Source organism: Nyctereutes procyonoides, unplaced genomic scaffold (assembly GCF_905146905.1).
Source record: "Nyctereutes procyonoides isolate TBG_1078 unplaced genomic scaffold, NYPRO_anot_genome, whole genome shotgun sequence".
NCBI classification, from domain to species: domain Eukaryota; kingdom Metazoa; phylum Chordata; class Mammalia; order Carnivora; family Canidae; genus Nyctereutes; species Nyctereutes procyonoides.
Window position 1 is genome coordinate 12,513,520 of NW_026575132.1, and position 72,089 is coordinate 12,585,608.

Below are 72,089 nucleotides of genomic sequence, written 5' to 3' on the forward strand. Positions count from 1 at the left end.
TATATAATTTCTTTATATAAAATATGTAAATATATAATAAATAATACATTTATATTATTTATATAAAATTTATTTATATAAATATATTTATATATTATACACACATATATAATATATATATGGCCTATCATATAACAGAAATTAAACTAAACAAATTTAGTCTGAAATTTTCCTCAAGACCATATATAAAAGATATCATACACACTGTGGTGTTAATGGATTTTTCTGGATGTAGTCTTAAATACTAGATTTGTCTGGACCTTTCCTCAGACCATAGCCTTGCTCCCCACAATTCTACAATTCTATGTATTACTCAGTGTTACCAAGAGAAGTGTAGTCACTATGTGTCACCATATAACATTCTTGCTCCCTCACTTTGGGACTTTTGTACCATCTCAGCTAGAGCTTTTTTTGTTTTGTTTTGTTTTGTTTCTCTTCGCATTTCTTTTATTCCCCCTCCAACATTTCTAGGAGAAAACATCAAATCTTCAATTTATCACCTGTACACCAGAGGGTTAGTATAAGTGTGTGTATGTGTGTGTGTGTGTGTGTGTATGTATTAAGATGTGAAAATGTAGTGACTTAGAAGGGAAGATTCTCCTTTTTCTAAAGCTTAAAGGAAAAAGTCAAACTTAAAAAATGGGGTGTTTTTAGCTTACTGTTACATTTGGCACATAGGAAGTGCTTTATAAATTTTTTGCTATAATTTTTCTTATAATTTTTGATATTATTATTGGTATAATAGGATCCAGTACTTGAAGGTAGGTTGTTTTTATACCAAAGCACGTGTGGGGAATATACTCTCTCGGCCTTACATTCTCCATAGGAAGTGGAGATTGTATATATTAGCTGGAGTTCATCCAAGCTACTTTTGGGACAAACAGGATCATGTGTTTGGAACAGGGGTCAACAGCTGTTACTCCTCTGTGGCATTCCAGAGATGAGGACAGATGTATTCAGACTGACCTTCCTTATTCAGTGAGTGTGGGAACCAGTGGGAAGGGGTAGGGGGAAGGGAGATGCCACAGTGGGGAGGGTGGGAAGGTTCCCTTGGGGCCCAGTAACATGAGAGATCACTGAAAATAGTGTTGAAGTGAACAGTTCAATTTCCTGGAGGTTCTGTGCTTAAAAACATATGAGGGGGATGAAGGCCCTTAACTTTTTTCTAAAATGAGGAAAACCAGGCATCACAGTTTTCCCAAGGCCAGGACCAAGACTGTACTTCCTGGAGAGGTCAGAGGTTTCCTCCTTACCATTCCACTGATTGCACAGTAGGGAATAGGAGAGGGTCAAATCAGGTTTAATGCAAGATGTGGAGTGAAATACATTCCTTACCTTGCCCTCTCAACCCCAGTCATATTTAATTAACATTCCTGTTACTAGAAAATATCCAAATGTCCCAGTGGCTTCAAAAAATAAAAGATTCAGCTTGACTCAGGTCCCTTGGTACCTTTGTATCATGCCAACACTAAGGCAGGCAGCCGGTCTTCTAGGAGACTGAAAGAACATGGCTCCATGAGGTCATTAGATTTTCTGAATGACATGACTTGAGAACAGCATAGTAGACTTCTCTCATAACAATACCTCTGGTCCTAAAACCTATACATTTACATGTTCATAATGGTTTAGCCAGAATCTGACTGGTAGTAGTTTTTCTCAATCTTTCATGATGGTGAATGACATTTTCTGTACTTGCCATGCCCCTTCTGCTCCCCCCAACCCCAGATTACCAAGTGAATGAACGTGTTGTCATGAAACTGTCCTAAAGCTCAGATTAGCGATGCCTAGGTGCACAATGTGTCTTTGCTGATGGTACACAGATTCCTGGTCTCATCAGGATGGATTCCTTTACTGATGATGTCAAACTACACCCATTTTATCTCTTCCTCTTGGCTGGGTCAGCAGGATGGTAATGAGAACCGCATTACTCCTCATTGCAGAAAGAAAGACTTTGTAAGTCACATAGAATTCTTGCTGAATCTTTTTTTTTTTTTTTGAGGTATAATTAACATATGATGTTATATTAGTTTCAGGTGTACAACATACTGATTCAACAAATCTATGCATTACTCAGTGCTACCAAGATAAGTCTAGTCATCATCTGTCACCATGCAACATTATTATTATTTTTTTTTACCATGCAACATTATAGTAGTATTGACTATATTTTTTTATGCTGTACTTTTCATTTCTGTGACTTATTCATTTTATAACTGGAAGTTTGTACCTCTTAATCTCTTTCATCTATTCATTCATCTCCCACCCACCTCCCCTCTGGTAACCGTGCACCGGTTTGTTCTTTGCGTTTGTGTGTTTTTTTGTTTGTTTTTTTGCTTCTTTATGAAGTTGGTACTAAAGGTCAGATGAGCCTATAAAAAGATACAGTTCTCCTTAAAAACCTTGTTCCTAACCACTGAACTATCAATTACATATTCAAGCTGTTGGTTGACCAGGCTTGTGTCTGCTTCTATAATGACACATGGATCTAGACTAAATGGATCTCAAATCCCTGGTTTGCTACTTACTGTGCGATTATGGGTAAATTACTTAACCTCTCTGAGTTTTTATTCCTTATCTATAAAATGGAGATATTAAGAAGTACCCACCTTCTAGGCTTGTTGTGGAGACTAAATGAGATAATGTATGTGTAATGCTTAGCTATAGCAGCCTCCATCAGAAAGCCTCCAGGAAATGTTAGCTCCAACTTTTACCACTTGGAATGGTAGGCCTGCCTTTCTAACTGGTTACAAGGTTTTTAGGTAATTGTTTTAAGCTACTTTTTTTTAAACCATATTTTTCATGTTATCCTTGATAAAACCTCCTAGATTGTTCCTGCAAAAAGATCTTTTTGTAATTGCTGTTTACTCATGGGGAAGAGTCAACAAATATGGCAGTTGTTTCTTGTTTTTCATTTCTTTTAGACATATGTTTTTTTCAGGCTTTGGTCTTGCTGGCTTGTGCTAATATGCGTGACTTTCTTAATGTCATCTTTGTCTATTTTTTGAATAAGTTTTTCAAACCAACAGCTGGGGTGATACCACATAGCTCAAAAAGAAAATCTCAGGCCTCATTATTTTCCCACAATCACCATGTGAGCATTTGAACCCCTGTATGTCAGAGCTTTGGGGAGAATTAGAAACTAAAATGAAAGGCAAGTTTCTGGAATTTAGATCAAAGATGATATTATCCTGGTAGGCTTGGTCTATGTGAGTTAGAGATAGCCACAAGGGTTCTCGTGGTTGACTGACTTGGCAACTAAAATTCTTTACACTCTTTAGTGACACTCTGCAGTTTTTACTGGCATATGTTATCATTAAAGCATTGTGCACCAAGGAGGAACACTATGCTAATTTCTAAAACAGAGTTCTGGTGGCACTCATGATATGAAGAAAACCCAATCCACATAAATATATTGAACATATGTTCAGTGATCCATTTTGGTTGACCCAACAAACATTTATTCAGCCCATTGTAAATGAGTATGAAATGGGGATTCATTAAATATTATTTCTACCCTAAAGGTGGAAAGATTCACACATTTTGTGAGGTATGAACAACTTGTTGAGTGAAGTATTTTCATCTCCATTTTATGGCCGAAGATTTCAGGCTAACATTTTCTAGGATTGTATAGCCACAAAGTGGCCCAACTGGAACTTGATCCCTAAGTTCTGCAACTTAGATCAACTGGAACTTGATTCCTAAGGACTGCAAATCTTGTGCTTTTAGCCATTGGAATTCCAGATGTGTGATTTTCTCCCCATACCTACCATTTCCCCAACACTACCTGGATGTCCTACAATTCAATTCAGTTCTGACACTGTTTAAGTTAGTGTTAGATCCTACAATTTAAGGACTCAGTTCTAGGAGACTGCCTTCACTTCAGATGCCAATTCCAAGTCTCAAATTGTCATTTGTACTTCCATCTGACTTGCCTATAAACTGGGTTTCTATCATTCCTTGCTCAGGTTCAATAATTTTCTGGAACAGCTCACAGAACTCATGAAAACACTTACCAGTTTATCATAAAATAAAGGATACGATAGTGGGTGCAAATGTACAGCCAGATGAAGAGATATATAGGGTGAGGTCTGGAGTCTCAGTGTTGGAGCTTCTGTCCCTGTGGAGTTGGGGTGCACCCCCCTCCTAGCTTGTGATATGTTTATCAATCCAGAAGCTCCTTGAACCCTGTAGTTCAGGGATATTTACAAAGTCTTCGTCATGTAGGCATAATCACTACCAACTCAATGTCTAACTGTTCTCCCCACCCCAGACGACAGGGGCAGGCTTCTTCCAAGCTTCTAATTATGGCTTGATATTTCTGGTGACAAGCTCCCATCCTAAAGCTATCCAGAAACCCACTAAAATTGCCTTCTTAGAATATAAGATGCTTCTCTCACTCAGGAAATCCAAGGGGTTTGGGAGCTATATGTCAGACACTAGGGTCAAAGACTCAAATAGTAAAGCAGAAGGTACTCCTAGCACCTCTATTGATTAGGAAGTTACAAATGTTTTAGGGGCCAAGGACAAAGAACAAAATATGTATTATATCATAATCTTCTGGGCTCTGAGTCCCCTTCTCCCTCACCCCAGGCTTTTACCTCCAGCCTTAGTTCCTGTTATGTTTAAAATAGCCTATGGTCACTTGGTCACACACAAGTGTGTGTATATATATATATATATATATATATATATATATATATATATATGTTTTTTTTTTCTGACAAGCCATGTAGTTGGGCCTTCATCATACTTGTTGATTGATTAAGGTCATTTGTTTAATCACGATGCATATGTGCTTGCATTTCAAGACCGTGTGGATTTAAGCAATCTGGAATTTCTTCAGAAATGTACAGGTGCAGTTTTATGAAATGCAGTTTGATTTATATCTCCTCTGTGCCATCTTGGGCCTCTAGCTTTTTTTCCTCTCCATACTCCAGTCACACAGGTTCTAATAAGACTTCTTGTTAAATAGGTCTTGCAACAGAAAGGTAATGCACATTCCCTATTCTTTTGTTCTGAAGCAATTTACAATCCTGGGGAGGATTGAAAGTAGGGAGTCAGTAAAGTGCTGTGATTAGGGAATAGCAGTTTAAGTTTGAAAGATCTAGGTTTTTTTTGGTTTGTTTTTTTTTTTTTTTTTTGAGAGAGAGAGAGAGAGAGAGAGTGGGGGGTGGGTAGAAGGATGGGGGAAAGAGTACCTTAAGCAGGCTCCACACTCAGGGCAGAGCCCCATGCAAGGCTCCATCTCGTGACCAGAGCTGAAATCAAGAGTCGACACTTAACTGACTGAGCCCCCCAGGTATCCCAAAAGATTTAGGTTCTAATCCCAGCTGCACACTTCCTGACAATCCCAACTCTCTTTCAGGGTTAGCCTTCTCATTCATGTAATGGGGATAATAATAGCATCTTCCAAGGTTGTATTAAATGAGATCAGACATATAAGTGCTTGGTATATTAGTGCTTGCTATTATTATGGCAAATATAGTAGGGTCTCAATACTGTATTTCTCTACTGAAATGAGGTCCCTTATTTTATCTCTATCATTTTTTTCTTAGTATATGTGAATGTTATTGAATTTCAAGAGGAAATGTAAAAGGATTCTAATGAAATTATTTACTTCTTTAGTGTGTTATGTGTTAAAAAAAAAAAAGAAGTCAAAGTTGGTATTTCTTTTTATTCTAAAGAATGAAAACCAAATAAGGTTGGTCAAGTAGTGAAATCAAGTACACTTAATTATTGTTTTGTGAATTTGTGTAAGTCATCTAACCTCTCTGGGCCTCAGCTTCTTCCTCTGCAAAATAAAGGAGATCAGATAATTGCATGGTTTCTTTCCACATAATTTGATTCTATTAAGCACTACCATAGTTATAATATTAGCTAGGTGCTATACAATTGTCCTTAATATACTTGAAGATTGTTATTAACTCATGCCTTAGCCTTTGTTATCAATCATAGGAAAGTCTAGGGAGTTTTTGTTTCTACTGTATGTATTCTTAATCTCTGTAATGAGTTTGAGAACCTCAGATTCTAGATCTGGATAGTCTGGTGGCTTCAGAATAAGGATTACCTTTTAGAGAAGGGCATCTTGCCTTCTATAAATTGTCCCTGGTAAGACATCAGGCCTTGGGTAAGATATAGAGAGTCAGAGCCGGGAATACTGGGTCAAATCTAGAAGTGAATCTTCCCCAGGACTGGGAACATGACTTTACCATTTACCTTTAAGTCAGAAGTGTAGGTGAAACTTTTCCAAGGAGAGTGCTCCAAAGGGCAGAGACATAGATTAGTACAAAAGGATCATCAAGATCTGTTTGTGAGAAAATTGAAATGGGGACAAACAGAGTCTGTCAGCAGACAAAATACTTTTGATCTGTCATTTATCAGCTGAGGAGGAAGAGATGTGAAGACTTCTTACGCTTATAGCTAGATCATCAGAGATGTTCACGGTAGCATTTAAAAATAGTCAAGAAATTGGTAACAACAATAAGGGATTGTTAAACAGTTTATGACATAATTAGAGGATGGAGTGAATATTACACATCAATTAAAAATGATGTATACAAAGAATACTTAAATGTCATGGGAAAATGTTTAAGCTATAACAGAGAACAGTATATATCTGTTGAAAAATATAAATACAACATGATATTAAATATGTAAAAATCTTGATAGAAAAAAACATATGGAAGGCAATGGGCCAGAATATTAACAGTGTTTATATCAGGGTGGTAAGATTTTGGGCAAGTTTTTTTTTTTTTAAGATTTTATTTGTTTATTCATGAGAGACAGAGAGAGAGAGAGAGAGAGAGAGAGAGAGAGAGAGAGAGAGAGGCAGAGACACAGGCAGAAGGAGAAGCAGGCTCCATGCAGGGAGCCTGATGTGGGACTCGATCACGGGTCTCCAGGATCAGGCCCTGGGCTGAAGGCAGTGCTAAAGGCTGCCCAAGTTTTTTTTTTTTTTAATTATTATTTTTATCATTTAAAAAGGTAAAATATATCTTTTAACAGATTTTCTATGTGAAATCCATCTTATTGTAACAGAATAAAAAAAACCACGCAAGTTATCTTAAAAACATACCTAATACCCAAGTTAAGCTAGTAATAAAAGCTTAGATTATCAGGAAAGTAGAAAAAAAATTACTAGAAAGGTTTTTTTTTATTTTTTTAATTTATTTTATGATAGTCACAGAGAGAGAGAGAGAGAGAGAGAGAGAGAGAGGCAGAGAGAGAAGCAGGCACCATGCACCAGGAGCCCGACGTGGGATTCGATCCCGGGTCTCCAGGATCGTGCCCTGGGCCAAAGGCAGGCGCCAAACCGCTGCACCACCCAGGGATCCCCACTAGAAAGGTTTTGAGAAAGCTGTTGAATATAAGATCTTGACCCAGATGCCGGATGAGGAGAGCAAGTTTGGCCCCGTTGGCCCCACCAGTGGGATGACTCTACGTGCAGGAGGCCTGGCCTGCAGAAGAGAGTTGCAGAGGTGTGGTTGCTGGCTTTGGGGAGCCTGCTATGGAATCTACATTCATGCCTCTTACTTAACCTTGAATGGTTTCTTGTGATGTTTCTAGACTCTCCCTTTGCTTAGGGAACCCTCTCCAGATGCTCACTGGGTTGGCACTTGCCAAGTTCCTGGAAGTGAGTTGAGGGAGGCTCAGTAGAAGCCAAGCAGTGTGTGCTAAATGCTCCACAGGGATACCTATGTCTAACACAAAAGTTGAATTCCTAATATTAATAACTCCTCTCAATACTGATGTGGATGTTTCCCAAATCCTCAATGTAATTCTTGTTGTCTTTTTGACACAGTTTCTCCCCATGCTTTGAAAGTCTTTCTTCTGTGATTAGCTTTCTTCCTCCTTTAGAATACTTGTTTGTCTGCCCTTAAATTCCTGCTGAATTTTAAGCACTTATTGTCATAGCTCTGCTATGTGTGTATGGAGAATAATTCTCATGAGCCCATTATAGAGTAACTGACATTCTTTTTCAGTGACAAGAAAAGCTTGTCTTTAAAAGAAGAGGAAAAGTCTAAAGTCATCAAAACAATGTAATATCCTGTGTGAAATGTTGCAGTCATGATGCCTTGTGGTTTGAGTCCCTTGATCATGTGCCCTGAGGGAAATAAGTTGGGGGTGGCCGTGGTTGACGGAGACACTTAGGCTTTGGCAGGTGCATCCTCAGCTCCCCTCACACTTTGGGCTCCTCAGGGAAGAGGGGGCTGGAGCCCTGGACCACCGTTAGCACAATGATCCTCAGGCTGTTTCTGGCCCTCAACTTCTTCCCCTCGATTCAAGTAACAGGTAAACAATTTTGATTTCCTTTCTCCTCTAAGTTTTTCTTTCAAAGTCTTTGGTTGGCTTGGCTCATCTTAAATTTCGGACGACTTATGAAATTTGGACATTTGAAATGTAGTTTTCCTCTAACATGGCAGCCTGCTATTTAGAAACTCACTGGTCTCAGTCTACAGTATAATATTTTAGCAAACAGTCTTTGGAATTAAATACGTTTTATTTAGCTATTAATTGACACTGCCCCAGGACGATATCAAAATCATACTTTTTAAAAAAATTTAAAACAACTGCTACAAGCAGCTTGCTTCTGAAAGCTGTGGATTTAGACTGCCAAGATTCATATCACGGATCCATTTCTTACTAGTTAAGCTTAGACTAGTATGTAAACTTTTTAAGTTCCAGTTTTCTTTTCTATAAATTGGGGATGATAATAACCTCATCTCAAGGTCATTGTGGAGATAAAATGAAATAATCTGCATGAAATGCTTAGCACAATCAGAGCTTGGCTTGCAAGATGAATGTTAGTTGTAGTTATGATATCTACTCGAATTGAACTGAATGTGTCAAAATAAATTTCGGAGTCATCACAGAAGGCTGCACAATATAAATGTCAATAAATTAGTTTCTTTCACAATTGGCTGAAATCTGTTATCTTGGATTAAAAATCCCTTAAGTTTCCAATGATGATGAGGAGGATGATACTCCTAACACTATTATAATGGAACTTGATTTCAAATGAAAAGACCAAGGGATAGGAATGTTAATTTGTCCAAGGATATACAGATATTAGTTATTGGAGTCAGGGTCTGAACCACCTTAATCTGACTCTTCAGCCTATGCTCTTGACCATTACACTCTTCTATCTAACATGATGTGGCTTATAATTTTATAGCTCTAGATATATCCAAGGTTAAACAATCTTTGGAAAAATCACAATTCCAAACAGAAAGAGCTTGTCGCTTTGGTGGGCTGGAGACAGGTGTTTGTTCCACTTGTTCTCAGAGTTAGAAAAGTGTCTCACTTGGCTCAAGCTTTGTACTGGGTAATGAGCATATCATAATATTATAAGATAATATAAGATTGTGTGCATATAAGATTATATTACCTAATAATGTGGACATAAATAAGAATAATTATTTTCCTCTTGAAGATACATTGAAAAGCCAGAATCTTCAATTTTCTTTCTCATTTATTTTGGTGGGTGTGGAGACTGCATTATTTGCTGTTCTTGACATCATGTGCATGTGCTCCAAAGGGTATAATTTCCCAACCTGCACAAGTGAAATAGTTACATATGCACCCATCTATTTTGTTGCCTTCTGTGCCAGGGAGCCATTTACAAACTGTGTGTATTTAAAAATGTGCCCATACAATGAAAGACATAAACTGGTTATGAGTTAGGTTATGTCCCAGTATCTGGTGCCAAGTATTTAGAGCTACCAAATATATTTTAAAATAATCTTTAAAATTTATTTTAAGAAAGTCTTTAAACTGTTTTTAAGGGATCTTTACAATTTATACATTTTTTCATTTAAATTAAATTAGCCAACATACAGTACATAGTTTCAGATGTAGTGTTCAAGAATTCATCAGTTGCATTAACACCCATTGCTCATCACATCACATATCCTCCTTAATACCCATCACCCAATTACCCCATACCTTCTCCTCCACTGTGCCTCCAGCAACTGTCAGTTTGTTTCCTATAGTTAAGAGTTTCTCATGTTTTTTCTCCCTCTCTAATTTCTTCCCATTCAGTTTTCCCTCCTTTCCCCCGTGATCCTCTGCTGTTTCTTATATTCCACATATGAGTGAAACCATATGATAATTGTCTTTCTCTGATTGACTTGTTTCACTCAGCATAATACCATCCAGTTCCATCCACGTTGATGTAAATGGTAAGTATTCATCCTTTCTGATGGCTGAATAATATTACATATATACTATATATATGTAAAATATATTATGTATATTACATACATATATATATGTACACCATCTTCTTTATCCATTCCTCTGTTGTGCATGTTACTGTTATGAATGTTGGGGTGCAGGTGCCCCTTCGGATCACTACATCTGTATCTCTGGGGTAAATACTTAGTAGTGTAATTGCTGGGTCATAGGGTAGCTCTATTTTAACTTCTTGAGGAACCTCCATACTGTCTTCCAGATAGGCTGCACCAGCTTGTATTCCCACCAACAATTTAATAGGGCTCCCCTTTCTCCACGTCCTCGCCAACTTTGTTGTTTCCTATCTTGTTAATTTTAGCCATTCTGACTGGTATAAGGAGGTATCTTATGGCGGTTTTAATTTTAAACTTATTTTTAAACATATTTAAAATTTTTTAATTGTTTACACAGTAAAGGATAGACTGAATAGATAGAAAGGAAAGAGAAGCCTCATTCTCACAGCAACCATTTAAGTATTTGTACACAAAATACTTTCCTGATGTGTTCTGTGGACATCCATCTGTCATCCATCAACTCATTGAATATCTTTTGAAAATTTTTTTGTAAGACACAAAGCTTTATATTTTTCCTTTAGAACATTTATTGAAAGGGGGGTAGCTAAAAACCCTGTTAAGCATACACACACGTGGAACCTTTATTTTCTATTTTGAGGTGCATATATATTACAAATGCCAACTTATTCCCATAATAATTTTCAAGATTTGATGCTGAGTGGCCATCTAATGAAGTAGGCAAGGGGTAGAGAAGGCACTTCTCTCCGTAAGAAAGCTGATGAGATAAAATGACTACAGCATACAAAAATGCATGATCCGTTTTCATCAATGGTGCAAAACCTGCTGTATGCTATTTGTGTCTCTGTATTCGACCTCCAAAAAGAAATTATGGAGAAGGAAATTCTCTGGTCATAGTGTAATTGTCTTCCCTAGCATTAGAGTATTAGAGAGATTTCTGGTATGTCTGTGTTGAGGGGGGTGTGTGTGCGTGTGTGTGTTTAGGAAGAGCAGTCCTTTTTCCCACTAATTTAAAAATTCTAATTCACTAGCTCACAGCATGGCTCAAAATGGTAATTCTATGGAGGTTCAACCTAACCTGATATTTTATGATTTTCATGATGCTGTAGAAAGATCTTTATGGCTAATATAAAGAAGTATAATTTAAGAAGCACGAGGAAACCTTAACTTAGACAATTCCTTTACTAAAGTTACATGTTTTCTATGAGATTTGGGTCATTGTGCAATTGAGATCCACAAATTGAGAGGATTTTGTTGGATTTTCAAATATGAGTCCAGCTCAGAACTGTAGTTCTTTGAAAGGGAACCAATTTGTGATTGATGATAGGAGTGTGGATATAATAGATGGCAATGTTTCTAGATTTTTCAGCCAATATTGGTTATTTTTCAGCAAGGTTAATCATCCCATATGAAGATAAAAATCAGGACAATGCCACTTATTTTTCCAAAAGAGGATTTTGTTTCATTTCTCTCAAACCTCAGCAAATAAACTGTCAGAATGGCCAGTTTGAATGTGATTGATTTCTCCAATGCTTCTGCATTTCCCTCGGAGCTTCTTTTTCTGGCAAAGGCAGAAAGGCAGGAAGATGGTTGGTATTTAAGAAAAAATCATCAGCAAAGCAAGGTAAAGATTTCATTTTTAGTTCAGCAAATGACCCCTTTGAGGTAGTTGTTCACAGAGACAAGTAATTGATCTCTTACAGGGAAGTGTTGCTCTGAGGCTGGACATAGAAAAGTAAGAGAGAGACATAAGCATCGAAAAGGCAATATAATCATCAGATTGCCCAAACTGCATGACATTCACTGCACTGTAGCCTGTTTTTTGGCTGTTAAAAAATTGACTGGGTGTTTTGTCATCTCAAGTAAATCTGATGAGCATTTCAAATGTATAGACTTTGCCTAAGATAGGATATTACTTTTTATTTTTTAAGGCAACTGTCCAGAAAGGACTTCTACAACAAGGACTGTAAAGTCAATATCAATATATCAATACCAAGAAATAGAATGAGTCATTTTCACAAACTAGGAAGAGAAATGAATCCATGATTGTAACTCTGAAGCTCTCCCATTGAAACCTTTTTATGGGTGAGGGGTGGGGATCTTGCTCTCTTCTTAAGATATAGACTGTCCTCCCTTTTAATGTCTTCATTCTATTTTCATGAGTGGACAAATGCCACATGAGTACCATTCAGCTTTTATCATGTGTGGATATTTTCCTCCAAGCATTTCCTGTATGTAGTGTGCTGACATTTACAAAATGAAAAATTTTATGCCACTGATATCCTAGAAGAAAATTCCGTTTGTGGTTTATCATCTCCCAAACAATAGCTCTTTATTAACTAGTATAGGCATCAATAAGGAGACACGATTGCAAACTTTCTTGTCTACAAATCAGAGGGCAGGCAATCTTTCAAAGCACAGTTATTTTGCAGCAGGTCACTGAAAAGGATAAAATTTTTCATTTTTCCCTTTCATCTCAGTTAAATTTTTGCTTGCCTTTTTCTTCAAGAAATTGTTACTTATGGAACTTCACAGAGGCTGGTACTGTTCTTCTCAGTAGGTGGTTTAGCTGAACCTTTGGAAAAAATGACATCTGGGTGGTTTTGTGACTTGCTGAAGGGGTCTCTGGTTTTCGAAACTGCGTTAAGGAATCTGTCTCTTTTATAGTGACTCCTTGCCTCTTTTGGCCTTGACATGGCTTTGTCATCAAAAAATGGTACCCAGAGCTTTCAGACTGAGAGTTGTTACATAAGAATGGGTCCCTGAAGCTGAGGGGAAGGTAACACAGGCCCCATGGAGACGTGGTCGCAAAGTAGGTGTCTAACTTTTTGCTTGTCACTCTCATTTTGATGACTCTGAACATCAGAAGAGAGGAGCCTTGGATGGGGTCAAGGGCTACTTGGTCACTTGTTAGCGGATGTGAAAAAGAGAGTTGAAACTACTTTGGCCTTAGTATTTCAACATTAAGGTCATAGGCATCTTGACTGAATCTATGTGTCACCATACGGGTTACGTGTGTTTCTGTTTTCAGTGCTGGATGAAAACCTGCACTGTGGTGGAGAATTTCTTATTTAACTTTGAGCTGCAACTTTATCTCTGCATCACCATTACCGTCATCTTTTTCATTTGTCATCATCTTCATTATCTGTGGGACTCTGGCTACCAAGGTAACTCTGTTAATGGTTCCTGATGGTGTCATAAATGTCACCCACTCATAGTTCACTCTGACCTCTGATCTAATCGGGGGCCCTTTTTTGCAGTGTCTAGGTGAACTTTGTGGCTCACAATTCACCAAGTAATGCATTGGTTACGGCAGGAACTCCTGTTCATCACCCACTCATTCACACGAGAATCTGCATTATTGACATATCTTACATTGTAAAAGTAACATAGATTCCCTTGTTAGGAATGTAGGTGGGTGTTTGATTTTCTTTTTTTTTCATTTTTTTTTTTTTTTTTTTTTTTACTTGCTGAGAAGTGGAGGGTTGTACTTTTCATTGCTTAGGGATACTTGACAGATGATGAAGAGTCAATATCACTGTGCTGTGTCTGCAGCTTCCATGTAACCTGATGACCTTCTTTGATATTGAACACTACTAATAATAAGTCTACATAATTTAAGACCATCTTTAGGAATATTGGGTCCAGAAGGGGTTCCACTTCTGATCCACAGACTCTGTTCCCTAGAAACTGGGTGAGAATGGGCCCATATGAGGAGAATGTTTCCTTTCACTGAAGCTCCCAGGGAGACTAAAAGGGGATCACAAGGTAACTGTTCTCTAAAGTACTAGGTTCCTCTTCTGTAAAGTGCCTCTTTCTTCTTACACTTTAGCGAGGCAGGTCTTCATTCGTGTGCTCATTCAATAGGTGTTTATTAACATCTTCTAGGTGCTAGTCTAGGTTCTATGAATGATACAAAAACCCAGTTGGAGCTTCAATGAAGTAAATATGAGAATTGTGAAATCTTTCTAGAAATTTTTTTTCTTTCAATTTAGCATCATTGTTGATGATTCTCTGTTCATAATAATTTATTTTATGGCAAACAGTTATAAGCAGCAGCATCCACAGAACACAGACATTTAGAGATGGGTAAGAATTCAGATATCTCTCAAGCTACTGAAATGGAGGTTGTGTTCATGGCTCCTAGAAGATGCTGTTAGAAAGAGGTTTTGCAATGTTTCCCAGCATTTTTTTGGATGATCTAAAGCTGTACCCTTCTTGCTTGGCCAATCAATCTTCTCTTACATCATAATATAAGATTCTCAAACCCAAAGTTACAGCTTTACTCATCTTTCACTTTATGACCATAGTGTAAGATTCACCTCTTTTGAGGAAGTTCTCCCTGGGTATTCATCCTTTATTATAGACTTGCAAAAGGAGTTCCAATGGGAGTGTAATTCAATATAGCAAATATTTATTAAAACCTCAGTTATATTTTAATTTCTATTGGAGTCCAAAGGAACATAAAAAGAGGAAAAGAAGTATAAAGACTTAGCACAAAAGAACTGCTTGAATAATTAACCAAGTTCTCTCTGCTTTCACAGACTATATGATCCAGTTGAGAAGATTATACATGACAGGATATAGCAGCTGGAAACAGATAACTAACTCTTGGCTACTTCTCCTACTGTTTCATGCCTTAATGACTTTGCATGCATTATTCTTGTAATCAGAAATGTCCCCTACACCTCTCACTTGAAGAAGCCTTTTCTGAAACCCTAAATAGCAAAGTGAAGGACTTCTTTCCTTCTCAGGGTTCCCAACATTTTTATTGTGCATTGATGCATCTTTTCACCACCCACCGCCCCCCGCAGACTGTGAGCTCCTTGTAGGCAGGATCATGTCTTAATCATCATAACTTCTTGGCACAGTGCTGGAAGCATTATAGGTGTTCAACAAATGTTTGTTGAAGAAGGAAATGAATGAGTTAGTACTAAAATGGGGAAGCATAACAAACATTCTACTAAGATTAATATACAATAGTAATGATTTATGGAGAGTTGGGAATTGAACTGGACATTAAAGCTAGGTATGATTTGAATAGATGATGTTATTAATAATAATTTCTAGCTAATACTTATTTTGCACTTATAACGTACCGGGTACTGTTCCACCTAGCTTTCCCTATATTAAATCATTTATTCTTCCCTGAAATCTTATGAAGCAGTTACTATTATTAGCTTATCTGTAAGATGAGGAAACCTGAAGCGTGGAACAAATAGAGCAACTTGCCTGTGATCACATACCTAGTAAGTGAGTAAATCCATACACTTGCTCCAGGGTTCATATTCTTACCAACTCCCTGTTACTTCAGGAGGGAAAAGCAATAAAATAAAGAAATTACACCAGGAATACTGTTCTGTATTCTTGGCCAGGACTGAATGTGTGGAGGTGTGGAAAGATAGGGTAGAAACAGGTCAAACCAAGGACTGAATACTGATACTACAAGTTCAGACTTCATTTTCAAAGCATTGTGATGCAGCTGGAAGTTTCTGGAAGCAGGATGGTCTAGAATATGTGGAGACTAGTGGCAAAGGAAATCATGTTATAACACTCTGCCACTTTGCCAGGAAGAGGGGTAGGAGATAAGAATTTGGGTAGAAGGTGTGGGAAGAGAAAGAAGTGACATTTCTGGAGAAAGTTTGAAAAGTAGAAATTCCAGGATTTTGTGCCAGGATTTTTTTTAAAGGATTTTATTTATTTATTCATGAGAGACACACAGAGAAAGGCAGAGACAGGCTGAGGGAGAAGCGGGCTCCCTGTGGGGAGCCTGTTGTGGGACTCGATCCCAGGACTCCAGGATCATGACCTGAGCCAAAGGCAGATGCTCAACCACTGAGCCACCCAGGCACCTCTGTGCAAGGCTTTGAAAGAGAGGGAGGGATCAAGAGTGATGCCAAGGCTTTTGGCTTAATAGAGGAATGGTGGTATGACCACCTGAAATCAAGATGTTGTACAACTGAGTTTTGGAGTAAAATAGTGTTTACTTTTAGGTACAATGAATTTGAGTAAAGCCTTGAAATGGCAGAAAGATGTCCAGCACAACCTGAAACTATAGGAGCAGGATAAGAAGAAAATATCTAGGAATCCTCATATTTGGAGTAAAACTGGTATCATGGGAATGGATGACTAGTGGAAAGGAGAGAGTATAACTGTAGAAAAGCAGAGAGCTGAACTGAATCTGGAAAACTGCTCTGGTTAGGAGTCAGCCAAAGAGGGTGATGAACCAGTGAAAGAAACAGAGAATGTGTTTGGAGAGATAAAAGGAGGAAAGAGACTCAATAGAACATCACTAAAGCCAAAGGAGGAAAGAATTTCACAGAGAGTGCTTAGTAGTATTAACTGTATAAGGGAAGAAGTGAACAGTGGCTTGGGAAGGCTATTGATTTTGACTAAAAGGAGGCCAGTTGGGACTTTTGAGCTTAGAATGGTGGGGAAGGAAGATAAGACTTCAAAAGGTCAAGAAAAAGTAGAGGGGAACAAAATAGAGAAAGAGAGGAAATTGCTAGGTAAAATGAAGACAGTTGGGAACTTCTATCACCTATAGTGTTCACCATTTCTTGTACATGGTAAGTATGTAATAAATATTTGCAAACATTATCTCCCTGTTTTTTTTCGATCAAGAATGTAGTACTTGCCCTTGGCTTTAGAGAGGCCATGTCTGTTATTCTACCCTCTTTTTTTCAAACTTAAAAGCTAAAGCCACTGATTTCTCAAGGTTGGGGGGATATGACTAGGAGTTTTAGTCTGTTGATCTGTGACAAAACTTTTCTAGGCCTTCATTTCCTTGTCTAATACATGAGGGGATTGGACTTGAAGACATCTCAGATCTGTTTCTGGTTTAAAAATGCTCCTTATGTGGAATAAAAATGCTAGCTTTTATCGGTTTTAACATGACAACTCAACCACTACACTCCTTGGTGGATGCTCTTACGATCTGAGAGAGAAAATACAAAGAACTGCCAAGCAGCCATCTCTGAAATTGCTCGGAGAGATTGCAAACCATGATGTTAGGTACGAAGATGCTTAGAAATTGTGGCAGGACTTGGCCTTTGCTCTTTCTCCTCCACCTTCCTATGTAATATTAAGCTTCCACATAGTAATTATTTTTCAAACTTTTAGGTCATGACATTAGGCTAGAAGATTCTGTATGTGCCAAGGTGGCCCCGCGCAGGCTCTTTGGAGATGTAAGATTGAATTATTGTCATATTGTTTATGTAGAATAATATAAAGCCCTGGTTACTTACTATTTGGACTACAGGCACCCTTTTAGGGTAATAAAATTGGATATTTGGGAATGGTTTGGCAGCTTCCATGTGAGTTCAGGTGCTCTGCTTTGTTGGCCTTTTAGAATATTCTTCTAGTACAGGAGCTGAGAGGACAACTGTAGACCTTTGAATTGTAGAGGCTGGGTCACATCACATCCATTTACATTGCTTTGTTTAGGAAGTTTCAGTCCTGGAGCGTTTATATCCTGCATTGCTGGGCAGTGTCTCTGAGCATTAGGGATAGATGATGCAGGAAATGGCTTTCAGCATGTTTAATATTAACTGTCATCCTAATAGAGATGACATCCTGATACACATATCTGACTTTTTTGAGCTCGAGTCCAACACATCTAACTCTTGGAGCTTTCCTGCAGGATGCTTTACTCATCCCTCAAGCCTAGGATATTTAAAACTGAACCCAACAGCTTTTTTCCAAACAAATTTCCTCTCTTCACTTAACCTAATTTTGCCAACAGTGCTTCTACTTTCACCCTCATGCAGCCCACAAACTCTGTTATTTTTTATTCTTGTTCGCCTCCAGTGAGCACAACCAAGCACCATTCTTTGCCTGTTCTTTCCATCCCAGCTGCCCCTTCTGCACCTCAGGCCCTGTGAGCTCACATCAAAGCTATTGCAACAGCCTCCCTATTGGTCACAGTCTCCATACTACCCTCTCTCCAGCTAGTGCCCTCTGCGCTACTGTGCTAACTTTCCCAAAGGGGCACTTATCACCCTATTCTCAATTCAGGTGTCTTTAAAGTCTCCTGTTGCCTTTCTAGTAAAATCCATGTGCCTTTCTTGGCATTAAAAGCTCTCTTTTATTGGTATCACGCATCTTCACCTATTTCCTCTTTGTGTAAATGGAATGCTCTGTTGGTCCCCAATAAATCTTTATATTAAAAGTTATTTCCTTCATCTTAGTCTGACTTATGGCCCAGCTAAAGACCAGTCTGTCTGCATAAAAACCTCCAAATAATCTTGTCTGGAAACAAGGCCTCTTTTATATGACTGTCCGTACTATGGCTTTGGAGTATAGCTAATTGTGTATTTACCTTAGGATTTTTCCTAGAAGAAAGAGGGTGCATCTTTTATATCTTCCATCTCCCAAAAACCTAGTATATTTGGCTCTATTATTTATTTACTGAATAAATGCATGACTTTGTCATGGCAGAAGTCAGGATACCAAATAACAATTTTCTGACACATTGAAATTTCTATTCTGAAAGTACTCATTGACCATTTTGATAATTTTTCTCTCTTCATAATTAATGACTAAGTACTCAGTTGGGACTTTTTGCTACTGAACTATTTGACCTTTGAGTTACTTTCTGACAGTTGCATGAAGCGCAATAGTTATTTAAAAGGACAAGAACAAATGTCCTCTGCACTACAGTGTCTTCCTCTGTACAAACATGGATGAGGGTGAAACTTGGAGCTTAGATTGGTGCTGGTTAACAGCAGCTTATTGAGTAAATTTATTAGGTTTCTATTTCTATTTTTATTCCTACTTATCTGTAGACATTTGTATTTGCTTAACCAAGGTCTTTAGATTTTGTATAAAAATCACCAATGTGCTTGACAGAACTGATAGTTGTACACACACAATCTTGGGCAGGGCTGGTCCCATGGCCTGCTTCTCTGAACAAAGTCATTGCATCTGTCATGGTGGCCTTCTCTATACAATTCTCTTTCCTTCTGGTTCTGGTAACCTCACCCTGGTCATGCCCTTTTATACCTAAGGGTGGTCATAACTCTGCTTCCATGAGCTATAGTTTTTAGCATTTGCCTTGTGGTTCCACACCTTTGCCAACAGTCCTTTTGTAAACAAATCTTCCTCTTGTTACCCAATTTTGAGTGTGCTGCCTGTTTTCTGCTGGAGTCCTGAATGAGACAACATATATGTATATACAACATGCCTTTTCAAAGCCCTTTTTTAGGAGGAGCTTTCCTTAAATCTTTATTCCTTGTGAAAATGGGGAGAGTTTCAAGATGACAGCCACTGGAAAACCAGAGAGAATGATCGCAAAGTTATTTTGAAAATGTAATGTGTGTTACTTTTTTTTTTCATTTTAACATGAATTTCAGAGAGTCTGGAGCCATTTAAGGTATACTAGGTCATTCATAGCTTTGTTTTTATCTTCCTAGTAGCTCAAAGAAGATGGCAAAATCTGATGAATGCTTTGTACTCCTCTTTCTCACATCTGTAGGAGACTGAGCCACCAGCTAGAGTTACCAGAGCCACAGACAGAGGAAAGAGCCACTTTCCTCCCAGAAGGCACAGTTGGTCTCACAGGTTCCTGAGCAAACACTGGGTTGGCCTGTGAGCAAGCCTACCCTTTATGGAGCCTAAAAAGGAGCAAGTGGTCAAATGGCCACGTGTTGAAGGGTATCCTAGGCCTGAATAGGAAATACACTCAGAGGAAAGTTACAGTAACTTCACCAACTCTGTGGTCAGGAGGGAGGTACTCTATGCCAAGGAAACCAGCGTCATCTTCGCATTGTATTCACAAACACCACAGGGCAAGATGGTTGAAAATAGAAAGCTTTCATTTTCTTTGGTTCCTGCCTGACACATTAAATTCTGTTCAGTCAGGATTTTAAAAAAGGAAACGACGTGATTAGGATCTTACAACCTGATTTTTAAGCTGCAAGAGAAACTGATTGTGATGTGCAAGAGATAGAACCCAATAAAGTTCTTAGGAGGTTCCGAAAGAAAGTCATGTTGCTAACTAAAGACCTATTATATCTCCTTTTACTGCTTCCTTTATGTCTCAATGCAAATGTCAGTTTTGAGTGCTGTCTACTCCACTCTCTGGGTCACTAGTCTTTAGGTGACATTCTGTTTCTCTATGATGCTATGATGGAGAAAAGGAAAGATGGTATATTATAAATTAAACATGATAAATATATGTGATTCACAAAGGTCCCGAGTTTAAGAATTTGCCCAATGAGGCTTAGACTGAAAAGTGACTTTATGTATTAACTGATTTCATGTTCAGAGTGTTGCATGATTGTTGGTTGTGGATCTCAAATAATATATGAGATATTTCATGTGACAGTATTTATTGTCTGTAGACCTTATCTGCGATCCATCTATGACCTTCAGGAAGTCTCTGAAATCATAAGCAAAATGTTTTGTGCGTGTGCATTACAGACAAAGTTTGGAAACATACTTTTTCTAAATATGGCCATGATATCAAGTGAATCTGCTGAATGCAGAAAGTTGGTTTCCTATTCATTCATGATTTCAAACATTATTCTTCGAAACATAAATAAATAATCTTAGCTCTTCCATTATTTGTGTGACCTTGTTTATTTTTTCTTTAATTTTTATTTATTTATGATAGTCACAGAGAGAGAGAGAGAGAGAGAGAGAGAGAGAGAGAGAGAGATAGAGGCAGAGACATAGGCAGAGGGACAAGCAGGCTCCATGCACCGGGAGCCCGATGTGGGATTCGATCCTGGGTCTCCAGGATCGCGCCCTGGGCCAAAGGCAGGCGCTAAACCGCTGCGCCACCCAGGGATGTGACCTTGTTTAAAAAGTCATTTACCTTTTTTTTGTTTTCAGTTGTCTCTTCTATAAGGTTTGACTTAAATCATCTCCAACATTCCTTCCAACTGAGCACTTTTTCCAGGATGGTACTCCAGCAAAATGGTGGAGAAAATGGAGTTTAACTTAGTTTTGTCCTGATTCCACTCCATTTATTCCCCTACTCAATGGTATTTTCCTCCCTAACTCACTTCTAGTACCATCCAATTATCCATCCAACTTTGAGAAGATCTAGAATCAATCACTGAAATTGTGCTGAAATTTTGACGCAACCGAAGAGAGGGAAAAGAATAATAAATTAGAAATCATGAAGCATGAGCCAAGTCCTAAAGGTCACTTGTCCTATAAACTTTGGCAACTTGTTTGACCTCTTTTTTTTTTTTTTTAAGATTTTATTTATTTATTCATGAGAGACACAGAGAGAGAGGGGCAGAGACAGAGGCAGAGGGAGAAGCAGGCTTCATGCAGGAAGCCTGACATGGGACTTGATCCCAGGTCTCCAGGATCACGACCTGGACTGAAGGCGGCGCTAAACTGCTGAGCCACCCAGGCTGCCCATTGTTTGACCTCTTTAACCTCAGTTTCCCCATCTGTGAGATGGGCATAAAGATGACCATCCTATTTATTTACTTCACAGGTTAATACGGAGTTCATATGAGATAAAATAGGAAAAAGCACTTTGTAGCCCTATGAATGTAGGCCACAATTAGTAATTTAAATCAATGTTTTTCCCACATTGCATTTTAGGCTTCATCTTCTTTTGAAATCCAACCTTGCTGTGAGGAAGGGACCGAGTTCCTTCTCTGGTGTTTGGAACCACGCCTGAGAGATGGTTATCCACTCTCTTGTGCAGAGAGTTGACAGTTATTAATATAGTAATTGACTCATTTACAATAGACAAAAAGAGATTTTTTTTTTTTTTGGTAACCAATTCTCATGGAAGCACAAGTAACTTCCAATTTTCTAAAAGTCAACTGTATCACAAGATTCAAGATTATCTGTGGGAAATCTTTTAGCTCTCACTGACTTACTTATAAGGGGCAGATAAGTACCTTTTCACCTCTAATCTTACTCTTCATGTTGCCTGTTGTTAAGGAGGAGTTGTGAGGGAAAGAGGTTTGAGGTTACAGCTTCCTGCCTCCACACCTTTAGCTGATTTAGCTGCTAGGAAAGGCTTTGAAAGCAAAGCACCAAATTCATCATCAAAACAACTTGTCAATTCAGTTAGAGAAATGTCAGCCAAGCGAATCTTTTGATACCAGAAGCAAATATAATTGATGGATTGAGAATGTTTCTCTTTTAATGCAGTTGAATTGACCTAGGTGGATCTTGCCTAACTACTCACAAGAAGGAAAAACAAATATCCACAGGGAAAGGCTAGTTCTGCTAAGATCAAATTAACCTGAGAAGGGTGCTTTTCACTTGACATGAACTAAAAAGTAAAAAGGAATCAAATACAAGTTAGTATGGGGAAGCTAAATATTTCTCTAGTTTCTTCTGAGTCTGGGTACGTTCTTAAATTTTACAATGTATTCATAAATTATTTGAAGTCCCATGGATTCCCTGATACTCAGAAAACTAAAATACATTTCAAAGCCAAATATCATTTGATGTTTCCATTATTGGTAGCTGTGACTTACCCATGTTAATATTCCACTCCCATTGAGTAAAGGGTATGCATTTTCAGTGCTCCATTTTAAGAAAAAAATAAGAATTATTGTATCTACTGTAAGTTATAATGATCGTGAATATAATGATATATTCAATATTATTTAGAGAAATTGGTTATCTTTTTCTACCACCAAAAGTGAATTTCCTTCAGTTAGTATCTCTCTCAAAGCAGATGAAGATTTTGAAGTCCTATAAGATGGTTTCTTACTTAGGCTTCTCGTGAATGATTGACATGAACCAAGGTGGGACCAAGGGCTATCAGGATATAAGTGTTGAAAACAAGAAGTTCTATCAGCCAATCCTTAACTTGGGTTGAACCCTAAGCTAGAAGACCATTGCCACACCCTAAAACATATTTGGCAAACCACATGAAGCACAACACCTAACTTTAAAATTATGTGTTGATATGGAAGACACAAAAGTAAACATTGACGAATACATTGGGCATCTCTTTTTCATCAAATGGCCACGTAATCAATATTTTTCAAGCTCTTTCTAAATAAAATATTAGTACAAGGAGTCAAACAAAAAAAGACTTTTCCTTCCCCTTTGTAGTTGTGGGATGCGCCCTTAACCAGGAGAATACTGAATATATAATGGTCAGTCAAGACACTGAGATCTTGAATTGCTCCTCTCTGAGAGATTTCTCAATTTGTAGTGCTGAAGTAGAATGGGTTCAGAGAAATCCCCTTAATCATGCTGAGGTTTGAGTTTGGAGGCCCCATGATGAACAAAAAAACCGTCTATCTTCTAGTTACCTCACTATATCATGCTTTGTGAAGGAAAAACCAGTTCAGGAAAGAAATCCACCATTTCTCCCTTGTGAAAACAGAAAACAGTAAACTGAGCTCCAGGGAGTCAGCTGTGTCCCCAGAAACCTTGAGGTAACTAGTATTTTCTTTGCAGTGATCTCATAGGCTGGAAGATTGTCTTTTTCATAGCCCAGATATCTAAACTTCACCTCAGTTTCTCATAATGAGTGAAGAAGAGTTGTAGGCAAAAGAAAAACAAACAGTGTCACTTACTAGCTGGTCTGTATGGCATGAGGATAATCATTTTTAGCTCCTTCTCTCTCCCTCACCACATCTAAGCCAATGCTGAGTTCTGTCAGTTTTAACCTATAAATATTTCTTGAGTTCATCCACTTCTCTGTAACCATAGTTCAGGCCCTTGTCACCTCATGCCTAGGCCACTACGATTGTAACCTAACTGGTCTCCATGTTTTAATACTTATGCCCTTCAAATTTACTTTCCACGTTTTTACCAAAGGGATATATATAAAATGAAATCATCTTTTGCTTAAGACACTTCAATAGGCCCAAGCTGTGAACCATGCTTGTTTTGCCAATCATGTCTTTTGTAAGTCATGGTCCAGCAAAACTGGGAGGCAGCTATAATTCCCTACATCTGCCTTGCTCTTTCTCACCTCCTTATCTCCTCTGCATAGACTCTTCTTTTTCTCTCTTCATATTGTATTCCCTGTAGTCTATTCCATGTACCATTACCTCACGCCTTATTCTTGACCACACCCTTTCCTACTTCACCCGCCTGACACAAAGACTCATCTTGCTAGGCTTTTACTTAATAAACATGTTGAATAAATATATGCATGCTTCAACACTCAGGTCAGCAGTCACTTTTAGAAATCCTTAGCTTGTTCTCCAATTGCCCACAGAAATGCTGGAGTGATGCAAGGCAACATATTAAGCAAACTACTGAAGTATAGATACTAGAGCTTCTCTTCTTTCTTCCCTCTCCCTCTCCTCTCTCCACCTCACTGTGGGTGCTGGGAGAAGGAAGCCAATCTGGGTCACAATTAAGGGTTTCTCTCCAGCTTTCTTCAGTTTCCCTGGTTATGCTCCCTTTTATTACCTTGGCAAAGAAGTTCTCTTCTCATTTTTTTCCTTATATCAGACCTCGAAGACACAGTGGGAAAAATTTGGCCTCCCCTCACAACAAAATCTGAATAATTAGTAACAGAAACAATCTCTTGGAGGGCTCAGTAAGCAGAAATACCTACATCTAACCTGGACTCCCTGAAAAACAGGGGGAGATGCTGACATTTCTTGCTGGGTTTGGTTCTTCTAATCAGTACTGGCCCGGTGACTCTTTTAAGTAAACAAAGAATAAAACCAAGCAAAATAAAACGCAACAAAAAACAAGTCAAATTTCCCTATCATGACAGACTGAACCTTTTGGTTCCTTACATGTGCTTTTCAGTGCTTTTCGAGAGTGTGTTTGAATGAACAATACATTGAATGAACAATGAAGCTAACATTGTTGAGACACAAATTTTGAGTAAGGATTTAATGAGATGGTAATCAGACTTTGCTGCTGATAACCATGATACAGTCAGATTACCATCTTTCACTTACTGATTATTTAATGAGATTCTATTATTCACAAAGTTGTATACAAAGAAATGTAACAGATTGTCCTTGCTCACAGAAGACCCAGAAACTGGAAGTCTAGAGGAAATAAACACACACAGATGAAAAGCTCAAAGCATATGAAACAAGGGGCATTCAACATGTATAGCCTGACTAAATGGCAAATGAGTGATACAGATAGTAATCATTCTGAGATCTGAGAAGGGAGAAAAACTCTAGGCCATGAAATTAGTTAACAAAGTATGGAAAGATTAATGCATAGACAGTATGTTGCTGGGATGTTGACTTAAACAATCTGGCTAGTTGGGAGGATTAGGTTTGAGGAGGTAAGGCTGGAAAAGCCTGTGGAGGCCCATGAATTAAGGATGAGAAACGAGTTTTCAATTGTTAAATCACTGGTTCTCGAACTTGACTGCAAATTAGAATCTCCTGAGAAACTAAAAATACTAATGTCTGGGTCCTCTACATGGAGATTCTAATTAAATTAGCTGGGGAACCAAGGGTTTTTAAAATTGCAGCTGATTCTAATATGCTGTCAGCTTGAGAAATCTGTTTTTTTTTTTTAAGATTTTATTTATTCATTCATGAAAGACACACAGAGAGAGGCAGAGACACAGGCAGAGGGAGAAGCAGTCTCCAGGCAAGGAACCCGATGCGGGACTTGATTCTGGGACTCCAGGATCAGGCCCTGGACCGAAGGCAGGTGCTAAACCCCTGAGCCACCCGGGCTGCCCTGAGAAATCTGTTACATGGTTGTGATTTTCAACCCCAACTAAATATTAGAATCAAAGGGGGAAATTTTTATGACAATTCTAAAGATGATCCATAGATGGGAAAAAATATTTGTAAGTCACATATCTGATAAGGAACTTGAATCAAAATATGAAAGAACTCTGATAAAAAGGCAACCCAGTTGGGGGCAAATGATCCAAATAATGTTTAGAAACATTTTTCTAAAAGGATAGACAAATACTTAACAAGCACATAAAAGGGGATCCCTGGGTGGCTCAGTGGTTTAGTGCCTGCCTTCAGCCCAGGGTGTGATCCTGAAGTCCTGGGATCGAATCCCACATTGGGTTCCCTGCATGGAGCTTGTTTGCCTGCTTCTCTCTCTGTCTCTGTCCTTCTGTCTCTCATGAATAAATAAATAAAAATTTTAAAAAGCACATAAAAAATGCTCACCATCATTAGTCATTTGAGAAATGGGTATCAACCCACAATAAGATACTGTTTCATATCCACCAGAATGGCTATAGTAAAAAAAAAAATGAACAATAACAAGTGTTGGCAAGGAGGTGGAGAAATCAGAATCCTCACACACTGGTGGTAGAAATGTTAAATAGTGCAGTTGCTTTGGAAAACAGTTTGTCAGCTCCTCAAAAAGTTAGACAGAGGGCATCCCTGGTGGCGCAGCGGTTTGGGGCTACCTGCAGCCTGGGGTGCGATCCTGGAGACCCAGGATCGAGTCCCGCATCGGGCTCCCTGCATGGAGCCTGCTTCTGCCTCTGCCTGTGTCTCTGTCTCTCTCTCTCTGTGTCTATGAATAAATAAATAAAATCTTAAAAAAAAAAGTTAGAGTTACTGTATGATCTAACAATTCCACTCCTGGTACACACCCAAGAGAACTGAAAGCATATGTCCACACAAAAATATGTATATGAATGTTCATAGCAGTATTATCCATAATAGCAAAAAAGTGAAAGCAAATGATAAATGGAAAAACAATGTGGTATATCTATACAACAGGATATTATTTAGCCATGAAAAGGAATAAAGTTCTGATACATTTTACAACATAAATGAACCTTGAGAACATGATGCTAAGTGAAAGAAGCCAGATGAAAAAGGCTATATATTATATGATCCCATTTATATGAAATGCCCAGAATAAGCAAATCCATAGAAACAGAAAATAGTTCAGTAGTTGCCAGAGGCTAGAGGGAAGGAGGAATGGGGGGGTGGTTGCTAATGGGTATGGGATTTCTACTTGGGGGCAATAAAAATACAATATTCTGGAATTACTGGCAATCTATTTGTAATTTGTGAATATAATAAAAACCACTGCCAGAGGGAAGGCAGGTGGAGGGATGGGCAAAATGGGTGAAGGGGAGCAGGAGATATTGCTTCCACTTGTGGAATGAGTAAGTCATGGGAATAAATAGTGCAGCATAGGAAATACAGTCAGTGGTATTGTAATATTGTTGTGTAGGACAGATGGTAGCTACATGGTGATGAGCTTAGCATAACTATAGAGTTGTTGAATCCGTATGTGATACACCTGAAACTAATGTAACGTTGTGTATCAACTATCCTCAAAGAAGACATAACAAAACGCAATCACTGAATTGTATACTTTAAAAGGGTGAATTTTATTTACTTATTTAATTAATTAATTTATTTTTGTATATTTTTTATTGGAGTTAGATTTGCCAACATATAGCATAATACCCAATGCTCATCCCGTCAAGTGCCCCCCTCAGTGCCCGTCACCCAGTCACTAAAAGGGTGAATTTTAAAAAGAGTTCAGATATACCTGAACTATATCTCAATAAGTTGTGTAAAATAAATGAGATAAAAACAATACAAATCCCTTCTCCAGGCCAGCATAGACTAATTAAATAAGAATTTCTGGAAATGGGATCTGGACATAGGTTTTTTTATTTTTTATTTTATTTATTTATTTTAAGTTCTTAATGTGTAGCCAGGGTTGAGAACAATGCAGGTGATGAAAACCTACTAGTGACTTAATTCTATTCATCTCCCTTTTTCCCAAAGCAAAAACAAAACACCTGAGCACTTGAATGCAAATCCAGGTTAAACTTTAGGTTTTATTTTAATAGATTTTTATTTTATTTGACTCTTCAGTGTATGTATGTGGGGTATTGCTTCAAAAAATCTTTTTTAAAAAAAATGCAAACAGGTAGACAATTATTAGCATACCTCAAAATAATGGCTTTTTTTTTGTTTGTATTAAATTTTGAATCAGAGACACAAAGCCATTCATTATTTTAGAGTAACAGAAAATTTAGAGAAATTTGCAAAGTTGATTCTTAGTGGTTAAGTGGTCTATTTCTCAGGTGGTCATAGTTTACTTGGGTTTTTAGTTGTAGCTTTACTCACCATCTGTTCAGCGATTTTAGACAAATCATCTAATATTTCTAGGCCTCATGTCATTAAAAAAAGGAATATATTATCGTGTGCCAGGCAATGGGTTCTAGTGGGAAACAAGAGGGAATAGATGTGTTCTCTTCCTCATTTAGGTTATAATACCTAGCTTCAGATACTTTGCTTTGAAAGTGAAGAGATTGAACTAGATAGTCTCCATATTCTTTGATCATTTACTGGAATAGGATAAAGGTAGAAAAATGGGGTAGATGGGATGCTTGGGTGGCTTAGCAGTTGAGCGTCTGCCTTTAGCTCAGGGTGTGATCCAGGAGTCCTGGGATCGAGTTCCACATCAGGCTCCCTATGTGGAGCTGCTTTTCCCTCTGCCTGTGTCTCCCCACCCCCCTCTATGTCTCTCATGAATAAATAAATAAAATCTTAAAAAAAAAAAAAGAAAAATGGAGTAGAGGGGGAGCTCTTGTATACCTCTTCTATCTCCCATGACTTAAGGGAACAAAATGTGAAGAAGTTCTTGAGAAGGCTTCTCACAATTTGCTATGGAAGGTAAGTTAAAATCTTTGGTTATGTTTTCTCTTACTCTTCTTCATCCCACTCTTGGAATGGCCAATAAACAAAGTCCCAATGTTTCATTTGAATTCCTTCACAAAAGCCTATATCACAATGTAAAACCAAATCAATTTGTGTATCTATGTCAGGTGTTAAAAAGCCATTTCCAAGGATTCCACTCAATCAGGAAGATAACACAATTAGCATGATTAACATCTTTGGAATCTTAGTACAGATTCAAGAATTCCAAATGTTCCAACTCTCTGGAGAAAGCCCATGGTATTTTGATAGGGATTGCATTAAATGTGTAAATTGCCCTAGATGGCATTGACATTTTCACAATATTAATTCTTCCAATCCATGAGTGTGGAATATTTTTCCATCTCTTTGTGTCTTCCTCAATTTCTTTCAGAAATGTTCTGTAGTTTTTAGGGTATAGATCCTTTACCTCTTTGGTTAGGTTTATTCCTAGGTATCTTATGCTTTTGGGTGCAATTGTAAATGAACCCTCTTGCACTGTTGGTGGGAATGTGAACTGGTGCAGCCCCTCTGGAAAACTGTGTGGAGGTTCCTCAAAGAGTTAAAAATAGATCTGCCCTACGACCCAGCAATTTCACTGCTGGGGATTTACCCCAAAGTTACAGATGCAGTGAAACGCCGGGACACCTGCACCCCGGTGTTTCTAGCAGCAATGTCCACAATAGCCAAACTGTGGAAGGAGCCTCGGGGTCCATCAAAAGATGAAGAATATGTGGATAAAGAAGATGTGGTCTATGTATACAATGGAATATTCCTCAGCCATTAGAAATGACAAATACCCACCATTTGCTTCGACGTGGATGGAACTGGAGGGTATTATGCTGAGTGAAATAAGTCAATCGGAGAAGGACAAACATTATATGGTCTCATTCATTTGGGTAATATAAAAATAGTGAAAGGGAATAAAGGGGAAAGGAGAAAAATGAGTGGGAAATATCAGAAAGGGAGACAGAACATGAGAGACTCCTAACTGGGAAACAAACAAGAGGTGGTGGAAAGGGAGGTGGGCTGGGGGTGGGGGTGACTGGGTGAGGGGCACTGAGGGGGGCACTTGATGGGATGAGCACTGGGTGTTATGCTATATGTTGGCAAATTGAACTCCAATAATAAAAAAAAAGAATTCCAAATGTAGAGCTGTGGTGATTAGTGCCAACAGAAGGCCACATTCTGCCCTTAAAGTGAAAACATGCTCCATCATTCCATTTAAAGGAGGATGAAAATAACATCAAAATGTAAACTTTTAAACTCTCAGTATAATTATCTTTCAAAGAGTGCTTGCATCTTCATCTGCCAAGAGAAAGCCTTTGCTGGAGATCTGTTTATTTTATTAATATATCTTGATTTTAAAAAAAAAAAGTCCTCATGCCCTTGTTCTAAGTAATTCACTCTGATTTTTCCTTCTTCAGAAAACAAGATTTTGGTGAAGCAGTTGCCCAGGCTTGTGGTATACAACAATGAGGTCAATCTGAGCTGCAAGTATACCTACAACCTCTTCTCAAAGGAGTTCCGGGCATCCCTTTATAAGGGAGTAGATAGTGCTGTGGAAGTCTGTGTTGTGAATGGAAATTACTCCCATCAGCCTCAGTTCTACTCAAGTACAGGATTCGACTGTGATGGAAAACTGGGCAATGAAACAGTGACATTCTACCTCCGGAATTTGTTCGTTAACCAAACGGATATTTACTTTTGCAAAATTGAGGTCATGTATCCACCTCCTTACATTGGCAATGAGAAGAGCAATGGGACCATTATCCATGTGAAAGGTAACAAGCAACCCTACCAGTGCACCACTCTAAAGCAATGGTTTTCAATGGCAGTCTTGAAAACTAGGTCATGATCCGTGGTGGGGTTGGCTAAATCCCAAAGAGGAAGTTTACTAGTGACATTTTGCATATTTTGATCCCTTTCCCATTCTTCCATAATGTTCAGAAGGAAGGAAATGTACACAAGTGCCATTCCCATGTTGTTTAACTCACTCTATTCTGTTTTTCAGAAAAACATCTTTGTCCAGCTGAGCTGTTTCCTGATTCTTCTAAGCCATTTTGGGCACTGGTGGTGGTTGGTGCAGTCCTAGTTTTCTATAGCTTACTAGTAACAGTGGCTCTTTGTGCCTACTGGGTAAGAGAAGCAACACTGCTTTTGTGTGACTTTCCCACTGCATGTGTATCTGAACATGTTCAAGAATTTTGTCTATGTCGTTCATTTTCTGTTTAACATGTGATTGCTGTTATTTCCCTGGTAGGTTTGGGTAGGTTCTCTTCTAGCCTGTTCAGCTTTATCTGACATGAAAATCTAATGCAAACAAACAAAAGAAAATCTAATGCGAATTCTATTTTCTAGAAGGCACTATTTAGGTGGCCAGGCAGATTAAGAAGCTAAATGGGTAATTTGGGAGTAGAGGGTGGGGTGTGGGAGTTTTAGGGCCAGTTGCTTTTCTTCTCATTTTGCAAGATCATGATTACATATAAAATCGTTTTAATATATACATATGGATAAAAATCGAAGCAACTTGGGAATCTAGGCGCTGAAACCAATGAACAGTTTTGGTTCAGGGCCAAAAATTGTGAGAAATTTGGCTACTGAAATTATGCATTCAAACCTAGCAAAGAAACTAGGTCTGTTTATTTGAGTCATATTTTTATCTCCTCTGAAGCAGTTGAGTTTCATGAGGCCAAGTATGGTTGCTGTCATTTTGAAACTATAATGGGAGTTAGACTTTTCTGAGCTCTCAGCACTGAACTAGAGTTTACCAATTTGTGCATATGTTCATGTAATGAACTTGACGTATTTTCTTTACCTTCTTCAAAGTTGAAGTTTTGAACACATCTTGATGACCATATCTACTATTAAGATGGGATTCCCTTATCAAGTGTCTTTCACTTACTTAGAAACCCCCCTTTCTTATGTACATAGTGTGGAACAGAATATCTCCTGCATTGATTCCATGTTGTCTTTGAATTATTTTTTCTAAACTTAGATGCATGTATGAGTCATTTCTTCAATAAGAAATGAATGCTCCCCAAGGATAAAGGACCATTTCTCTTGATATTCACCATCCATTTGGTATAAACATATTTAATGCTTAATGAGTGCTTATAAAATTGATGACTTGATAACTCCCATAAAGGCCAAACTTAGGACTTAAATGAACATATCTTTAAGGCACATTCTACACATTCAACTAATCTATATAAAGGCCAGTGACTTCTGGAACCCATGCCAGATGAAACCATCCTGTTGACTATAGACTTAGTGCTGGGAGAGGTGGGTGGAGGTGAGGAGGGCCACATTGGGTTCATAGTCATTTCAATGATAGATCCAGCCCGAAATCCTTTATTTTTTTTATAAAGATTTATTTAATTGAGAGAGAGGGAGCATGAGCGAGTGAGTGGGGAGAGGGACAGAGGGAGAAAAGCCTCAAGCAGACTCCCTGCTGAGCACAGGACATGGGGCTCAATCTCATGACCCATGAGATCATGACCTGAACTGAAACCAAGAGTCCGATGCTTAACCGTCTGAGGCACCCAGGTGACCTGAGATGCTTTTAAACTCTGTTGGCCTGTTACCAAAGTTTGCCTCTCAATTGTTCCCCACATGTTCCTCATATTTTGGAAGATTTCGGGGGCAGATGGACATTTGTTAGGCTGCCTGTTGCCTAATCTGTACGTTTTGCAGGATAGGGAGCAAAGTGGCTGTTTATTCCTGGAAATCCTTTATGCTACCTATCAACTTGATATTTACCAGTCTTGCCTCCTCCAAGTTGCCCAACCCTGGTAACCTGTTATATAGAGATATATTACCTAAATTCTTCCTCTGATGTCAGTTGAGTCCCTCATCTTTCTTGATCTTGGGGTCTTCATACAAGGTACCTTCCTACTTTGAAACTCTTTGGTGTTTGCCAATGATTTTAGAATTTAGAATCTTCATCCTTATTTTTGATTCTTGGAAATTTCAACTTCTTGATCTAAAATATAGATGCAGTGGCTTTTTGGGTATACTTCCAGGACAGGTGCTCCCTTGTAATACACTGACCTAGGTCAGTGTAATTTATAGCTTCCCAAGAAGTAGTTTTGGGAATTACTTTAATTTTAGTGGCCAGAAGGGTGCTACTCATCATTTAAAACTTGTAAATATGCATTAGAATATCAGTTACTATAATTAGGCACTAATTTGCTCAGTGGCTTGAATCACATGGAGGAACAAAAGCCAATTCTCATTTTCAGTAAATTTAACCAGTTTACTTTGTTTGTTTGTTTGTTTGTTTTTTGAAGATTTTATTTATTTATTTAAGAGAGAGACAGCACAAGCAGGGAGGAGTGGCAGAGGGAAAAGAGAAGAAGCAGGCTCTCCACTGAGCAGAGAGTGGGATGTGGGGCTTGATCCCAGGGCCATGAGATCATGACCTGAGCGCAAGGCAGACACTTAATTGACTGAGCCACCCAGGCACCCTAAACAGCTTACTTTCAATTTGGAAGCATCATGGATGCTACGGGTTTTTTTTTGGTAGTGCTGTTTGCTTTGTCTTGATAAAACTTACTTTGGTCTTACTCTGTTTCATTAGGTTCCCTGTGAATTAGGAAGAGCCAGTGGTTGGCATGATCTCATCTTCTGTTGCCTCTTGTAGTTAATTAGGTTGTCCAATAAGAACCCATTATTTGTATCTCAACCTAGGTCTTTGTACTTTCTGTAAAGGGTATGAAATATATATTTATATTACATAGGATGACACAGCACTTTTCCCTTGGCCCATCTTTTCTTGCTGCAATTACTGTTTACACCTTGTTGACCTAGGCCACCAGGCCATTAGGGATCCCTAGAGTTTAGCCATTTCCTGGGTCCTATTCTGGAAGCCTATTTTCAGCTGGTCTGTGCAGTGCCTTGGTGTAAGCTGCTGTTTTCTGGAACTTCCTGAGGGCTTGTGATGTGCTATCATAGGCAGTTGTATGCTGAGTGGGTTTCTGGGAGCAGCTGCACATTCTATCCCAGTTCTTGACCTGTTGCTGACATTTGAATAAATAAAATGCTCCTATCTGCCAAGCTGCTGCAGAACAGCACCTGTTACTGTCACTCAATCTTCCACTCACTCAACTGAGCTAGTAAGCCTATTCTCTTTCTTAGTCTAAAGGAGCCTTTTCAAAAACACAATCTTCTCCACTATCAATCACAAGGTGGTGGTGGTGGTGGATGGTGTGTCGATAGGTGGTGTATGCCTTTAAACCTAGTGTGTTCTTTATGACTGTGTCTTTAAATGGATTGTATCTTGCTGCTGCTTCCCTTGAAGCAGGTGGGTAAGGGTGGGGTGGAGGAAGGGCAAGAGAGGGATGGTCCTGAAATCGCACATCTTTAGCAGACATATCGGAATGGTAAAGGGGCAGAATCGATGACCCAGTCACACAGACACATAAGATGAATAGTCTCCACACATATATGCATATGCTGGCTGTGCATACACACTGTGGGTTCTGGATCGTATTCTCCACCACGCATGTGTCATTTCCAACCCACTGTTGTGTTTATAGCTTAGTGGCTTAAATCCACTATCTGAAAACAGCATGAGGGTAAGCACAGGAGCTGACTGAGTACAACCTGGAGAACCTCAGACTCAAGACATCTTCATTATTAGGGCCTCTACCAGCTGTAGTTGTATTTGGGTGTCTGGGGGGTGAAGATCGCCATTGCGAGTCTGGCAAAGGAAGTCCTCAGAGTGGGAGTGAACACTAAAATGCTTTCCAGGGTATCAGCAGCAGCCTTCCACATTTATTTGGAGGCAGAGGTTTCCTTGCCCCTACTCCTGCCCTGCCATAACCCTGTGCTAGAGAGAACTCTAGTCTTTTTTTATAGAAAGGATGTAGAGCCAAGATGTTTGAAGAGCAACTTCCCTCACCCACTTGGTTTCCATGACTACCTGTTTTGAATGAATCTCCCAATTATGTCTGTTTAATGCTATCTTTTTCTTAGTTTTAGCTGGATAACCCATCTGTCATTCAAATCCCAAATGACCAAAGCTGAATTTGTAGCTTCTTCTTACAAACCTACTTCTCCTTCTGTTCTGCTTTATGTCTATGGATGGAATAGCCTCCTTCCGGTCTCCTAGGCTCAAATCATCAGTCATCTCCTGGGATGAGCAAGAAGGGAAGGTTAAGCAATCCAACAATATTCATTCTAAATTTGGTCCCATATTTTGTATCCATTGCTTCCTTCTCATTCCATTCCTTTTCATGATCAGACTTCTTAGATCAGGATTTCTCAGTCTTGGCACAATTGACATTCTGGGCTGGGTAATTCTTAGTTGTTAGGGGCTTCCCCATGCACCATAGGATGTTTAGCAGCATCTCTGGCCTCTACCCACTAGATGCCATAGCATTTTTCACAGTTATGACCACTCAAAATGCCTTCAGACATTGTCAAATGTCCCCTGGGCAATAAGGGAATTGGTGGTGTCAAGGATGAGAGTAGGAGGTCTTGGGCAACCGTATATATATATATGATACTATATATTATGTATACTGGTATATATACTGGGAGGTGACTGACTTTAGGGGAGAATCTGATTCCTTTTGGACATATTGAGTTTGAAGTACCTTTTGAGGTCTTGTCCAGAGATATAAATTTGGGCAAATAGGTGGTAATTGAAGCTGCAAATGGGGATGAGTTTGCCTAGAGAGAGAGGATAAAATAGAGGAGAAGTCCTGTGAGGAACTCTAACACTGAATGGCTACTTAGAGAAGGATGAGCCTGCAAAGGAGGCAGGGAAGGAGTAGCCAGACAGGTAGGCTGAAGACCAACATGGTACCATCTCATGGAAAGCAAAAGTGGAAGAGTGTCTCGAAAAGGCAAGAGTAATCATTAATATAGAATGCTGCTGAGAATTCAAAAGATGAGACTGAAAACATATCAGATGGATTTAGTAATGTGGAGGCCAATGAGCACTTGCTCATCCTCATTTGACAAGGGAGGTGTGAAGGGCTCAGAGAAGGGTGCATGGAAATAAGGCTGGGGCAGAAGTCACTTGCTTATTTATTCAAGTTTTCATGTCATTCATGTGCCATGTGTCTACTTATACATTGGGCCTAGGTGCCAAGAAATATTTACTTTTCATAATAGGGAATTACAAATTCAGAAATATGAGTAGCTATTTTTAGAATTTTTATGGGTCTTTTATCAAACATGTAAATTTTACCATCACATTGGTTCAGAAAAGATGCTCCTAACCCTCAGTCAAAACTATGCTAAGATTCATGGTGAGTATAACTCTTGCTCTGGGTTTAGTATTGCCACTACTTTCCTTACCCCTGATATAAATTCATACAGAAGGAGCTGAGTCTGAGGAACAGAGATGAGTGACACTATTGTCTTTATGGAAATGTATGTACATATATATAAGAGAATAGGAATGTAACTCATTGTCTAGAACTATACCTTTCCACTAATTTGGACTCCAGAGCTATGGATTTATGATTATTTCAGACTCCAAAGGGATGAAGGCCCTCTTGGATTAATTATTGAAAAATGGTTTGTTAAGCAAATGACAAATGTAAGAAGACTGCAGTGGGGATGCTTAACCTTTCCAAAGGAAGAAGGGCCTTCAAGAATATTTACATATCAACAGTGGATATATTAGTTAGATATGCTTTTGGAGTTTAGGTCAAATGATTGCATTGAGAGAGTAACATGGGTATACATTTATCTAAAAATACTTTCTTTGATTCAGATTTCGCATGTTAATTGAGAAGAGTCCAAAGTAGTTAGGTTTGATTAGGCATTATCCAGGTCCAAGGTGCTCAATGAATTCAGGTGTACTCAGCTTCGTTTGATAGTCTACATTCTAAGTAGTTGCCCCAAGTCTTAGAACTCCTCCTCCTCCATCTCCCTCTGTTCCCTGGCCCCCTCCACAGTGACACCTCTTTTTTTCTGCAGATAAAGAGTAAGAGTAGCAGGATCCTTCAGAGTGACTACATGAACATGACCCCCCGGAGGCCGGGGCCCACCCGAAGGCACTACCAACCCTATGCCCCAGCACGTGACTTCGCAGCATACCGCTCCTGACATGGACGCCTATCCAGATGCGAGCCGGCTGGCAGCTCTTCACCTGCTCAACACAACTGCTCTGGATAGGAAAAACCCGCCTCGTCTTCAGCCGGCCATGGGCTCCTTTTAGGGGCTCTTATTAGGCCACCGATGCCAATTTTTCTTGAATGACTATACCAAATAACATTATTTTGAGACTCTGAAATGAAGTTAAAGAATATTACTGTGGCAGGCTCTATCTTGCAGTGCCATGACCCAAATTCCAACTTACCATGTATTTATTGACTTGAGGTTACAGTAGAAAACAAAAAAAAAAGCAATGGATTCTATTAGCCTTGAAATCTATTTTCATTTCATTCCTTTCTCATTCACCTGAACATTATGGTCAAGTGAAATGTGATATGGAAGGACTTTTTAGACGGAAAAGAAAGGTCAGAAAAATCATTCCTTTTGGCTAAATGAGGGTATAGGGTGGGGATAGGTTAGAATGGGGGGAGGGGCGGGAGACTTACACATTTTAAAAATTATTAAAACACTGTCTCTCATTTATGAAATGAGCCACTTATTTTCTATTTAATACTGTTTTAGTTTAGAAAGATATAGATTTTTTAAAAATGAATTCTGGTCATATTTAGTCATTTTGACCAATGGAATTCCTTTCAGGAAATTTGAGGCAAATAGTCTTGCTCTCCTGACTTCCTGTGATGGGTATTCAATATAGTATTCACAATATGATTTGAAAAGAATAAAATAGTCCTCCCATACCAAGGAAGAATGTGTCAGGAAATGATGCTACTTGATGTCAAAATCATTTGAATACTCTGATGGGTTATTTCTTTAGCAGATCATTCCAGTCAAATCATATAGGGGGCTTTTCTGTTCCATATATTTCAGGTTTGCCTGGTTGGTCTCTTTGTTGTCTGTGTGGAAATCTGAAGTGGGACACTGAAAGTGCATCCAGAGCAGTGATGATACTGTGAAAAGGAGGTGTTGGTATTCAATAGGAAATGGGGGATGAGTCCCAAGAAACTTCTTCTGGAGGAGGAGAATGAAAGGGGATCATGCAACTCTTGCCAATGTACTGAGGGGGTGGCCAACATCTGGAGGAAGATTTCCAGAAGACAGCAGGCAGAAGGAGACATGGCAAGAGTTCCTTTACAGCAACTTTATTTACTTTTAGGGCTCAGAGCTCCAGAACTCTGAGTTCAGCTGTGTGTTTACTCAGGAGGTCCATTGACATGGAAAAGTATTTTGGAGTGTGTCTTTTAAGACAGCATCAAAGTTCTCAAAATATCCTACAAAGCCTGACCCTGTAAGAGCTGACCTTGTAATGACCATGGATATTTTTCTGCTTCCAGTTTGGGTCGACTGGCATATACTTGGGTACCTTGAAGAACAGCCTTACCGCTACCTTTACAATTTGTTCAGTGCTTCTATTTACTCAGATGTCAGAGGACTCTAGGTTTTAGAAGCAGATAAAATAAATCTGGTTCAAGGTCCATTTCTAGCTGGCCTTAGGCAAGTCACTGACTTTCTAAGACTCTAGCTCTTCAACTATAAAATGGAGGTAATGAGAGTAAATGTTATATACTATATTATAATCGTCATCAGGGCATGGCCCAAGTTTGTCTTTTTTTCCTGCTTGTCCCTGACACTAGTACCATACCTGACAAATAATGTCACCTACTATCATTATTGCCATATAAATAATATATGAAGATTAAACTGGGGGGCGCCTGGGTGGCTCAGTTGGTTAAGTATCTGCCTTTGACTTATGTCATGATCTCAGGGTCCTGGGATGGAGTCTCATGTCAGGCTCTCTACTCAGCAGGAAGTCTGCTTCTCCCTCTCCCGTTGTGGTGTCTCTCTCTCTCTCAAGTAAATTAGTAAAAATTAAAAAAAAAAAAAGGTAAACTGGGCAATGCCTTGAGAAAGGAGAGAATATTGTAACAAATTTAAACCCACTACCTGGGGATAAGGTGCTATAAAATTTGAGAGCCTCTTAACTTTTACCGTTTTCCTGTTTTGGAATGTTTAAGCCTGTAATGAAATGTACAGAGTTCTGGCTTCTAATTTTATGTATAGAAAGAGGTTTTCTTTATTTTTTTTTTTTCGTGATGCAGGGAGGGGAATCCTATGATTCCAGACAGAAAACATTGTACTTTGGTTGACTTTGAAATGGGCTTCTATTCCATGAATATAATTAATCCAAAGAAGGTCAAATTCACTAGTACTTGGGTGAAAAAGAACTCTTGAATTTATACAGGCGAATGTGCTACATTGCCAAGCTTCTTAGTACACAAAGTTCTTTAATCCAAGTTACTGGATTGGATTTGAAAATGATAGAGCTAGAGAATTTTATAAAGAGTAATGGCAAAAAACAAATTTAAAAAAATGGAAAGATTTGATCTTTGGTTAAAAAAAAAAAGGTTTTATTTTCTGATGGGAAAAATAGGTTTACTGAAGATGAATCACACTTTAGATTTCTCTTACTCACTCTGAACAGAGCCAAAGTAGAAATGTTAATAGGGAAGTCCATTTTCACTATTAGTATGAGCCAAGAAATGGTTTAAAAACAGTGGTTGGAGCAATGCTTTTACAGTTTCAGATATGGTAATTATGAAGAAAACAATGTTATTTGCTGCTATTATTGTAAGAGTCTCATAATTAATAGTATTTCTATAATTTTTGATTGTGAGCTCACTTATTTTGGGCTGAGCATGCCAAGTTAAAGAGACCAAGTGTACATTATATTCTGTGCATTCAGTGGTAAAATTACTGAGCTATCTTGTGCCTGTTTTTAATTTGTGCTTTAGTATTGTTCTTTCAGAGCAGGTAAACTTTTGGCTATGAATCTGGAGAAAACTTGCAATTTAAAAATGATGTGGGATAAGTCTTTTTAAAATAAATCTCCAGTTTAACTTTAAAAAAAATCAAAATTTTCATATATTAGTTTGTCAAGCAAGGTACTCACGCTCCTGGTTTGTTTATTTGTATTTAGCCACAATTTCTTATCACACCAACGGTTTATGTCTCTGGGATGTCAGGCTGTGCATTCTGTACGATGTGAATGCTCTATGAGGGAGATCAAAGTTCAGCCTTGACTCCATCAGTTAACTAACTGAACCACTAGTTCTCATGGCTAATTTAATGGGGATGTTGATGGTTACATGGATGTCAGATCCCTCATTCCAGCTTTTTGCACTGCTAGATAGGATCCACAGCCTAACTGGGGACTGATCCCAAGGGTTAAATTCAAATACATGCTAAAGGTTTGAGATGGTGGCAGTGATGGATCCAGAACCAGGGTCATCACTGCTGTAGACCTGTTATAAACCCAAGTCAACGACAGTGGCAATGACTTTCTTAAGTCTTGGACTGAGTGACTTCTTGGGATGTGAGGCCCAGAAAATCTCTGATAAAAGTATATGCATACTTTCTGACATATTCTTCCTCAAACATTACAGGCACTTTCCCACCCCAGAGCCTTTACACATACTCTTTCCTCTGTCAGAAATGTTCTCCCCTAGATATCTACCTGGCCTGTTCCCTCATTTCCTTCAGGCCCTTACTCAAATGTCACCACCTACCTTAGTTAACCACCTCCCCACCCTGCCTCACTAAACCCTATGTGCTTTCCTGGCTTGCACTTTTCCACAGCATTTCACCCTCTCTTACACTAGATTTGTTTTACTTATTTATTTATTATTTGTTTCCCCAAACCAGAATGTAAGCTCCATGAGAGATGTAACCCTGTCTGCTTTGTTTATTGCTATATCCTCAGTGCCTAGAATAGTACCTGGCATGAAATAAATATTTATTCATTGAATGAATGAATTTCATATACCTTATGGATTAATGTTCAGTTTAAATGTACTAATAATGCTCTGAGAAGGAAAGAGATAGTTCTGTTTTCTACTTTCCTATTAATAAGTACCAAAATCTGTTTTATCAGTGAAACAGGAGGTTAAACATACACATAGCCAAAACTGGTGAAAGAAAATCTGATGGATAGAAGTTCATTCACATTTTAGAAATTTTTGCGCAGTGAGGAAAATCAATACTGTTAGAAAGAAACATCTTGAAAAGTCATGCTAAATAAGGCATAGTCAAGAGCAAGATGATTTTCCACTAATGTCCCCAAATCTACCTTAATGGAATATTGACTATGTTTTAGACATGCCTTTACACTAACGCTTCTGAAAATGTTGCCTTTATAGTTTAAATCCCATCTTACTGTTGAACTGCTACTCATTTCTCTCTCTCTCTCTCTTTCTCTCTCTCTCTCTCTCTTTTTGGCCCCAACAAATTCTATAAATGCCTTGCCTGGCTATGATTCAAAAAGAGCTCGAAAATGAGAATGCTGGGGACAATTTCAGCTTCTTTTTCTGTCATGCTCATGATTGAACACTCTAATGGCTTGCAATAATTTAAAAATACAAGAACAAAAAAAATACAAGAACAACAATGAACAAGATTGTGGCACTGGGAGTAAGCTGAAAATTCAAATCAGACATAATCACCACACTCACACATGCACACACACACACACACACACCACACGAAGACACAGAGCTATTATCTTGTGGGTAGGGAAAGGCCCTTGAACAAGAAACACAGAGCTGGCCTGATAATTTACATAGTAACTCCAATTTACTTCATTGCAATTTGTGCTTTGAAAGTGGCCTGAAGTTAAATAGGTGTGCCATGAGTTCTTCTTCAAAGTGACTTTTCTTTGTTGAAATGGAGCTCATTAAGTTGAATAAAGGTAAACTTGAAAAAGATGAGCTTATATGTGTCCTTCTACTCCGAGAAAGACTGAACTTAGCAGTCACTCATGAATTCAATTAGACAAAACAATTCAGTAGGAAAGGGACAAGATTGGTAAAAATGAATCTGCTCAGTAAGCACTCCTTTGTTGGGCTAATAAAAATAGTGTAACCTAGTTCTGTAAAAAGGTTCTAGTACCTTGAAACCCAAGATCAAAGTGAAATAAAATGTGAGCTTCATAACTTTACCTAACAGACCTCCCACCATGTTCTAACATAACTATGTGAATGGTGTAATTGCTCTCAGCCCCGAATTAACTATTTTCCCCCAGTCTGATAAAACATATAGATCTCTTTTAAAGCAGTAACCTTTCTCCACCCTCATCTTGCCTGTAAAAAAGATAATGGATGAGTGAGAAAAATCAAAGAAGCTTCTGGATCCACCATAATGAATGCTAATTATTACATTTAGCAGCAGCCAACGGGATGGTCTGGGAGTCATAGCAGATCCTTGTTTGGTAACTTCTCTGTGTCCCCTAAACTGAGGTACTGCCTAACTCGACTTTTTGCCAGTTCTCCTGGTACTCAAAAGTTTGGTTCTTTGGTAACAAATCTGAGTGAGTGGAGCTCCCAAGTTTCTCTGATTTGGCATCCCAAAGGAATGTATGTCTTCCCTTTGAAAATTCACAGGCTCTCAGCACTTAGAAACCCAGGCCACTGTCCAGAATGCACTTTCTTGGTGGTTCTTTTGTTCCTTTCAGGGTATGTGGACACTTGGGCTCCATACTTGAAAAATACTTGGGATGAAATGTGGATGATCCAAGAATATTTTGTCTTTTCTATGCTGACCTCTTTACTGAGGCCACTCTGAAGGCCAGACTGTACACTTTCCAAGCCCCGTTTCCTATCCTATTTGCTGGCCGAAACTGTGAAAGGTTTTGGAGTGCCAGGAATTCAAGGGGACAAAAAAGTCACAGAAGGGTGAATTTATCCCAGAGTAGGGGTGGACTGGACTCTCCCTGCCTTGCATCTGTCGGTGCTATCTCAATGACAGACTTAAACACTCCTCTAGCTCCAGAGAACAAGTTGTGAGAGCGGGCTGGAAATGTCAGTTGAGACAAAAGAGCAGCAAACAGCTTTGTTTTCCTATAGTTGTGGTTTTACTTGGTGATGATGACACATGAAGATGAAAATGTGCAGCATGAACTCCAGTTGTTATCTGAGTGAGCATCTCTGCCAACACTGAAGGATATGTGTGGGTGTCACCTGCAAGCAAAGAGAGAGAGAAAGAAAAAGAGGCCCTGTTTCGGAAAGAAGAGCCAGTTAATCAAAGATCAACAAGTGGTGCTGTTTATTTCATGAGCTTTATACTCGATTTCCTTCCCCTTGTTAATCTCTAAGTCTCAATTTAGTCTCTGGACTAAATATGTAAGTGTCTGGTGATGGAGGAAGGGGTGGAAAAGGTGGGCTTGAATGGGCATCAAGGCCGTTACTATAGTTTAGTCATTTCTTTCATCTCCTGGGTGCATACTTAACATTTGAGATGTTAGCTTCCAAATGGTATGTTAGCTTTGAACTCTTGAGAACCTGTGGCATATTCTACAAAGGTAGACACACTTGAAGTTGCTGTTGGGGACCCTTTTCCGCTCCCAACCCTGCGCAACCCTTGTTTCACTTGTTTCATGCTCCTTCCTCCTCCTTTCCTCTTCATTCATTCAATAACTACTTCATGAGCACTTGCTCAGCTCCAAGAAGTGGGCTAGGTACTGGGGACGTGGCAGTGAGCAACACAGGCCTTATTATCTCCTCCCTTGCCAAGTGTAGACTTCATACAGCCCTTCTTTTTCTCCTTCTTCTTTAAATGCCCTGCTCCTCCTCCGGATAACCATTTAGTCTTAATTATGGGCTCAGACTTTCATGTGGCTATTTGATAGCCTTTGTTTGGTTGGTTTGCCGGAAATTTATTTCTTTGAGGTGTTCTCATGTAACATTTCCAGCACATTTAATGTCTTAGATCAGGGATTGACAAACTTTTTCTGCAGAGGGCCAGAGAGTAAATAGTTTAGGCTTTGTGACCACAGTCTCGTGCAGCTACTCAACTCCTACCCCTGGAGTGCAAAAGCCGCCATAGGCAATACGTAAACAAAGGAGCACATCTGCATTCCTGTAAACTTTTATTTGTAGACACTGATATTTGAGTTTCATATAACTTTCATATGTCACACAATATGAGTATTCTTTCAATTTTTTTCCCCCAACCATTTATCACGTAAAATCCATTCTTAGCTCATGGGTTGTTCAAAGGCAGGCTGTGGGCTGGATTTGGCCTCAGGCTGCAGTTTGCTGACTTAGACGCCACAATTTTAGCTAGAAGTTGGTGTTTGAGTTCCAGCCACCATCTGCATTTTTAGGGCTGGAAGCAATCAGTGTGGATGTGTGTAAAGGCTTCTTGGGAGTGGTGAATGTTAACTATCTGTTTTGAAAGAAGGGCAAGGATCATTCAAGAATATGGAAAAAGAAACTTCATCTGAGGGAAAGCCATTTTAGGTGGAAGGAATAGGAGATTATAAGTAAGGAGGAGGAGAAGCTGTTTGAGATGATGGAATCCCCTGTACATTATTGCTAAAGGCCTAAAAATCTTGGGAATTGTGGTTATTCTTCTCTCAAGTCGCGCTTGCCTTTTCTCTATCAAATCCTTTCGTCTCTAAGGAAACAAAGTAAATTTTGAGTCACAGCAGGCAAGAGACAAAAAATATGGCCTTGTCTTGTGTAATGAACAGGACTGCTCTCCCTGCGAACTCTTCCACACATAGCATAGTCAAATCCAGCATGGGCAGGGTGCAGCAGAGGTCTGAAGCAGCCATCTCAGAATTAGCCTCCTACTTTTTGCCCATCACCTGTGCTTTTAGTCTGTGGTTGGCTGTCATTTTATGGGTGACCAAGAGTGACACCCCTGGAATCCAAACTTTAGCATGTAACTGGTGAAATTGGTTTTACTCAGATTGGAAGGCCTCTGACTTGGCTCTTACCATTCCCTCATCCTTACTCCTGACTCCTGTCTGTAGCTGCTGGTTACACCCAAGGTACAAGTAGTCCCTGGAAGCAGCCCAGCATATGTGGGCACCCCAAGCCACACACCCATTCACACCATCTGGCAATTTAAAAACAGGGCCAAATGTAGCATTTATCCCAATCTGTCCAGCCAAGATCAGGAAATTGCCTCTAAAAGGTCAGATGATTAAGATCATTGTGCCAACAGTCTAGGATGTCAGTAATGAATAAGGATTCTGGCAGAATGAATTTATCCTGACTTTGTTTATGGCATTCAAATTCTGATTCTGTACGAACAGCCTCAGGAATTCCAAGAGGTTTCTTCTCCATCTTATAGGGCCACTGTGTACATTTATGGGTTGTATGCCATGCATAAGTACCCCAAGCCAAGGGACTGGAGGGGACTGAAGTCCAATAGGATCCCCTTAAGCTACTCACCTGCAAGAGCTATGTCCACCCAGAGAGAGTGCCTTTCTCTAATGCCCACACATATGGGCTACCGAGGTGCTAACAGGATGCTTGCCTCTCTGCCACTTGATTACTGGGCTCTTTATAGAAAAATTAGATCCTCATTCTCAAAACAGGAATTACCTAGGATGAGTTTAAAAACAACCAAAAAAGTGGAATGATTCTTAATACCATAAAATTTCTCTTTATTCTTTCCTGCACAGTTTAATTCATTTGGTTGATTTTTCCTGAAATACATCTTGGGTGTGTGTGTGTATGTTGTTTTTTAGGAGTAAAGTGAGAAGAAACCTCCTGGCTTAGATCTCAGAAGAAAAAATCTGTGACCTGGAGAACACTAGGTTTGGAGTTAGTACTTGGGAGTCCTTGGAACTTTTCAGTAAATGGCAGACTCTACTCTTATTTTATAGTTATCAGTACATGAAGGGTTTAGACTAAATAACCTCAAATCTGATACTTATAAGAGTTTTAATACTCCTTATTATAACTCTGCCAGGATAATCTTCCCCAAATAAATGCCATTGTTTTGGGTTTTTGCCCATAATCACATTCCTGTTTTATAGATATATTTTTTGTTTGATATTTGTCAATAAGGATTATTTGAATAAGCCTACAATTTCATATAACTCTGAAATTCAATAATTTGTCACAAAGATTTCCATCACTTTCTCTTAAGAAATTAATGAATTTTATTCATAAGTTTAGGCTAGAAATCTTGAGAAAATTTTGAAACTTGTGGGTTTTTTTGTGTGAATTATTTAATTTGAAAAGCACCTTAACATTATAACATAAGAAACTATTACATCATTTTTAGAGTTTGTCATTTTCCAAATAATAAACTTTTTTTTTTTTTTGAGAGAGAGAGAGAGAGAGAGAATGCATGTGAGTGGTGGAGAGGAGCAGAGGAAGAAGGAGAGGGAGAATCTTAAGCAGACTCAACACTCAGTGCAGAGCTTGGATGCAAGGCTCAATCTCTTGACCCTGAGGCCAGACCTGAGCCAAAATCAAGAATCTGATGCTTACCCAACTGAGCCACTCAGGCACCCCCAAAATAATAAACTTCTTGATGACATAAACTTCATATTATTTAGTTTGCCGTGGTGAACTATATCTTGAATATGATAGGTGTTCAGCATACTTAATTGAATGAATAAGCAGATGGATGAATGAACATCTTTCTGTTGATAAATATCTGCAACATCTTTTGGTCTTTGACAGATTAGATGAAATAGTTACTATGAAAAGACTTGGGAAAATTGAGGACTACTGATAAAGATTTAGCAATTCTTAAATTGTTGAGCTGTATTCTTATTGATACACATTTTCAGACATTGTTCAGACATTCAGAAGCAAAAGCCACTTCCTCTTCCTTGGCAGAAGGGGAACTCTAATTGTGTTCTGGTATCTATGCTCCATGTGCTTTTGGGGAGTTCCAGGAATGGATAATGATTGGTTTGAGCTGGAATAGTGGTCCTATCTTCTCATTAGTGACTGTTTTAAGCAAGGACACGTGACAATATTCTGACCAATAGCCATGGCAGTGCGTTCTAAAGGGGCCTCTGGGAAAATTTTTCCCTGTTCTTAAAAAGAGGTCTGTGGAAATAAACAGTCTCTTTTTGCTAGAGTGTTGTGTCTGTAAGTGGTATCTGGAACAGTCATTTTAGGACTGTGAGGGGTTAGCCTGATAAGAACATGCTGAGGTAGACAGAGCAGGAGGAGGGAAGGAACTTGGATTCTGATGACATTGTTGAGCTGCAGATGGAACCAATACTGAAGCTGTGCTTTCTTCAACTTCTTGTCATGCGAGACGATGAATAGCTGTATTATTTAAGGTATTTGAGTTGGATTTCCTATCGCATGAAGCTTAAAGCATTTAACTAGTAACTCTATCTTCATGCTTATTGATGATGTTCATAAATACTCATAAATTATATTACTTGGGGATACACAGAACTTGACTCAATAGTATCTTGTGTCATTGACATGATAGTCTCTGATTAGTCTCTGATAATTCTGAATAACTAATGTTATTACCACACTCAGGACAGTATTCATATCTGCTGACGTGTGAAACTCAGGAAGCTTGCTTCCTTGACCACACTGCCTATCGGGGTGTTATAGACTACAGAATAGCAGAAGATACAAGAGATCTCTCCACAAGAGATCAGTAAGACTTTCACCTCTTCCTCCTATTATATGAATTGATGAGAAGGAGCACCTCTTGAAAGGAGTCTGGGGAATTTATATTATTTTTTAATTAAATTTATATGTGAAAAAGACAAACATTGCTTTACTTTCTTGTAGTATAGGACATTACGTACCAGTAAAGTCTTTCAAGATTCTTCTAGCTGAGTAGTCTCTTTCTAATCCTATATCTCTTAATGCTCCTTAAACTCCAGGGACTGGTCAGGGAGGGAGATTGTAGTAGGTGTAAAAGAATATATATTTTAAAAAGATATTAAATTTTAAAATTCAAAATACCCTTTATTAAAAATATGAATTAAAAATTACATTATTAATTAAGACCAGTGGCTTAAAATTTAACCAGAAAACTCTCTTTCATTTTTCTTTTAATGAAATCTTATCAGAGGGTCAAAGTAGATTTACTGGGATCGACCCTGATTGTTTCAGTTTCTCTTAGCTTCTGGCAATGGCTACTCAGGTATCACTGATCTTCCTTGGGATGACACATTAACTTCTTCAGGATTTCCTGGAGGAAGGCTTGTGTCCTGTGAAAAGAATGCAAACTGAACACACATGTGTTCATTATAGTGATAGACACCGAGAAGGACACAGAGGTTTAACAAATAGTCCTGACCTCAGAAATTTACGGTCTGGCTGGGGATATAACTGGTCATAAACAGTAAATACTAAGCTCCAATTGAGTGATATAGAATTCAAATTCAGAGGTGAAAGATTATTTATTGTAGACTGGAACTTGAGATTTGGCTCTGGCCTGGAATGAGTATTATGGTATATACATCTTTTCAAACTTGTGTAAAGTAGAATTGCTTTGAGGGGGAGTATTTGAATTTTTAGTTTTAGAAATATTGTCAATTTGCTTTGCATAGAGGTCATACTGATGTTCAAGAGTGGCTGTCATCCTATTTTTTCCCCACAATACAATGTTATCAACACTTTTGATCTTTACCAATTTGATAGTTTAACAATGACCTCATTACTGAATTAATTTGCATTTCCTTTTTTTCTGAATCAGATTCATTATCTTTTCATATGGTTAAGAGTAATTTATACCTCATTTTCTGTGAACTGTCGACTCATATTTTTTGTTCATTTCTTTCAGCTGTATTATTGCCTTTTAATGTAGGACCCCTTTAAGGAAACTAGCCCTTGCTTGTAACTGCTTCATTTTAGTGATAAAAGTTATAAGCTCTTGTTTCATTGTGCATTCATCAATAAGAAATACTAATTCCATGCCTGCCCTGCATTTGGCACAGGAGTTAGATATAGGCCCCATCCTCAAGAAGCTTCCAGGCTATGGGAGATACAGTACCTTTCCCATAGGTCTATTTTAAACAAGGCATAGGCAGATATTGGAACTCAAGGGTACAACACCACTTAGCTCATGGGAGGAGTTGCAGAGGCTCAGAAAAGTATTCGTGGAGAACATGAAACACCAGCTGGATCTTAAAGGAAAGGGAGACTTAGCCAGATCACGGAGAGGAGGTTTACATTTCAGGTAGAGAGACCAACTTGTGCAAAAACACAAGCACGTTGCCTCTGAGGAGTTCAGCATGTGAATTCAGAGCAGCTGGAGAGCAGGTTAACTGTTGGAGAGTGTAAGAGCTGGGAGTAGCAACGTGGCTGACATCATTATATGACAAATCCATGCCTAGAAATTTGGAGTTTATCTCAAGGGCACTGGAAAGCTAATAATATATATCTTCACGTTGAATTATTATAATTTATAATTAATAACCTTACATTATGGAAAGCCATAAAATGAAAACTAAAAGTTTTTCTCTTGCTTGTCCTCTCCCCTACAGTTCTAGTCTTCAGTTTTTACAGTTTATATTTATCTTCATGACTCTAAAAATGTTTATGTTCATATTGCTTGATCTATTAAACTTAATAGTACTTATGGACTCTCCACAGTGAAAGATGAAGCATTTAGCTCACTTCCAGTACCTCCCACCCTCCCAAGTTTTTGGAAGTGTTTTAAGAATGCAAGGGACCTAATTAGGTTTGCAATTTGGAAAGATAGTTTTGCTAGCATGGGAAGGATGCTCTGGTAGCTGTAGTGATAAGTCATGCAAGAATGTGGGATGGAGGGGGGTTAGTGAAAGGTACTTGGAAAGGCTGGGATGGTGACTGATTAGGAGTTCTTAGAGGGAGGGAGAAGGTTGCTTTCTGGGTGCTGATAGGTGATACAGCAGGTGGTACTTCCACTCTGAGATGGGGATTCAGGAGGAGACAATGCTTTTATAGGGGCAGGAAGATGATAAAGTTCACTTTGGATTTGCTGAGTTTGACATGTTTCAGGGAATCCAGGTAGAGATGCCTTCTGAGGCAGCTGGACACAGAAATGTGGCACTCAGGAGTCAGACCTGGGCTGGGATATAGAGTTTTTGAGTCAGGCATCAATCTATAGTTTATTCATTTTCTCATTCTTCAACATATATTTATTGAATGTCTTCTGTGAGCTACATGGTGGGTATAAAATGGTAGCAGCAGAGAAGTTTCTTTACCTCATGGAACTTTCAGAAAGGTAGGAGGTAGGCAGTAACACATAAACTTACAAAAGATGTGCATAATTACAAATTGAGGTAGATGCTATGAAGAAAAGAATATGGTTTATGGGATAGAATAATACCATAAAACAAATTTAGACTGGGGAAGGCAGGGGAGAAATAAGTGGGTAGGTAAGGCTTCTCTACACCTGGACATGCAGGGTGTAGAGCATTAAGGAGGTCTTGGATGGAGAGCCTTTTAAATTTGAAGTCATGGGCAGACCAAGCCCCAATCTTCGTGGAGCTGAGGATAAAATACCAACTGATGGAGGTGCCACTAAATACCTAAACAATATAAATCAAAACAGGGTATTAAGAAATATGTTCTACTGGGACAAATATACCTTCATAATGACAAAATAGAAAAATACGTGTAAAGACCAAGAGTTAGCCGTTATTAACAACAACTGAATTTGTCATACATGACTAGATCTTCTGTTAATGGGGTGAGATGTCTGGATGAGCGATAAAATTAAGACACCTATCATACTCTGTTTCTGGAACTGGGTACTGGTTATTATTTGCTCTGAAACTTCACTGAGCTGTACCTGTATGATTTGTGTACTTTTCTGTATTATTATACCTTAGCAAAGAATTTAAAAAAAATTTTATCATATACTTATACCATTAAACTAATTCTTCTTGTTTTTATTTCAGCACAAATCATAAATGTTATAATCAATATTTTAAACACAATTTGTATTGATGAATGAGGCAACTTATCTATACTCATTGTAATTCATTGTAATTCTTTGTCAAATTGAGATTGTGCCTTGATCTCAAATGGTCAGAAAATAGTCCGTAGAGAAATTAGTTTCAGGGACATCTGGGTGGCTCAGTGATTGAGTGTCTGCTTTTGGCTCAGGTCATGATCCCAGGGTCCTGGGTTGGGTCCTGCATCAGGCTCCTTGCAGGGAACCTGCTTCTCCCTCTCCTGTGTCTCTGTCCCTCTCTCTGTGTCTCTCATGAATAAATAAATAACATCTTAAAAATAAAAAAATTAGTTTCGGGATAACTTATGGATGGATCTTCTTCATACTCATTTCTTTATAACTTGTTAAAATCCCACTTTTGTTGTATTTTTTACATGTAGCTTTTTTCTCATTTAGAAAAATAATTTGCTCTAAAATAAAAATACTTTAAATTTCTTTTAAAAAGAAAACATCCACGTTTAGATTGATTTCTTTTTTTTAGATCGATTTCTTTTTATAATAAATAACAAGTAATAGTCCCTACCAAATACTTGTAGCCAGAACAAGTACGGAACTAATTTCAATTTTCTAACAGGACCACAATTTGCTTTTTATTTGAGGATCTTCTGTAATTTCACTTTATTCTTCTAAAGGATTATCTGTCTTGTCTAAGGGAAGTCTAATTGCTTTAACAGTAGTTGGCATTCCCATTATGTGCTCAAAAGCAGTTGTAAGGTCAAATTTACTGTTTAAGGAATGTTTCTATCTTTTGGCAAATCCGTAAAATATTGTGTATATTCTTTGAATTTTTTCAAAGACAGTTATCACTCGCAGCATATTTGAATATGCGTCTCATATAGTGCCAAATACAAACAATGAGTCATATATGACTTCTTTATTTTGGGCCAAAATTCTGGCTTACATACATTATTCTTTCCAACCATGTTAGCCTCCTTCTCATAGAATTCTTTTGATAACTAAAAAATTTAATAAAATTGTTTTATGTCTTTCTATAATTAAAATTATTAAAATACAATTATTTATTTCTTTTAAAGATTTAAATAAATGGTATTAATGTTTTTATAAATATTGTATACTTTGCAATTTTACCATTTAATTGCCCAGGTAAATGTGGTGTGCACTAAGATGTGCCATCCAGGTCACCTGTAGGACTGACCCTTTACTTCTGTGCTGCTGGAGTGCTTGCTTTTGGTGGTGCCTTCTCTAGGAATTGCTCTCTGCTGAAGGCAATTGCTTTATCCAGAGTTACTCCTTCTCCCCTAGAATGGCCTTTGTTTAATGGTGGGTCAATTTGGAGGTGCCACCATTGGGACAATTCAGAAGGGACAACCATCTCTGTTCCAGAAATTCTGGAACCATCTCTGCTCCAGTAGTATTGACTGAGGCTTCTGTTTTAACTGCAACTGCATCACAGTTCAGTTTTTCCCTGTGCTCAATCCTGATTCCTTCATTGCTCTTTCCTACTGGATGTTTTTTTGCTTTTCCTGTAAAAAGTCTAATAAATTTCAGAATCTCAGAGTTTGGTTCCAAGAAACCTAACCTATGATAGTAAAGAGCCAGTCTCAAACTTCAAGTGTGTTTTCTAGGCTTACAGATATACAGATTTTGGAGTCTTTTAAATTATTTAATATTGCAAAATATTACAAAATATTAAGTGAACTTCTTGGAACTATGTGCTAATTTGTGAGCACTTCTGGAACCACAAATTGGAACTAAAAGAGAAGCAAGAAAAACAATGTTTAAGTAGTAGTGGGAAGTGATATCTTGTAAAAGCGTCTATTGCACTTATGCTGAGAGGAGGAATTTATAGGATTAACTCTTTTTTTGAAGAAAAGTTTCTGGTATTCAATCTTCTTCAAAACTTGGAAGCAATATCTGAATCTAAAATGGGCAGAGGTGCAACCTACAACTTTTCATGGCATTCTTCCAGCATTTTGTGTTTGTAGGACAAGAGATGTGGAATAGCATTGCCTGCAGCCTGATATGCAGGATCCTCAGGACAGAAGGCTGTCTTATGGGGTTTTCAGAGTGAGATGAAAACACAGGACCCTGGAGAATACCAATAGCTAAGAAAAGGACTGAGGAAGGAAAATCTGTGGAGACCTAAGGCAGCTACTGGAAAGGAGGAGAGTAGAACTATTAGGTAAAAACATGTGAAGTTGATTGATATTTGACCTTTAAAAAATTAATACACAATTTTTTGAAAGAGTAGTTTTAGGCTCACTGCCAAATGAGGTGAAAAAGTAGAGAGAGATCCCATATATATATATTTTTAAAGATTCACATGTGTTTAATGTATATAAAGGCAAGGAAAAGACAGTCCCAGATTCAAAAGCGATATTCTGTACAATTCATATGGTGGGGTTGAAGGGGATGGGGCCATAGAACCCACACCTGAACATGTACAAAAATAATTTACATGGTGACCCCCATCAGCAAGGGTGATGTAGCTCTTCCCAGCTCCCAGGGCCCAGGGGGTACATTCTAGAAAATGGCACTGTGGGAGCTAACCAGTACGGGCCAAGGTGCTGTGGGGGGTGGGAAGGGGTGCCAGGCCAGAGGGGAGGAAGGCCTATGAAGAGGACTTGAGATGGTTGGCAGCCAAGTGGGAGCTCAGTAGTTTGTCATGTATATGTGTGTGTGTGTGTGTGTGTGTGTGTGTGTGTGTGTGTGTATATATATATATATATATTACATGAGGAGAGTTCCCTACTCCAAAAAACCTCCCCTGTCAACATCTCCCACCTGACTGGCATTTATTTCAGTCAATGAATTTACCATTGATGCATCATTATTGATCAAATTCACGTAGTTCACATGAGGGTTCCCTCTTGGTGTTGTACATTCTTTGGGTTTTGACAAATATATAGTGATGTATATTCATCACTAAAATATACAGAATAGTTTCACTGTACTAAAAAATTCCCTACGTTCTACTATCATTCTTCTTGGCTATTTGGCTATTTTTGAGCTGAAAATACTGTTATTTCATACATTTCAATGTAAAGAAGAAAAAGGATTACATTTACTCTAAAGGAGAAGAAAGTTTCTAAGTCTGATGTGTAGTCAGTAGTGTTCATTAGGTAAGATGAGAGATGAAATCAGTTTTTTGGATTTAGCAACTGGGGCCTTGGTAAGACTACTTGCAGTGACACAGGGGGCTGGAATTTAAGTCCTAGCAGGAAAAATTGTGACCAGGCAGTGAAAAATGGGAGATCAAGAGAGTAGAACTTCTCGGGCAGCCTGGGTTGCTCAGTGGTTTAGTGCCGCCTTCAGCCCAGGACGTGATCCTGGAGACCCCGGATCGAGTCCCACTTCAGGCTCCTTGTATGGAGTCTGCTTCTCCCTCTGCCTGTGTCTCTGCCTCTCTCTCTGTCTCTCTGTGTGTGTCTCTCATGAAGAAAGAAAGAAAGAAAGAAAGAAAGAAAGAAAGAAAGAAAGAAAGAAAGAAAGTCTTAAAAAAAAGAGAGAGAGAGTAGAACTTCTGGCAAGAAATTTCCTTCTGAAGAGAAGCTTCTCAGCACCTGAGCTTCTTTATTGGTCTGGAAGCTCCTTGATGGTATCTCCAAAGTTCAGCACACTGTGTATTAACTAGTTTATGGAAATTCCTCAAATGTTTGTTGATTGGAGAATAAGAGGAAAATAATTAGGTAAAGGAAAGTTGTTGTTGTTGTAAGGAGGCAAAGATTTAAACTGCTTAAGGAAAGAGGGCAACTAGTAGAAAGAGAGAAATGAAAGGTGAAGGAATAAGAGAAAGTTATAGATGGTGAAAGATCCTTAAACAATGAGATGGGACTGTAGTGCTGGGGAAAGGGATCTAGGGTGAGGTAGAGCAGTGAATCCTGGCCTGGAGAGTGATTCTAGTCACCTTTCACATATACGTATGTGTACAGAGCGCCCTGAGCATTCATTATTTTTAGAGTGTGGGGAAAGGCCATTTCAACCATCCAATCCTGACCTTTTGCTGCACTATGTGAATAGAAGGGAATGGACTAAGTGGGATTTGTTTTCTGCAAAGCAAGCTCTTTGATTCTTCTCTTGGTGCAGAATGCACAGGATGACTTGATATCAGAGGGGCAAAGAAAAATAATCAGAGCTTGCACTATATTCCTGTGTGGACAGAGCTATTTCCTACATAGGATTAATTGGTTCTCTGAGAGTTGTTGCCTACACCAACAAATAGTACTGGAAGGTCTGAGTGCTCTCTCCCCTTTCTGTACCCCTGTTTTCATTCTGTTATCTACTTGTATGTAACAAACCATCCCAGACTTAATGGCACGTAACAATAGTATATTATTATGTTATCTTTTGTAGTTTGAAGGTTGACTGGGCTCAGCTTGGTGATTCTCATTTGTACCTCTGGAGCTTCTTAAAAGCTTCCAGGCTTTCCAAAGTTTTCCAAGGCTTTCCATTTTGAAGGTTTCCTCATATAGTCTGGCAGCTGATATTGGTATCTGGCTAGATTTCAGGGGATACTATAACCTGGAGGCTTTGGCCTACATAGACTATTTCCATATGGCATAGGATTTCTAATAGTATGGCGGCTGGAGGACAAGGGCAAGGATACCTTGAGAGGTTCAGCAGAAGCAGTTTGCCTCAGAGGTTAGAAGTGAGTCACTAAGACCAACCCATTTCTTTCTTTCTTTTTTTTTTTTTAAAGATTTTATTTATTTATTCATGAGGAACACAGAAAGAGAGAGAGGCAGAGAGACACAGGCAGAGGGAGAAGCAGGCTCTATGCAGGGAGCCCGATGTGGGACTCGATCCCAGGACTCCAGGATCACGTCCTGGGCCAAAAGCACGTGCTCAACCGCTGAGCCACCCAGGCGTCCCAGACCAACCCATTTCAAGGGAAGGAGAATCATACTTTCTCTCAAGGTGGGAGAAGGGGCAAGGAATTTTAAAATAGCCATATATCCCAAATCCCAGATCAACAACAGTACGGTGAAAATATCAAGGCAAAGTGGAAAGAGTCTAACATTTGGAATAAGGAGACTTGACTTGATGGATAGATTTCTATGTAAGATCACTTTAACACTATAATCTTTAAAGCTTGCAAGGGAAGATATCAAAAGATAATATCAGTGTTTGCTGGGAATCCATCTGTATTCAGCATCTCTGTAGCCTGTATTACTTCTAAATTCCTTCCAAATGCCACATGTATATGTGTAGCTTTCATATGTTGGCATTCAAGAAGCTAATATTTGAATCTTCAATAGTAATGCATGGCCAATGTTCAGAGAATGCTTACAAGCACCAAGCACTGTAGCATATGCATAATATACATAGTTTTATCCAGTCTTCACAATTTTTCTATGTGATTGACATTGTTTTGTTCTTTTTAGACACAATGAAACTAAGGCTTAGAGAACTTAAGTAAGTTGTCAAGGATTCAAACTCAGGGAATTTATTTCCAGAGCCACATTATTAATCATTTTGCTTTACGTGGTCTCTTTCAACTTGTTGCAAGTCATTGGTACCCATGACTTGTGGTAATTTCTTAGATGTGAATCTGAAACTTTTTCCCCATGAGGTTCACCTGTGGAGGCAAGTTACCTACGTAGAGAATGAGCTACGCTAAGAATTGATTGGATATTGTGGGTTCCAAAGCGCTTACCACTGCCAGCCTCTTCACATTTTTTGCTGCAGCTAGATAGTCAAATTCTTTCAATCTTCTGTGAATAAGCTTAAAGGGCTTGAGGGTAGGGTATGCATGTGTAGGAGTGCTAATGAGCACATGCTGACCTGACTGAGCCTGAATTATTATCTTCCTATTTATCTGAATCCACAGCCTCCTCTGTTAGTCATTAATATAGCCCTTGCTATCATCCAGCCCCAGTCTTTCCTCCTCAGGCAGTTAGCAACCTCAGTATTAAGGATACACTTTGTAGCTAACTCCTAGACAACTTTCCAAAGATGAAATGGGCTGACTAGGCAAGCAGCGAGTTTCTCATCTCTAAAGTGAAGATAGCTGGATGATCATTTGTCAATATATAGGAATTAAATAAGTAATAAATAAGATCATAGCTACCATTTGTTTGGTGCTAGGCAAATGATAAGCATCTTAAATATATAACCTCCTAGGCTAATGATAACCCTGAACACTGTTTATTTTCAGTTAAGGTAATTGAGACCCAGAGAAGTTAAGTAACTTGTCTAAGGCCGTGTGTCAAGAAGTGGCAAAGCCAACCATTTCATTCAACCTCAAAGCTTCCTCTCTTTTCACTAGTGTTCATGTCAATCTCACTGTGGGCTAGGTGCTTAAACCATCCTCACCTTAAGATCTCTCCTAATTCAGAGATTCTACAAGTCTATGAACTTTTGTGTCAAGGCATGAAATAACACTGTATGAGATTTCCTTCCCACTTGTTTTTCTTTTTTTCATTTTTCTCGGGGGGAGTAGTCCAGAAATTGAAGTGATTAATACATCTTCATAGCTCCTTTAACAAACAAGTGAGTACGTGGTTTTCACACTCAAATCAAACCCAAGGTTGTTTTCTGACTGTAGATGGGTCTTTGCAGAATGTAGTCATTTATAAATTAGGTGGAGCTTGTGCCTGCTTGCCTCACTGGAGTGGAGAAAATGAGCCATGAGGGTCCGTGGGAGTGTGGGGGTCATGCTGGGGGAGGTGTGGGCAATATTTTGAAAGACAACTACCACAGTCACAGATATGTTACACCTCGGTGGCCTCTGGGTGTTTGGGAAGGATTACAAGTACTACATATAATACAAAAGGGAAAAAGAGGGGCAGGTGAGTTGGGTCTGGCCCAAGAACTTATGATCTGACTCATAGAGGCATGAAAACATTTGAGAGAAGGGGAAGGTGTGTGCTTTAGACAAATATGAATGCACACACATAGGACAGCAAATTTGGGACTTTGAAAGTGTGCTGGAACTTTTTCATGCCACAAATAAGGAACTGAGTGCTACTTAAGTTGTGCTAAGGCCTAAAATGTGCTGAATGAATAAAATTACTATGCATGTCTTCATATTAGCATGTAAACCAATGCCTATTGAACCCCATGTCATATAGTACAGGCACCTGAATGATCATGTAACTCAAAACTTGAAAATTGAGAAGTTGCGTCTTGAAAATCTACAGAAAAGGGACCCACAATTAAGACTTTATATCATATTATTTCACAAGAAAGAATAATTAAATATAAATTACGATGATGGCTTATTTACCTTTATGAAAACCTGTTTTGTAGGTCAGGAAGTATAAATACAGTATAACTCATGTTTTTGTTGTTTTGGATCCCTTTTAATACTTTGTTCCCTTCTCTCTTTTTTAAAAAAAGATTTTATTTATTTTTTTAGAGCATGCATGCAAGTGGGGGGACGGGCAGAGGGAGAAGAAAAGAGAGACTCTCATGCAGATTCCCCACGGAGTGTGGAGCCTGACACAAGACTTCATCTCACAACCCTGGGATCATGACTGGAGCTGAATCCAAGAGTTGGATGCTTAACCAACTGAGCCACCCAGGCATCCTGTTCCCTTATGTTGTTATATGATATACTATATTATATAGGATGGGCTTACCTGTGTAGTTTTTGCTCCAACAAAACATTGTTTTGGGCACTCTATTATTCTCTGCCTATTAACAGTTTTCCAATATAAAAAATTGGAGAGTGTGTTCTAAGAGTTAGGTAACAAAAAATATGAATGTAAAAATGGAAAAGAATGGGCAAAAGATAAAGTTGTGTTTACTAAAGATAGGATTTTGCAAAAAAGAAAAAAGATAAGGTGTCAAAAACTTTGGGGAAACATTACAGATAATATTCCCTTCAGATAGTCACGATGTACATTAACATATTAAAGGTTCTGAGAAGTCCTATAATTAAAAAAACTGATTTACCTTTTTAAAAATTGAAGTATAGTTGACATACAATGTTATATTAGTGTCAGGTGTATAACATAGTTATTGGACAACTCTATATGTTATGCTAATGCTCACCAAAAACTGATTTATCTTTTAGAAAAATGTTTCCCAGCTAATTTTGATTTTTTAACTTATTTTAAAAATATACAATATCTATTAATAACTCATGAAACTAGTGTCCTGCATTGCATTTTGGGATGCTGGTTTAGGATCCTTTTTGCTTCTATCCTTGGCCTCTACAGAAGGTTGCTAATACTCGTCTTACTCAGTTTGAAGCTGAGAATTAAAATAATAATAAAACTAAAATTGTGTAGCACAATTCAGCTTATGAAACGCTCTCTGCTGATCTTCATGGCAACACTCTGAGGTAGACATATTGTTCCAATCTTCTAGAGGAGGGAACTGAGGCATAGAGAATTGAAGTGCTTGTTGTGGTAGGATATATATATGAGAGAGGAGTTGAACCTTACTTAGTCTTCTCCATCTAAAGGACAAACCCATACTGATCGTACTTTAGAAATTTTTAAAAATGAATCTAGGTACTTAATTGAGCATATGTAACTGACTGGGAGGGAGAAGAAAGAAAAGAGTGCAAATGTATAAGCATCAGTGAAGATTCTAGTCCTTCTCTGGACAACCAGCACTCCCTGCTGGAGCAGATGTGTGGATGTGGAGAGCTTTCCTGTTCTCTTTAGGCCAGTATTTTACTCCAGGGAATTGCCCGAAAAGAAGGCCAAAGTAGTTTAAGGAGAGAAGAGTAGTCTGGGCTGCTCTGGAAGCTCAGACCAAAGGGTGCAGAATCCATTCATCTTCAATATCTCCAATGGATGCCAGAAAAAAAAATTCATTTGTTTATTGAACATGGATCACATAATGACTCCATGTTTATCATGATTTTAATGACTCAGTTACATTTTTTAAAAACTAAACACTTTAACCATTGGGAAGAAAGGACATAAAAAGTACCACGACTGAACTGCAGAATATTTTATCCCTGTATTTGGTAATCAGATCATGGATAAAAACCAGGCCAATAAAATTTGTTAGTTCCCAGAAGGATTTCTAAATAGCCAAAAGTTTTTAACAGGAATTCTTTTTTTTAAAAGATTTTATTTATTTATTCATGAGATACAGAAAGAGAAAGAGGCAGAGACACAGGCAGAGGGAGAAGCGGGCTCCCCACAAGAAGCCTGATGAGGGACTCGATCCTGGACCCGGGGACGCGTCCTGAGCCAAAGGCAGACACTCAGCTGAGCCACCCAGGCCTCCCTTAACAGGAATCCTTAATGGCATCTGAAATTAAACATTCCACAATACTGTTCTCAAAATCAAAGTTTTAATCTCTGATCCATATGCATCTGACTCTGTGCATATGTGAGTGTATGCTCATATAGCCACACGAAACACAGTATAGTTAGACTACAAGATCTTCATGATAAACCTAATTTTAAGGTCAGCTATTGAATTCAAGGGTGAGAGATCTTTTCAAAGTATGAATCAAAAAACAATCATAACTAGGAAAAAAAAACCTTACAAATTACAAATAATGGAGGGGAGAAATTCAGGTCACAATGTGCCCAGAAGCCATAGTTTTTTACTTTCCTCAAGCAAGGAGATCTCTAAAAATATAATCTCCGTAGATATTGAAAACATCTTTTGTAGGAGACCTTTTGCAGATAATATTCTAGAACATATTTCCCTGTCAGAGCTTTATTGAATTTTTCTGAATTTCCAGCATTTGCATGTGTGATATAATGCATAGGGATATAATGAGCAACACCAACAGAGACATAGTTAATGAAGCAAATGGTTGAATTAGAAAGTATAGCTTGAAATGGAGGTTCTAGCAGGAGAAGAAATTGAGAATGTGTTGAAACCATGTTGCTATTAGATTTGATATAAGAATGGGAGATGGATCAACATATCCCCAGTGACATGAATGTGATTGGAGGATCAAAACAGAAGACTATAGTTGGGACTAAGATCCTGAGGGTTTCATTAATACACTTTCCTCTAAGATTTCATTCAGGTGAGAACAAAAGACAGCCCGGCTTTAGTAGCAAATTGCTCAATCACAATAAATTTCCTAGGCTGTCCGGGGCTGGTACAGGGGCTCAACCATGTGATCAGAACCCAGGCTTGGGGCAGCCCGGGGGCTCAGCGGTTTAGCGCCGCCTTTAGCCCAGGGCATGATCCTGGAGACCCCGAAACGAGTCCCACGTCTGGTTCCCTGCATGGAGCCTGCTTCTCCCTCTGCCTGTGTCTGTGCCTCTCTCTCTCTCTCTCTCTCTCTCTCTCTGTCTCTCACGAATAAATTAATAAAAAATAAAATCTAAAAAAAAAAAAACAGGCTTGTTCTGTCTTTCCTTGCTACCATCTTTAGGATGTGGCTGTTGTCTTCAAGGTTGTGTGTCGTTTGCTTCATTTCTGGGAATTGTATCTATATAATACTCAGAAGAAATGTTGAAGGGTCAAAAACTATTTTGAGTTTGTCTTCTTTATTTTTTCTTAAAAGTGTTATTATAAGGTACACATACAAAAGAGTCCAAATAATGTACATGGAATGTGTGTACACACACAGGATTCAAAGCAGAATAGTATAATGAAAACCTGTGTACAACTGTCTTAGAATAAGAAATAAAATGTAGAACATAGCCAGTATCCTGGAAACTTCCCATAACCTTCTATTCCAGCTTTCTCTCTCCTTACCTGAGATAAATATTGGCTTATGTTTTGTCACTTTCTTGGGTTACTTTAATTTTGTTATATATGTATGCACCTTTAAGCAATATATATTTTAGTTTTGCATGTGTTTGCCTTTATGTAGAGTCATTTTCTGTTTTCTTCTGCAACATGCTTTTTTGCTCACTATTTGACTTAAGGTATTTATTCATTTTGAGCTCTTCATTTTCACTGAACTATGGTATTTCTGATTCTTGACTATGTACCAGTCCAGTCTCCAATTTAAGTTGTATTCTGTTTTTCCCTTATTTTTTTAAAGATTTTTTTTTAAGATTTATTTATTTATTTATTTATTTATTTATTTATTTATTTATTTATTATAGACATAGAGAGAGAGAGAGAGAGTCAGAGACACAGGAGGAGTGAGAAGCAGGCTCCATGCTGGGAGCGCAACGTGGGACTCGATCCTGGGACTCCAGGATCATGCTCTGGGCCAAAGGCAGGCGCCAAACCACTGAGCCACCCAGGGATCCCTTTTTAAAGATTTTTTAATTTTTAATTTATTCATGAGAGACGGACAGAGAGAGAGGCAGAGACACAGGCAGAGGGAGAAGCAGGCTCCATGTAGGGAGCCCGACGTGGGACTCGATCCCGGGGCTCCAGGGTCACGACCTGGGCCCAAGGCAGTGCTAAACCGCTAGGCCACTGGGCTGACCTGTTTTTCCCTTATTTTAAGAAAGAAAGCTAGTATCTCCTTATGCACGCACAGAGGATTTTCTTTAAAGAATTCATACCTGGGAGTGGAATTGCTGTTATTAGTTATGTTAATTTCCAACTTCTGTAGCTAATGGCAAATTTGTTCCAGGTATTGTACCAATTTTCTTTCCCACCAGCAATGTTTAAGATTTCTGTTTTTCCACTGCCTTGCCAATATCATTGTCATTTAATTTTTGTGAGTATGATGGGTATAAAATAGTATCTCAATGTGTTTTACTTTGTATTTTTCAACAAATGGGTGTATTTCTTCAATTTTTTGGACTATGTATGTTTTCTCTTCTGTGAAATGCCTGGACAAGTCTTTTATCCATTTATTTATTTATTTATTTTTGGCAGGGGGCTGATTTCTCATTTACTTTAAGGAGTTCTTTAGATTTTCTGAATTCCAGTTCCCTATTATTTATTTGTGTTACAATTATGATATCCTATGTTGTGGCTTACCTTAGCCTGATCTTTATGATGCTTTTGAATAAACATGGCTAAGATAAATTGATAATTTCTGTTTAGAAGCTTTTTCTGTTGGTTTTGTGTGTTTTATGTCTCATTTAAAAATTCTCTTACCATAGGGGACTCGTGGGTAGCTCAGTTGATTGAGATCTATCTGACTCTTGATTTCGGCTCAGGTCATGATCTCAGGGTTCTGGGATTAGGCTCTGCAATCTGTGCCCCACCACCCAGTGGTTAGTTTGCTGGACACACTCTCTCCTTTTGCCCCTCCCCTACATGCATGCTCTCTCTCTCTCTAAAATATATAAATCTTAAAAAAAAAAATCCTTGCACCTGAGATCATATTTGCTTCCAAAGGTTTTCATGATTTTCTTTTCATATTTAAGCCCACAATCTATTTGAAAGTGATTTTTGAATCTAGTATGGGGTTGAGATAGCTTTAATTTTTTTCCAAAAATATCTCCATTTGTCCCACCATTGCACTGATAATCCAATGACACACATCAAGCTCCCATATGGATATGGATCTATTTCTCAGCTCTCTATTTTGTTCCAACAGTCTAGTTGTCTATTTTGCTGAGCTAAAATTGCCCTCCCCTAATAGCAGTGCTTTCATAAACTTGCTTTTTGACCTTCTTCATCAGGATGACTTTACTTATTTGTTTTTCTCTGTATATGTTACCTTGTCGAATTCCATATGAAATTCTGTTTGGATTTGGATTGCCATTTCATTGAATTTAAACATCAGTTTGGATAGAATTAACATGTTTATAATATTAAGTTTCACCATTTAAATATGTGGCAGATCATTGCATGTATTTAGTTTTCTAAAAAATGCTATTTTAGAAAGCAATAAAAGTATGGTATCTTGGAATAAATTTGGAAAATATATGTAATAACTTAAAGGAGAAAAAAACTTTACTGAAGATGTATTTTCTAATGTTTTGTTAGTGGCATATAGTAATGTAGTAGACTTTTATACATTAATCATATATCCAACAATCTTGTCAAACCCTCTTTTTAGTTCTAATAATTGTTCTGGCTATTCTTTTGTGTTATGTACATTCATATGTTATATATTCACATACGAATGATGATGGCTTCCTTTTCCTTTCCAAGCCTAATGTTTTTTATTCCTTTTTCCTGCTTTTGGTTGTAGCTAAGAGCTTCAATACAAGGTTGAATAGAAGTGGTGAGAACAAGTATTCCTATTTTGGTCATTATTTAAAAGAGAAGAATTTCAACATTCAGTATTAAGCTTGAGATTTGCTCTAGTTTTCTTTCTTTCTTTTTATTGTGGGGAGTGTGTGCTCTTTACCAGGTAAGTATTTTCACTTTTAATCCTATTTGCTAAGGATTATTTTAAAATCACAAATGGACATTGAACTAAAACAGTGTTTTTGCTATTTAAAGTTAATCTTCTAGCTTTTCTACTCTTAATCTATTAATATGGTTGTGATGCCCATGAAAACATGTCACTCAGCTTTCCTGTTGCAAGGAGTGTAACTGACTGTGGCCCCAGCTTCTTCCTAACTGGATCTAACACTGTGTTCACGTGGAGGCCCAATTTTTTTGTGGGCTGCTGCCAGCCAATGACCAGAGTGAGAATTCTAATGCAGGCTATTTCTGCAAAATGTGGGACTCCCTGATGAATCAATGTGGCTCGAGAACTACATATTGCTGTGTTTATTATACCAATGTTTATTACCAGGTGTACATTGTTCATTTTAAAGCATAGAATAGCACCACTAGTCTTCTGCTGGAAGTCTCAATTTCCTAAAAGAAACAATTGATATGTACTTTTTTTCCCCTAAATTTTAATTCCAATATAGTTAACACATGGTGTTACATTAGTTTCTGGTGTACAATATAATGATTTAACAATCCTATACACAACTCAGTGTTTATTATGATAATTTCCATCACCTATTTCACTGCAGTCCCCTCCCCGCCCCAACCTCCCCTCTTGAACCATCAGTTTATTTTCTATAGTTAAGAGTCTATTTCTTGGTTTCTCTCTCTTACTCTCTGTTTTTTGTTCATTTGTTTTTTTAAAAAGATTTTTTTAAAAAAATTTCTTCAGGAGAGACAGAGAGAGAGAGAGGCAGAGACACAGGTAGAGGGAGAAGCAGGCTCCATGCAGGGAGCCCAATGCAGGACTCGATCCCGAGACTCGATCCCTGGACTCCAGGATCATGCCCTGGGCCGAAGGCAGGTGCTAAACCGCTGAGCCACCCAGGGATCCCTGTTCATTTGTTTTGTTTCTTAAATTCCAACATGAATGAAATCATATGGTATTTGTCTTTCACTGACTGACTTATTTCACTTAGCATTATACTCTCTAGATCCATCTATATTGCTACAAATGGCAAAGTTTCATTCTCTTTTATGGCTGAGTAATATTACTATATATATAGTATATGATTATACATATACTATATGATTATATATGCTTATACTATATATAGTAATATTACTATATATTCTTCTTTATCCATTCATCTGTCAACAGACACTTGGCTACTGCCATAATTTGACTATTGTAAATAATGCTGCAATAATCATAGGGGTGCATATCATCTTTTTGAATTAAGCATTTTTTATTCTTTGGGTAAATACCTAGTAGTGGAATTACTAGATCATATGGTAATTCTATTTTTAATTTTTTTGAGGAACCTCCATACTGTTTTCCACAGTGGCCATACCAGTTTGCATTACCACCAATAGTACATGAGGGTTCTTCTTTCTCCACATTCTTGTCAGTGCTTGTTTCTTGTGTTTTTGATTTTAGCCATTCTGACAGGTGTGAGGTGATATCTCATTGTGGTTTTATTTTCATTTCCCTGATGATAAATGATGTTGTGCATCTTTTCTTAGGTCTCTTGGCTATCTGTATGTCTTCTCTGGTGAAATGTCTGTTCATATCTTCTGGCCATTTTCTGGCCAAAAATCCAAAATTGGATTTTTTTTTCTGGTTTTTTGGTGTTGAGTCGTGTAAGTTCCTTAGATACTTTGGATATTAATCCTTTATCAGATATGTCAATACCTTTTCAAGTATCTTTTCCCATTTAGTAGATTATCTTTTAGTTTTGTTGATTGTTTCCTTTGCTATGCAAAAGCATTTTATTTTGATGTAGTCCTAATAGTTTATTTTTGCTTTTGTTTCCCGTGCCTCAGGAGACATATCTAAAAATGTTGCTATCGCTGATGTTGGAGACATTACACTCTGTACTCTCTAGGATTTTTATGGTTTCTGTATATTCTTTTTTTAAACATAGTATACTAGTCACCCAATTCTTCAAGATTGGCAAAAAATAAAATAAGAACTATAACTCTGGAACACAGCTGGCCCTTGAACAATGTGGGCATGGGATGCTTATCTCCTGCACAGTCAAAATCCATGTGTAGTTTTTGACTGTCCAAAAACTTAACTACTAATAAATAGCCTACTGTTGTTTGGGAGCCTTACCATTAACATAAATAATCAGCGGACACATATTTGTATGTTATATGTATAATCCTATAATAAAGTAAGCTAGAGAAAAGAAGATATTAATAAGAAAACCATAAGGAAGAGAAAACACATTTTAGTATTCTACTGTATTTATTTAAAAGAATCTGCATATAAGTGGACCCATACAGTTCAAACCCATGTTGTTCAAGAGTCAACTATAATTGATCAGCAATGAAAAAATAGTCACGTTGAAAGTTAAGCTAACATTGGGGAAAAAAGTGACCATTTTAAGCTCATAAAATAGTCAATAGAGACAATATTGGATTTAGTCTATTTTATAAAAACTGATTTCAAAATGTAGAATTTTCTCATTGTGAGAAGCTCCAGAAGAGAAGATAATTCAATGTGGATGGACATCCTTTAAAAGGAAATATGTTTTTAAAATTTCCTAGTTAAATTCAATTTAGGTAACATATACCATATTATTAGTTTTAGGAGTAGAATTTAGTGACTCGTCAGTTGCACATACCACCCAGTGCTCATTACATTAGGTGCCCTCCTTAATGCCCATCCTCCAGTTACCCCACCCCCCTACAGCAACCCTCTTTTTGTACCCTACAGTTAAGTCTCTTATGGTTTTCCTCTGTTTTCATCTTATTTTTCCTTCCTTTCCCGTATGTTCGTTTATTTTGTTTCTTAGTTTCTACATATGAGTGAAATCATATGATATCTGTCTTTCTCTGACTGGCTTATCTCACTTAGCATAATACCCTCTAGTTCCAACCATGTTCTTGCAAATAGCAAGATTTTGTTCTTTTTGATGGCTAATATTCCAGTGTGTGTGTGCGTGCGTATCTCACATCTTCTTTATCCACTCATCTGTCTGACAATGTGATATAAAATGATTGCAGTAAGGAAAATATAGAAACAACTGATAGAACCAATGAAGCTCCAGGAGGGCTTGCTGATAGACTCAGAGTTTAAAAGGCCACATCCAAGAAATGAAGATGAGGAAAGAGCCAAATGTCACTAGGTCATAATTTGAGATATCAATTGGTATGTTTCTTTTTTTCTCACTCTGCATTCTCTCTTTCCACCCTCCTTTCCTGGCTACTTAAGTAATAAAGTTGCCTTAAACTTCATTGTCTCAGAAGAGCTATGTCAGTAAGGTAGAACATTTAAAAGACATTCTAGCTTTTGTTTCCAAGAGTTTAAGCCCTTAGAAGTCTTTAAGAAAACAGGATGAGAGATTTCTTGGGTCAGGGCATAGTATCTAGGGAGAGTGGGACTCTTCCAGGTTTGACAGAGATTGCCTGTAGGAAGCAGAGTGGTCTATAGATGCCTGGAGTGGAGGAGACTTGTGCACTGCTCTTTGGCTTATGCTCATTCATGGAAACACAAGTGATTCTTTAGCTCAGGGTTTTCTATGAGGCAAAAGTTCATAAATATTTGTTAAATGTCTAGGAGTCTGAAACCTAGAATGTAATGATTTGTGAAGAATTTTTTAAATAAAGATTTTATTTGTCTATTCATGAGAGACACACAGAGAGAGGTAGAGACACAAGCAGAGGGAGAAGCAGGCTGCCTGCGGGGAGCCTGATGTGGGACTTGATCCCAGGATCCCAGAGTCATGCCCTGAGCTGAAGGCAGACGCTCAACCACTGAGACACCCAGGCGTCCCTGTGAAAAATTTTAAAGATAACAGAAAGAGGGGCACCTGGGTGGTTCAGTCAGTTAAGTGCTGACTCTAGGTTTCAGCTCAGGTCATGATCTCAGGGTTGTGAGATCAAGCTCCATGCTTGGCGGGATTCTGCATGGGATTCTATCTGCCCCTTCCCACCTCACTAAGTTAAAGACATAAATAAAATCTTTTTTTAAAAAAGATAACAGAACTTTTGAAGAACTTAATAGAAAGGAGAAAATGGAAGGAGAAGTATATTATTTGGCCAGGGAATATATAAAATGACACTAAGAAGACAAAATGACTAAATTCTTACCTCATTTCCCTGGTTTCTAGAATGGAAAATTATCTTCAAACTGAGATATGTAAAATAAATATGATTTAGATAATTTCTAAGAGCAAATTTGCTGGTTAGTCTTCATCTCTATCTTTTCCTGCTCTGCTCCATGTTCTGGGAGATAGCCCTAAATGGATTATACCACAAGAGCTTCTTTGCTAAGTAGCATCTTGTTGGTTTTGAATCAGGCAGGGGAGAGAAGTTGAGACCTAGACAAGAGAGGGCAGGGTGTACTTCCTTGCACCCTCCCTTGCATTGGTGCTTCATTCCTTCACATCTACAGCTTTCCACCAGATGGCCCCTCTTCCTCTTCCAATTCTAGCTTGCAGAGGGCTCCAATAACATTTGCTCCACTTGTCCTTTCAGGCCAAAGGGGCTATGCTGGCTATTCTTTGCCGTTCTGGATCTACTTAGCCCTATTGTCTCTCTTGCTCTGTGTCTAGAAGGCTACTCTGTATGGACTTCATCAAAGGGCTCCCCTTTCTTTGGCTCCCAAGTGGGTTCAGTCGATGAGAAACATCAATAAGATTTCAGAAAATAGGGGTGGGGAAAGTGAGATTGGAATATTTATTCCTCTGTCCTTCTCTATCCTCTCTCCCTTTGCTATGCTGGGTTGATTTTTGGCCTCTACAAAAGGCCAAATACAGCTTCTATCAGAGCTATTCCATACTGTAATCTCTGTGGATTCTAGCAACAGCTCCCTCCACTTACTCATTTAGGCTTGGGGGATACTTTTCTTCTCAATTTCCCTTCCTTACTAGCTCTAGGATATTGCATTATCACTCCTTATTTATCCCAAACACTGCCCAGGGCTTTGTAAGCAATCTATTCCCTCAATTACCCAGTTTAAGTGTGTCATATATTTCTTACTGGTACCCTGATTGATTCAGGATCTAACTAGCTTCCTGCCATCTCTGGTCTTTTACCATCCCTGTTTTCTCCTTAAGTCTGTCTACATCTCTGTAATTATTCTGTCTGTTAAAATCTATTGATATTATCCCTCTGGGGGTAAGGAGGGGATTCTGTGTCCTGCCAGGATCCTGACTGACACACTAAGTGAAGATATAGCAAGACATTTCCTTGTTCCCCTATGAGCATTTTAGTTCTCAGGCAGACAGATTGTAACCCATGGAACTTACATCATTTACATCATTTGCATTAGCACCCTAGGAATTATTTCAGTAATTTCTAAAAAATTGTGGAAGGTAGGAGGCATGACAAGAAACTAGAAATGAATAGCCGTGGTCCTTAAAGTTCCAAAAAAAAGGGAGAAAAGTGGCTTCTAGAAAATTAATATCCATGAAACCATAGGTCCCCAGCAAAGTGCCAGAATGAATCATTAAACAGATATTTTATGATTACTTAAAAAGGGAAGTGGTCATCATTCAGATACCAGTATTAAGAGTTCATTAAGAGAAAGGAGAAGTAAACTTTTTATATTCTACATAAGAGCTTCAGTCTAAAGAGATAGAGATTACTGGCCCACAGTGCATACAGATTTAAAATAAAAATTGACAAAATATCTTATGATAGTTTGGTGAAGAGATTGATCCTGGCTAATATTTAGGTGGATCAAGTGATAGTTGAACACTTGCATTCAAGACAATTAATTAATGATTAGTTTCAACTTGGAAGCAAGTCTCCTAGCATATTCTCCATGCCTTTGTCTCAGCCTTTTCTCATTTAAAAAATTGTTTTTGGACACTGATTTGAATGAGATGAGCACATATAATGCATGTTTATTATTCACAAATCTGATAAATTGTTGGGGAAACAGATAATGCTCTGTGTTATAAAAGCATAATTTGAACTTATCTCAACAGTTGGGATTTTGGACTTAAAACTAAAAGATAAAATGCAAAAAAATAAAAATAAAAAAATAAAAGATAAAATGCAGTAGTGATAGGCATAAGGACTGGAAAGAGAAAAAGAAAAAGTCATTAATTACAAATGACATGATTACATGTATAGAAAGTCCAAAAGAATCAACAAACTAGATTAATATGTGAATTTGGCAATTCATGTATACAAGGCATATACACAAAAATCAGTTGTATTTTATATGCTAGCATCAAATAGAGACTAAAGTAAAAAATCATTTAAAAAGCATAAAAAACATTTACATCTATGAATAAATTTGACAAAAGATGTACAAGACTTTTATTTTAAACACTACAAAACACTTGAGAGAAACTAAAGAATGCCTGAACAAGTAAAGGAAGAGGCTAGGCTAATGGGTTGGAAGACTCAGCCCTGTAAAGAAGTCAGTTCTACAAAGGCTAATTTGTGAATTCAACAAAACTGCAATCAAAACAACACAGATTATGTTATGGAGATTGCCCAGATAATTCTAAAATACGTACAGAAACATAAGGAACCAAGAATAGCAAAAGTATTTTAGAAGAACAAAGTTGTAAGATGTACACTACCAGATACGTCAAGACTGATTAACAATATTTGCAAAAGAGAGGCAAACTGACTGAGGGAACATAATAGAAAGTCTAGAAGCAGAATCCCCAGGTATCCATTACCTGAATATGATAAAGGAGTTACTCCAGTGCAATGGGGTAAAGTAGTCTTTTCAATAAATGGCATTAAGTCAATTGGATATCCAAATGGAAAAACTAACTTAATCCCTGCCTCATATCATACCCTCAAATAATAGATGAATTTCCAATATAAATATTAATTAACTAATTAATTTTACCAATATAAATTTAAAAGGTAAAACAGGTGGTTCAAGATAATGATACAGGAAGAGCCTGAATTCACCACCTCCTATGGGTACATCAAATCTATTGTTACAATTGGAATAGTTCCCTCTGAAAACAACTGAGAAATAGCTGAGTAGCTTCCTCCACAATAAAGGATAAAAAAGCCTCACCTAGACCAGTAGGAGAGGTAGAGACAAGGTCTCACCAAAAACCTCACCCCTGGCATGGTGACACATAGTGGGGAAGGAGCTTATGGTTTGGAGCTTGTCTCTGAGGAGTGAGGGGTTTGTGCCCTACAGTGAATACCTCAACTAGAGAAATAAGTGCTCCAAAACATTTGGTTTTAGAAACCAATGGGGTTTATGTCCAGGAGACACAGGGGATTATGGGGATCTTTTGATGTTACTTTTGAGAGGTTTGCATGTATACTCACTTTTGAGTATACTCAAAAGTTTGCATGTATACTCACTTATACCAGGAATGAGCACAAAGACAGCACTATGAGAGGATATTGGATTATATGTGAAAGAGATTTATTTGCTAATCCTAAAGCATCTGCCAGAAGAGCAGGGATCACTTACAACTTTCTTTTGGGACAGAGTGCTGGTGAGCACCATTTTTGCACTCTCCATCTCTCTTGCTAGTGTAGGGAGGCATGTGTGGACATAATAGACAAACAAAGAGATACCTCTACATAGAGATAGACAATATAAGAAAGTACCAAAGAGAAGTCACAGAGCTGACGTATGCAATCACTGAATTGAAATAATATGCTGGAGGAATTCAACAGCAGAATAGATGGAATGGAAGAACAGATCAGTGATCTGGAAGACAGGGCAGTGGAATTCACCCAAACAGAACAGAAAACAAAACAAACAAAAATTTAAAAAGTGAAGATAGTTGAAGAGACCTATAGGACAACATGAAGTGAAATAATACTTGCATTATAGGGGTCTCAGAAGAAGAGAGAAAGAATGGTGAAGAAAACTTATGTGAAGAAATAATGACTGAAAACTTCCCTAGCCTAGGGAAGGAACAGACACTCACATCCAGTAAACACAGAGTTTTCTTTAAAGAAATACATACCAGTTAGATTTAATAAATATATACAGGCTGTCCCATCCAAAAGCAGTAGAATACACATTCATCTCAGGTGCACGTAGACATTCTCCAGAATAGATCATCTGTTAGGTCATGGAATGAGTCTTAATACATTTAAAAGATTCAAATCATATCAAGCATATTTTCTGAACTCAGTGGTATGAAACTAGAAATTGGTTACAAGAAAAAATAGAAAAATAAAATATTTAGAGATTAATCAACATGCTACTGAAGAAATCAAAGAAGAAATTTAAAAAAAAATATGTTGAGACAGATGGAAATGGAAATACAACAGTCCAAAAATCTATGGGATGAAGCAAAACCAGTTGTAAGAGGGAGGTTCATAGCAATACAGGCTTACCTTAAGAAACAAGAAGAAG

The 72,089-nt window shown here is 38.2% G+C and overlaps 1 protein-coding gene across 1 annotated transcript; it reads left to right on the plus strand.

Moving 5' to 3' along the window:
* Nucleotides 1–8,175: 8,175 nt before the first annotated feature.
* CD28 (CD28 molecule) lies at nucleotides 8,176–37,293 on the plus strand. The gene is made up of 4 exons (XM_055345576.1): nucleotides 8,176–8,292; nucleotides 30,262–30,618; nucleotides 30,849–30,973; nucleotides 36,773–37,293. Exons 1-4 carry the CDS (start codon nucleotides 8,238–8,240, stop codon nucleotides 36,899–36,901), a joined length of 666 nt encoding a protein of 221 aa, XP_055201551.1. The 5' UTR covers nucleotides 8,176–8,237; the 3' UTR covers nucleotides 36,902–37,293.
* Nucleotides 37,294–72,089: the final 34,796 nt, after the last annotated feature.

Bases quoted from the DNA above. Each gene is read 5' to 3' on its own strand.
- CD28 (XM_055345576.1), top strand. From the start codon at position 8,238: ATGATCCTCAGGCTGTTTCTGGCCCTCAACTTCTTCCCCTCGATTCAA. The intron at 8,293-30,261 runs GTAAACAATTTT...TTCCTTCTTCAG, and splicing joins CCCCTCGATTCAAGTAACAG to AAAACAAGATTTTGGTGAAG. The intron at 30,974-36,772 runs GTAAGAGAAGCA...TTTTTTCTGCAG, and splicing joins TGGCTCTTTGTGCCTACTGG to ATAAAGAGTAAGAGTAGCAG.